The sequence below is a fragment of the Protopterus annectens genome, chromosome 11.part0, assembly GCF_019279795.1.
Source record: "Protopterus annectens isolate FY-2018-M chromosome 11.part0, PAN1.0, whole genome shotgun sequence".
NCBI classification, from domain to species: Eukaryota; Metazoa; Chordata; order Ceratodontiformes; family Protopteridae; genus Protopterus; species Protopterus annectens.
The window spans coordinates 1213103622-1213175710 of NC_056745.1; positions in this window are offsets into that span (position 1 = coordinate 1213103622).

Consider the following 72089-nt stretch of genomic DNA (forward strand, 5'->3'; position numbering starts at 1 on the left):
TGTTGCTCACAGCTCCTATGTGTTTGTCTGACACATACCTGGGATGATATGAGGACAGATGTCAATAGTGAATGCCTGACCTCTGATTTGCAGATCTCATCATCAGCAGTGCATGGATGAGCAATAAAATCCAATTACACTGACAACCTTCAAAGCTTACTGTGGCTATGAGGAGTGTACACACCCTTATTGACATGCCAGCCTCTTCCCTGATATGTCATGGGGCTACAATACTGCATATGTTAACATTACACACACCTGATATGTGACATATGACCTGTGCAATAAAATGCAGTATCAAACAAATGTGTTAGTTGTGCAGATGCTGATTGAGATACATACAATATGTGGGTTGCATATGTGTGCACACCCTTAACACAATGGTTTGTTGCAGCACCTAAGTGAACTACAGCAGTCACTATTCCTGGAAGGGGTATACTAGCATGGCTCATCTTTACTTGCCATTATTTTGTCACTCGGCCCTACAAATGTCTCCCAACTCTGCCAGATTGCAAGGTCAGTTCATGTGCACAGCCCTTGGAGGTCACTCAGTGCCTTCACTATTGCTGTGGTGTCAGGGTTATGTCTGGCACAATTCATGATCCTGACTGTGTTCAGATACAGCCATTCTTAGCAAGCTTTGGATCTATGCTTCAGTTCACTGTTGTGTTTCAGGATGACACGCCTCCCCATCCTCAGCCTTTTTGCAGATGCTTGACAACTTTGGGCCACACATGAGTGTCATTTTTCAGTGTCCCAAATTAAGAACACCATGTCTACCGGCCTAGTTCCTGCTAATGAACAGCAAACCTAAAGGTGTACACTGGCACCAGCAAGGTACAGATGGGGATGGTGGGCCTGAGGTGGAGTGAGGTGTTGCTTTTGCAGCACATGTATCTTTATTAATACTGTCTGTAGATTTCTGCCTTGGTCTCGATATACCATTACACATTGCAACACATGCCTTTGGGAGACTTGATGTTATGCATATACTACCTGTAGAGAACCCTGGATGATGTTTCCTGTGTAACAACTCTTCCATCTGATTACCCTAACCCACAGGCCACACTTATGAAGAGTCCAGCCAATTGTCGAAACAGGTACTGCACAGGCAGCACAGGCATCACTTGCTAGACATTCCTGCAAGTCCCTCAGTGTTGCTGCATGTTTCTGGGCAGCATCCATGACCAGCTTGCAACATGTGTTGTCATCTGTCTTGGATGGGCATCTGTTCATTTTCTACATTAATGTTGTCTCATACTTCATCTTCACATACGTGACTGTCTGCACTGTTTGCCGTGGTATATGCGATGGTGAGGTAAGACTACATCTCCAAATCCTGAGTGCTACCTTTTGGAAATGGGAGCCATTCCATGGTTTGTAAGATGTGTGCAAGCCGCGGCTGCCTCTGTTGCAGGTGAGTGGGCAAATGTCATGGACATACTTCTTGGACAGCAGACCATTACTTAGTGTGACATTGAGGACCTGTACTTGATGGAAGGTGCGTACTCAAGAAGAGTGAATGCTGTCAGTGCCTCAAAAGCTGCTTCCACAATTTATTTGCAGTGTGTGCACACATATGCTTCCAGTGTTTGTTAAGGTATGTATTCCCCATATTTGTTGTCCTAACATAGGATTCCATATTACACATTCATTGCTCATGGTAGGATCACATTACAGGTTGTAAAAGTTGTGGAATGTGGTATTGTGATATGCTGTTGTATAGATCTGTAACAGTTGCCATTGTAATAGTGGTATATATACTGCTGTAGCCACTGTATAAGGGTAATGTTTCAGACATGTCCCTACTGAAGGTCATTTGTCCCACCATTATCTTCATGTCTGTCCTCATATCTTGCACTGACAGGTTGTTAGTTATACTGCAGGACTCTTACATACCCTTCAAATATGCCACCATGGTGACCACTGTCATGCAGTGCAGTTAACAGCAACAATAAGTGAACATGTACAGCATGCATTATGGGTAGGTGTGTTAAACGTGTGCATGGCAAATACCATTGCCATAACATGGCGGGTGTATTGGCAAACCTGAACAAAAAAAAAATGATACTTACCAGCTACAGGCTGCTGCCCCAGAGGTATATCAGAGGGACCTACATAGTTGTGTGAGAGATGTGATGTAAGTAGCCACACCCGTGGCATTGGTACAGGGTGGGAGCAGCATTACAGTACACCAACAGTACAAACCCACAATACTAGAGATTATGCACATCTGTTCATTACTACACTGCAGCAACAGACTATGTTCATAGGTTCACAGGTAGGTACTAGGATATCGGCCCAAGGCCCTAAGTAAGCCTAGCCAACAAATGCATGAAGATATTTTACAGATGAAGATTGATAAGCAACAATGGTCTACTAATGTGCCCTGGGGCCTTACCTGCATGCTCCTCGTCCATTGTGCGGGTAGCACCCACCTTCACAATGCTATCATCAGGTTTTTGGCTTGGCTGGCAGGCAGGTGCCCCAAGGCTGTCGAGGGGCTCCTCAACATGTGTCAGTGGGGGCTGGAAAGCATGATCCCCACCTGTGGCTAGCTGGTCCCTCCTAACTGCAGCAGCATGCTGACGGGCGTGCTGGATGAGGTCAGTGCAACGATGTCGCACTTGCTCATAACTGTGGTTATGCATGCCGACATTGTTTACCCTGTGGACGAGCTCGTTCCACAGGGCAGTCCTCTCCTACATATCATGGGCCGAATGCCCAAAGAGGGTTCTGTGGTGATGCATGAGGTAATTGATTAGTATTTCATTCTCCTGTGGAGTATAAGCAGGGAGACATTCCTTTGACATGGTACCTGGAAGACATAAACAGGAAAAAAGGTCTGAGGACCTCATACTGCAAGGTTATAATAGTTGTTGATTGACATCCCCCCCCCCAACCATAACAACAATAATCTGAACACACAAATCAATGGATATGTTTACATCAAACCTACTGTTGGGGCATATATCCTATTGTGCAACAAATATTGAAATGTGTTTCTATTCATGTTCCATGTTGAAACACTATTATTGGTGGCCTGTTGCTAACAATGTATTGTTGCAGATATGTTGGGGGGGGGGAGACATCAGTTAACAACTTATATATCCTTGTAGTACTCACATCTTTAATGATCACTGCTCTAATCATTAAGGTACAGGTATTATTACAATACCCTATGGCCTTGGTTTGGGCAGCAGTACACAGTGTATACTTCAACTGTCTTATAGCTAAATCCTTACATCTCTTACCTGGTAGACCTGTGGAGGGAATGTTTGTCAACACTACCTGACTGTTTCTATACATATTCCCAGATTCAAAGTTAATATTATCCACACACCTCTCAATCTCTTAATGCACACACTCTGGACAAAGCTTGACAACATGGGGGTACAAATAGGGACATGTTTTGCATATTGCTGTCATAAACTTGGAGAGTTGCATAAGCGACAGAATTTGTTTTAACACACATTTTCTGAAGGTTTTGAGGTGTGAAAATCAAATCTATGTCATTATGTCATGACTACAATTCTGAGATCATCCCACTGATTTGTCAGGGGGACAGAGGAACAGGCAGAAAATATGAACCAATTATCTGGACGTTCTGAAAAATCTGTACAGTTGAGAGGTATGATTATGCATACAGCTTACTACCACTCCCAGGATTCGAACCATGGCTGTTGTGATGCCCCGTGCCTTGGCCCAGCAATCAAGGAGCCTCAAACCTCACCACTAACACCAGAGAGGGCATCTCATATAGGAGGAAAGGATAACAAATACACACAGTAAAGTGCAATTTCCCTTAAGAGCACACAGATATCACAGTCAGTCCGGGGCTGGTCGCTCCCTTGCTCTCCAGGTCCCCAATAAGACTCCCCACTGGCACAGCTATAGGGTCCAGATCTCAGCCAGCTGGGCAAGCTAAAATCTCCAGCACCCTCTCTGTCCAACCAGTGCTTTGTGTCCCTGCCCAAGTAACTGACACACACACACACACACACACACACACACACACACACACACACACACACACACACACACACACACAGACACACACACACACACACACACACACACACACACACACACACACACACACACACACACACACACTTTGAGATGAGAGTTTATACAACCACACAGACACTTCTGGGGAAGGCTGGCACAGCTTCTCCAGCTGTGCCCCTTTTAGCCAGACAATACAGTAGCACCACTGGCCACCACCCAGCTAATATTTATCAGCTACTCAAAGGCCCTTAAAAGGATGTCCAATTATTACTGTGTAATATTATTATCCAATTTGTAGTATAACTAAACAGTCAAGGCTTATTAGAGTGACTTGGTACAGGATCCTTATATACATGCAATGTACTCTTAGAGCTTAACTTGTCCCTACACAAAATAGCCACAGTTGAAAGGTTTTAAAATATTTAATAATAAAAACACAAGACAATACTTCTTACTACACAGTGCTAGTCAAGAGTTCAGAGATCATACAAAAATACTTAAAATAATTCAGTAGTACAGTTCTGACATCACAGAAAAAACATGTAGTCTAATCGTTCTAGTTCCTAGCTATTTCTAAAAGAAAACACAAGTCTAAGACAAAAATTCTTAATAATCTCTGGTTCTCTCTGTTTAAATTGAAATTGCAGTTCTGATAAACATTACATTATTCTTCAACCTTCCTGGGGTTCCCAGGCCAACAGAAACTGCATCTACATTCTTTTACACCTAGGCAGAAACCAGAGCAATAAAAATACATTTGTATGTTTAAATCTAGCAATCTAACTCTTGGTTAAAACAATAGAAAGAATGTGCTAGCCCAGACAGAATGATTTCGAAACTTCAACTTCAAAGGACAGGCATGAAGCAATTTTAACTTCAAAGGAAAGGCAAGAAATGCTTGATTTAGCTTCCTTTACAGCAGAGGGCAATGTTGCTACATTGTTTTAATTTCAACATTTCACAGCATATTTTTTCATTTAAGAAAACAAGCTTGCAGTTTCCATTCATATTTAGAAATGACAGAATTATCTGCATAATTCTATCTGGCTAGGCTGACAGCTTTCACAGCTGTGTCTGCTAAAACTATAACAATTTAAGTCACAGTACAGTGTGCTATTTGGATATTGCTGTCTATCTCTTCAGTGTTTTCTGTCTAAGTCTCTCTTGGTTGTACAATCTGACCTTGTAATTATAAGTCTTACACAGACATTCCTACATATATTTTTATGTGGCACAGTGTGAGAAACAGTGGTTGATACAACACTACTATTCTGATATCAGATGTTACTGAATGCTACATGTCAAGCCATACTATTCCAGAGTAAACCACTACCAGTCCAGGATTTACATCTTTATTTGCAGACACAGTTTTCTTATCTAACAGACCTGTGGAGGGAATATTTATTAACACTACCTGACTGTTTATACACATATTCCCAGATTTCAGTTAATATTATGCACATACCTCTCACACACTCTGGACAAAGCTTGACAACATGGGGGTACAAACAGGGGCATGTTTTGAATATTGCTGTCATAAACTTGGAGAGTTGCATGAGTGACAGGATTTGTTTTAGTACACATTTTCTGAAGGTTTTGAGGTGTGAAAATCAAATGTGTCATTATTTCATGACTACAGTTCTGAGATCATCCCACTGATTTGCCATGGGGACAGAGGAACAGGCAGAAAATATGAGCCAATTATCTGGACATTCTGAAACATCTGTACAGTTGAGAGGTATGATTATGCATACAGCTTACTACCATTCCTAGGATTCGAACCATGCCTGTGTTTGCTTAAAATACAACAATTTAAGTCACAGTAGTGTGCTATTTGGATATTGCTGTCTATCGCTTTAGTGTTTTCTGTCTAAGTCTCTCTTGGTTGTACAGTCTGATCTTGTACTTACAACAGTCTTATACAGACATTCCTAGACATTTGTTTTATGTAGCACAGTGTGGGTAGCAGTGGTTAATACAACATTACTATTCAGAGAATGCAACAATAAATGCCATACAATACCAGAGTAAACACAACCAGTCCAGGATTTAGAGCTTTATTGCCAGACAGATACAGTTTTATTTAAATATGACCTATATGGGACTATTACTGTTATATTATCTGGTTTATTCAGTACAACCCATACAACATTTTTTATACTGCCAGATGACTTTCTACTACTTTATATTTATTTGGTATGACTACTACAAGAAGGATTGTTTCTCACCAGCCTCATGATGCAGCCTTTGCAGCCTACTTGCATGGACTTCCTGATTCACAGCCAACTCAGCTGCAGCTGTAAAGAAAATAGAGACATATTTAGGCATACCTATCAATCACACACACACACTAGACTTTAGTAAACAGTAATGGTATGACTACTTACACACTGCTGGGACATCACCCCTCTGCCTTGCTTCTTGGATCCACTCATCCAAGACCTCCCTCTTTCTCCGCTCAAGTCAGCATAGTGGTGCCTGACCTGCTCACCAGTCTGAGGGATACCAGTGACACTGGTAAGATCACGGGCGAGACGGTCCCAGGCTTCCGCTTTATATTGGGAGCCCTAGTACTGGCCCTGCAGCAGTCTCTCATCATGTTTTTTTTTTTTTACCAGGAGTCCTACCATGACCTTGGACTCCTGTATGCCCCAGTGCTGCGTCCGGAAGTGCAATCCCTCTCCAACTCCAGCCATCCTGCCTACAGTGGGAAGCTGCAGCCAGTTATGAGCTGTATTCCTGCCTGTGGGGTTTAAATATGGCTGATTTCCCACCCTTTGCCATGATTGGATGGCTTTGAATATGTTTAGCTAAGCTAAGCTACAGGCAAACCTGCTTAGCTAAGGTTGGCATTGCTTAAAGGGACAGGTACAGCACTGCTTACTAATGGGCAAATCCACTTAGCTGGGCTACTCATTGCTTAGCAGTCATATTTACACAATGCTTACACCTGGTGAGCAGAGCTGTGCAATGCTTAGCATTGCTTGTTTTTCATTTTATAGACTATCTGCTGTATGGCATTGATTCATCATTCATTACATATTATACATTTGTTTACTGTCCCTGACATCCCCCAATGTTCTTTCATTACATTTATTCATGTGTGACTATAATGTATGGGGCACTTGTGTTTATATGGGGATTTCACAACTTTATTAAACTGACACCTCACATCTGGACCTAATGCAGTACTCCAGTTAACAAATATATGTTATTTAGTAAGTAATACTAAAAAAATTGTTTATGTACTGCTTTCACATGTAAAATGTGAATTAGTTACAGTGGGGATCAAACCAGGAATGGCTGCTTGCAAAGCATACGCTCTAACCACTACACTATTGCAATGCTGCTTATGTTGGAAGTCTCTTGCTATTTAACTTCGTATGCTGTTTAAGCTGGACTAAGCATAGCTAAGCAATGGGCACACCTGCGCAGCTACGCTTAAACTTTATCGCATTTATATATAATAAAAAAAAAGTTTTGCTGTGTCATTTTATCTATACCCTTCAGAATATCCTTGCTAATGCTAAACCTGTTATTTTATCAGCTTTCTGCTTTGTGGGACAACTGTCCCTTTTGACTTTGTCCACATTACTTACTCTGGCGGGTTGAGAGGTGTGTGCTATGTGCTTATGCTGCCTGTGTTATCCTAATAACTTTTGGCTTGGTAGCATACCTCTCAACCTCTTAGATCGAAATATCTGGACAAAGCCTACAATGATGGGGGGACAAATAGACGTGGATTTTAAATATTGCTCTTACAAACTTAAAAAGTTGATAGAATAATAGGTTTTACATTAGCATGAATTTTCTGATGGATGTGTGGAGTCAAACTCAAATGTTTTGTCATTATTTAATGACTTCAATACTCAGCTATTTGCCAGACAGGTACACATTTTACGGGGAACACACCAAAAATATGAGGCAAACATCTGGGCATTCTGTGAAAATCTGTACAGTTGAGAGGTATGCTTGGTAGGGACAATTGTCCCTTATGCCTTTGACCACTGATTTATTTGATGGGTTGGGGGTGTTACAAGCATTCTTGCTCATTTTTAATTGTTGAAAGGCAATTCTGGAGTACAGGGGCATGTGTATTGTGAGAGTTCTGCTCTCAAACTCACCCCCTGCACTCGTACACAGCTCTGTTTCTGTTTAACAGCAAAGGCAGTGCACCTTCATGAATATGCAAGGTGCACTGCTGTGCTGTACGGGAACAGTCCCTGCCATGCAGGAATAACTTATTCCTGCACGGCTGCTTGCTGAATCCTTTGGAAGGATTATGTGATTTCTTAGATATGCATTTAAGGCTAATGTTCATACCAAAAATGTTCCATCATACAGGTTTATTTTTGAATTTAGCATTGTACTTGACTCAAAGGGAGGCAGATGCATCTATTCACATGTGCACAGACTTTGCCAGTAAAGTATTCTGTATAAGCAGTGGGGTTATCAAGGTGGAAGGAAATGTTGAATTTAGCCAGATCAGACAGTTTCAGTAGATTAGTCTGGAATCATTTCTGAATACAGAGGTAATGGAGGAAGCATCTGGTTTTAGTCTCAAGTGTGAATGTGATAGACATGTGGTCCAACTTGTCCAGGGAAGGAGTTACAATTGGTAGGAAGATATGTCATTTTGGTGAGGACCATAGTCTAGGATTTTATCACCCCTGATTTGGGTGCGGACTAACTGGTCTAGAGAGTTTGCATTGATAAATTCCAGAAATTGTTGGGCATACACATTAGAGGATGTATATGTGTACAAGGTAATGCAGGGTTAATTAAAATCATCCCCAGTGAAATAGTCAGCCACACAGCATAAACCACTGATTGCCACAATCAGCTGCAAGCAGTGGTCAAGGAAGGCTCTAAAAGGGCAATGGAGACCAAGCTGAAGCCCTGGAAGGTGACTGGAGGGAAAACTCAGCAGTTCAAGGAATCACTCAGGGCTCTAGCAACTCAAGAAGAAGACAAAAAAGCTAGAGTTGAAAAAAAATGGCAGTTCCTCAAAACAGTTTGTGTGAGGACTATACAGCCTAGCCATGTATGGAAATAAGGCACACAAGGAAAGCAGATGGAGGAATGCAGAGGCCAAGGAAGTCATCAAAAGAAAGGAGGAGTGCTGGAAAAAGTGAAAGATGGGAAAGATGGACCAGGCTAGGAAGGAATACTGGTTGGTTAACAAAGAGGCTAAGGAAGGAGTTGCAATAGCACAGAACAAGGCATCAGAGGCACTACCAACTCAGTAGATGGCACAAAGAAACTATATCAGGTTGCAAGGAAAGACAGAAATACAGCCTTCATAAGGGATGCCAGCAAGCGCCTGCTCATGATTCCACAGGACATAAAAGAAAGACAGAAGGGGATGAAGGAGTACTTCCAGCAGCTTCGGAATGAAGAAAACCCCACAGAAGCTGTAGTGCTCCAAACACAGCCTATGATGAGCGGAGGGGCCCACCATAAAAGTAGGAAAAGCACCAAGGAAAATTAAGTCCTGGAAAGCAGCAGGCTCAGATGAGGTTACATCAGATATGATAAAGATGCTGGGTGAGATAGGAGAGAAATGGCTCCTGAGGGTACTCATAACAGTGTGGAGAGAAAGGCATATCCCAAATGACTGGAGAATAAGCATACTACTGCCAGTGTTCAAGAACAAAAGATGACATTTACTACTGTGATCAGTACAGAGGTTTCAAATTCCTGTCAGATTGCATTGAAGTTCTGGAGAGAGAGAGAGAGATTGACAAATGAATACAGAGAGTTGCAGAAAGTAAGTTAGAAGGTTAGCAGTCTGAATTCAGATCAGGATGCAGCACAACTGACCCGATGTTTGCAATGAGACAGATAGTTGAGAAGAGGCTAGAGATGAGAAAGGAGTCCCGCTGGGTATTCCTAGACCTGGACAAAGCAAACAACACTGTCCCAAGAAAGATCATTTGGGCAGTCCTGTGGTGGGTCAAAGTCCCAGAAACACTGGTAGAATTAGTGCAAGCTATGTACAAGGACACAATGACTCAAATACAGTGTTCGGTCTTACAGAGGGGTTCCCAGTGGGAGTAGGTGTGCATCAGGGTTCAGCTTTGAGCCCACTTCTGTTAATACTGGTGATGGACTACATTAGCAAACAGGTCGGAGGGGACAGATCAACAAAGTTGCTGTATGCAGACAATGTGGCACTGCAGGCAGACCCTGAGCAAGAACCTCAGCAAAAGGTAGAGGAATGAAATGCAAAGCCGAAGACACACAGAATGAAAATGAGGACAGATAATAAATAGGGGAAATCAAAAGAAGCTGAAAACTGTGATAGAACAGAAAATAGTGGAACAGATTAACAGCTTCATGTATCTGGATAACACTAAAAAGACAGGTTTGGGCATCAAATCTTTTGGATCTTTTATGCTAACTAAGTGAGAGAGGCTGAAACCTAGAGGACATTGTTAGGAAAAGAAAAAAAAAAAATACATCCACACCCTGGCATAAACACACACACACACAAAATAAGGAGATGGAGGGAAGGAGCGGATACTACAACAGTGATCATTCAAACATCTACTATTATGGCAAGTTTGCTTGTATAGCTATAGTATGTTCTTCATAATAGGTATGCAGGTAGATTAACTGGGCGATAGAAGGGGAAGGGTCCAGAAGGCCCTGGATGATGGGGGTTTCTATCAGCATTTCGAATGTTGAAAACACTGAATTTAATTTCATCGAACTGAAATGTTCGAAATCTCAGAAGAGCGAACTGATGGAACATTGATTTCTTTCCCAGGGAAAGAAATCGGTGGGCCGTCATCGGAGTTTGCTATTTCCTCCACTGTGGCGTGGTCTTGGAGTTGATATATTTAAGTAGCGGGGGTGTGGGAGGGAGCCCCCCACTTCTGTCAGTGTGTAAAGTATTAACAATTTTTATTTTTTTACAAGGAACACTGATTTCTTTCCCTGGGAAAGAAATCGATGTTCCGTCAGTTCACTGTTTTGAGATTTCGAACATTTCAGTTCGATGAAATTGCATTTGGCGTTTTCAGCATTCGATATGCTGATATAGATCTGATAATGGTCATACCAAAGCCTGTCCTACCTGTTTATAGTGTTTTGTAAAAGTATACACAGAGGTCCACCTTGCTGCTTCTAGAATACTTCTGGAGTCTAACTCTTTCCAAACACAAGAGATAAATCAAAGGCCTTAACAGAGTGGGCCTTGACCCTGCCTGGAATAGTGTTTTTTTGTGGTAGGAATAACAAAAGGTAATAGCCTGAGACAACAAAAGGTAATAGCCTGAGACAAGCATTTGAAAACAGTCTGTTTTGACACAGTTTGCCCCTTCTTTGTACCTTCACAATAAAGGAACTGATCAGAAGTTCCTTGTTGTTCTGACAAGATAGTACCTGATTTCTCTCTGGATGCCCAAGATATAAAAAAACCCTTTTTCTCTCAGTTTTGGGTTCTGGCAGGAAGACAGGGAGATAAATAGATTGGTTTAAAGTAAATCTGGATACCACTTTAGCTATAAAAGAAAGATTAGCTCTTAAAGAAAACTGGTTTATGTGAAAGATGAGATAAGGTTGACCCAACATAAAAGTCTGCAACTCAGATTCTCTTCTTGCAGAGGTAGTAACAAGCAGCAAAACTGTTTTTGATATTAACAACCTCAAGTCAGCCAACACAAAATTATGATTATGAGGAGACACCAGTTTTTTGGGAAACTTATGTAGCACCACTTCAAAAATTTCACATAAGATTGCATTGAAAGAGGAGGATACACCAGACAAGACATGCTGAAATGGCCAGTCAATGAACTTTGATAGAGGCCATAAGATAGTTACTCAAATACAATAAAACCAGAGAAAAACTAGCTCTTAATTGTCGCTGGTTGTTTTGACAGCACCAACTAGAAAACCTTTTCCCCATACACTTTTATATGATTTTCTAGTAGCAGTCATTCTTGCCTCCATTAGTATCACCTATGCATCCTAAGAAAACAAGTGTCTAAAAGCTATCCTAAGGAAAAAAGCACCTAAAAGGTATTAAGAACCCATCATAAAACAGTGGGCTGTAGTTGTTTGGGGTTAAGATGTACCAAACACCCCTGATCTTTGGGGAGTACATCCAGTCTGTGGTAACTGCCCCTGGCCAATTCCAAAAGAAGGGAGAACCACCATTAATTAGGTCAGAAGGGGGTCACCACAATCATCTTTAGGGAGTCCTCATGAAGCTTCAGAAGTACCCTGGAAATCAATGGAAATGGTAGAAATGCATACAAGCATCCAAGGTAAAGAAAATGCATCTATCTTCTAGACCTTCTTGCATGGAGTCCTGTAACAGAATTTTGCCAGTTATTTAGACAGGAGGCAAAAAGGTTTCCCTAAGGAATTCCCCACAGATGGATCAAATCTTGGAAGACTCCTGATTCAGTTTACATTTGTGAGGGTCTCCTTCAGTCCTGTTCAGCTTAAATGCCACACATTTTTGTCTGATGGAATATAAGAGGCCTATAACTTGAGGTTGTGCTGTAATGCTTTATCCCATTCTAACATGGCTAGCATGCATAAGGGGGTAAGATCTGGTTCCCCTTTATGTACCAGATCCCTGTATTATTGTGTGCAACCATCTGAAAAGGTCTTAAGGATGACAGATGATTCAGAGAGTTGAGTGCCTTTTTAAGAGTTAGCATCTCTATGTTTATATGTTTTGGTCTTTCTTGTCCCAAACATCCTGCACTTTTGTACCCACTGACACTGCTCCCCAAGCAAGAAGGTCTGAAGCATCTGTTGTGATTGTTTTGCAATAGGAGGGGAGAATGGGAGACCTGGATTCTGAGAAGTTTGAAGTCTCCAACAAGTGATTTTTCCTTTTCATTAAGGGACCAAAGAGATTTCTGATACCAGTGCATCTTTCTCATGTGGAGTTTTGCAAGAGGTATCATGAAAATCATAGAAGCCATGAGACCCAATATCCTGAAATATTCCCTCACTGTGACAGATGTCTGAGTGGAAATCCATTGGAACAGATCTAAATACAGATCCATTTTCTTCCTGTGGAAGAAAAGCTTTTTGTACTGAGGTGTTGGAGTAATCTTGTATGATTGAGTAAAAAAAAAAAAAAAAAAAAAGACTACTTTTGAATGTTCTCATAATCCAGGTCTGTGTAGGAGATCTCTTACCCACAGGAGATATTCTTGACTCTCTGAAAAAGATTTTGCAAAGATAAGCAAGTCATATAAACATGTACAAATGTGGATACTCTGAAGCCTGCAAAATGCTATAACTGGAGGTAGACACTTTCAGAATACCCCAGCAGCAGTGGATAGCCCAAAGGGTAAGGTATAGAAAGAATAGTTGTGTAAAATCTTACCATAACCATAGATGTCCTTTTCTTCTATGTTGCAGTATTCTTTACATGAGGAAATCCACCACCTTGGATGACCCGATGTCCGGCCAGTACACAAGAGCTTTTAAGTACTGCTAATAAGCGAGACATTGCATGAATAGCTTAGGAGTACGTTGGCCTTAAATGTGACGTCCACATGTACAATCCTCAGAACTGAATGCCCCAAGAGGAATGCTAGCCTAAGGAAACAAGAAGGTTATCAGACATCCAGAACAAAAGCAAGCACCAGGGGGAAGGAGGGAGGGAGGGACAGAGTACTGCAACACAGAAGAGAAGAACATCTTTGGTTATGGTAAGATTTTACACAACTATTTTATGTCCTTCCATTCTAATGTTGCAGTATTTTTACATGAAGGAGAGTACTAAAGCTTAGGAGGAAACCTGGGAGGAGGAAGGACCACAAGAGCTCTCTAGAAAACCATAAAGTATGGTGCTAGCAAAACCAGATCTAGAACTGGAGATGCCATCCAAATCCAACTGGCTGCTTCTAAAATTGAATTAGTATCCAAACCCTTAAAAAAAGCACTTGAAGATGCCACAGCTCTATTAGAATGAGGCTTAACAGGAAAAGGGAGGCTTTTCTCATGGAAAACAACAAAAAAAAAAAACTTTAAAATCCAAGAGGAAACAGTCTGCCTGGAAACAGGCAATCCCACAGCCCTGGAATGAAAGGAAACAAAAAGTTGATTAGATTTCATGATCGTTTTAGTTTTATCCAGATAAAATCTGAGTTGTCTATGCACATCCAAGGTGTGTAAAGTCCTCTCACTAGAGGATTGTGGAGAAGAAAAAAGGTGGGCAAATGAATAAATTGGTTGAGACAACTCATTCACAACCTTGAGCATAAAAAAAGGGTTAGTACGCAAACAGACCATGTCCTTATGGAAAATCAGAAAAGGCGGAGAAGCCATTAAAACTTGAAACTCAGATACCCTTCTGGCAGAAGTCAAAGCTAGTAACAGAACAGTTTGCCAAGTACACTGTTGCTAGGAAGCTGTACCCGTAGGCTCATATGGATCAGCTTTTCCAAAAGTTCAAATCCCGAGGAGGAGGAACAAGTTTCCTGAGATGTCTAATGTGAAGGACGCCTTTGAGAAAGTTTAACTTCTAACCTAGAAATCCAAGGGGGAAACAGGCAGAAAAGGCTGACAAATGAACCTTCACCAAGTAGTATGCCAAACCATCATTGAGCAACTCATATAAGTATGAAAGAACCAATGGAACATCCGCAGACAGTGGATCCAGATTGTGTGAATGACACCAAATAGAAAACCTCTTCCATTTAGGTGAGTATGATCTTCTAGTATTGGGTTTTCTGGCCTCTTACAGTACCATAAGCATGTCCTCAGGAAAAAAAAAATGTCTGAAAGAAATCAGAAGCCTGTCAAACAGAGGTGGATGGATAAGAGATCCTTTGTCCTGTGTGGAAAAGGTCTACCCTGTGAGGTAACTTGTGAAGATTGCCATTGGCTAAATGCAGAAGAAGAGGGAACCAATACTGTCTTGACCAAAAGGGAGTCAACAGCAAGACTTTTGGTTTGTTCTGCTGAAACTCGAACAGGACTTTCTGAATGAGATGAAAGGGGGAAATGCATAAAGAAACACTTCCCCTCCAAGAAACTGAAAGGGCATCCACCTTCCAAACCAGAGGACCTGGGACTCTGGCACAAAAAAAGAGTATATTGTCTGTTGGGGGAAGGGGGCAAATAGGTCTACCTGAGAAGTACCCCACTGGTGGGCAATGTCCGAAATACATCCCTGTGAATCACTCATTTGTGGGATTGTGTCATGGACCTGCTCAGTTTGTCTGCCATAGAATTCTGACTGAAGGAGATATAAACTGCCTGAAGAGTCACCTTGTACTGTCAGTTCCCAAGCCATGACAGCTAACCTGCACAGAAGGTCTGACTTTATTCTCCCATTTGTTTGCATACCAAATAGCTGTGGTGTTGTCTATAAACAGTTTTAGAGGTCCAGGACAGAAAAGAGGACTGAAAGCTTGAAGAGCTAAAATGAGAGCTCTCATCTCTTTGATGTTGATATGGTCCTCCTTTTGAGAAGGAGTCCAAAAGCCCTGTACCTTCATGGAAGCAAAGGTTGCTTCCTATCCTAGGTCGGAGGCATCTGGAAACAATTCTTGAGTGGGAACAGAAAGATGCAAAGGAAGGCTTGGGTTCAGGGAAATCTGATGAATCCAACAAAGGAGTTCATTTTTGAGACAAAGGAGAAGAGGAACCACAAAGTCCAGTGGATGTGAAGTTTGGCCAGAGGAAGCATGGGAATGGCAGAAGCCATGAAACCCAGGAGCCTGACAAACTCCCTGACTGTAAGATAAGGAAGAGGGAGAAGACACTGGAAGTAAGAAATGAGAGACTGAAGATTTGGAGGAGGCAGAGATGCCAGCATATCTGTCATGATATCGGTCTGCAAACTGTACCCCAGGAAGGTGTGGTACTGAGAGGGTGAAAGAAAGGACTTTTCAAAATTTATTGTGAGCTCCAACCTTTGCGGAAGAGAAATATTGAACTGTAGCTTTTGTTCCAGGGTCTCTGGAAAAGGAGTTTGAAAAAGATTGCCCAGGTAAGTGCAAACCTGGATGCCCTGAAGTCTGTAGTAAGCAATGACAGGAGCGAGGCATTCTGTGAATATCCTTGGGGCAGTGGAAAGACCAAAGGGCAAAACTGAGAACTGAAAGTGGAAGGAAGCAATAGAGAAATGTAAACATTTCATGCAAAGGGGATGAATAGGAATGTGAAGATAAACAGAGAGGAAACAAGGCTTGCAAGGCAGAAGGTAGAAACTTTCAGAAAAGTATTGCGGTGAGAAAGATCCAAAATGGGTCTCCATAGGCAGTCTTTCCGGGTACGAGAAACATCCTGGAGTAAAACCCTCTTCCCCTGAGGGGGGCAGGAAATTCTTGAATTGTTCCCTGATGTAGTAACTCCTAAAGCCCCTGCAGAAATAGATGCAGTTGGTCTTCAGGTGGTTGTGGAATGCTCATGAATGGAGGAAGAGATTTCCAGACCATGAAGTAACCTTGTTTGCTAATGAAAAGAACCCATGAGTCTTGTGTAATAGTTTCCCAAACAAGAAGAGACAGGGAAAGACAAAGAAAGAGGAACAACACTCAAATAACCTGGCTTATCTGTAAAGAGCTGCTTCTTGGCAAGAACTGGTTGAGAGGGCTTAGACTAAAGAGCTCTCCTTCCTTCTTTTTTGCTTTTGGAAGTGGGCAGGCAAGTTTGTTTTCTAACAAAGGAAGTCTTTGAGGGATAATTCATAGGTTGGTACTAGGCTATTGGCCCTAGGGCCTATACAAGCCTAGCCATAACAATTCCCTGGCTATTTCTTCCCACACTATTTACTTCCCTGGATCCCTGTCTAGCAGGGCAACTGATGTGATCCCTGGGGTGAATTTCCTTTCTCCCATCCAATTGTCAAGGTTCCTTTTGAAGAGGGCCAAAGAGGTGCTCTGCTTGACATGTATGGGCAGTCTATTCCAGAATCTGGGGAGTCTCTGGGTCATGAACCTATCCCTCCAGCATGTTTTGTTTATTGTGATGACAAGGTTTAGATCACTGGAGCGTGTGTCTCTGAGGGATAGGGATTTCTTTAAATGTAGCATGTCCAACAGCTCTGGGTTTGACATGGCCTTGTGTGTTAAGCAGAGATCGCCTCTGAGTAGACGATATGCGACAGAGTATAGCTGGAGTTTTTTAAGGCGGTCAGCATAGGGCATCTGCTTTAGGCCTGTGATTCTTTTAGTGAGGTATTTCTGTGGCCTTTCCAGTTGTTGCAGGTGTCTTGAGAGGTACATACCAAATGGGGCATTTTATTCTATAATGGGTCTAATGACGGATGAGTACAGTGGGACAATGGCCTCCTTTTTTTCTGGATGAAAATCCCTTAGTGATGAGGTGTGCCACATAGAAGAATTTCCTGACTGTTGTGGCGATGTGGTTATTGAAGGTGAGACCACTGTCCACCTGTGTCCCTAAGTCTCTTATCACACTTTCGGTGTTTAGTGTACTGCGACCTATGTGGTAATTCACGGGTACATGTTTTTTCCCAAAGGGGATAACTATGCATTTCATGGCATTGAGCTTGAGCCCATGGCTCTGGCACTAAGCATCTTTTTCTGTAAGGCCCTTTTGCAGAGTATCCACATTATTTGGAGATTCAGTAATGGCTCCCAGTTTGTAGTCATCTGCAAACTTTGTTAGCCAGAGTCCCTTAGTATTGGCCTGTAATTCAGTGAAGTAGATGCCAAACAAGAATGGTCCCAGGACTGAACCCTGAGGTACTCCACTTGTCACTTGTCTGGAGCGGGATTTGGAGTCAGCTACTTTTACAGTGTGGGTTCTGTCAGTACATCAGTTGGCAACCCATCAAGTGATGCAGGGATTAATGCCCAGCTTAGTAAGTTTATCTATGATTCCAGAGTGGGGGATGGTGTCAAAGGCCTTGGCGAGGTCCAGATAGGCTGTGTGGACCGCCTTACCCTCGTCCACGGCTCTGGAGACTGATTCAAAGAAGTCAATCAGGTTCAGGAGACAAGATCGGCCCTCCACGAACCCAAACTGGGTGGGGTCCAGTGTTTGAAGGTTGCCAAGGTCTTTGTTTATAAGTTCCATGATAATACGTTCCATGGCCTTGCAGATCAGGCTCGTCAGACTGATGGGGCGGTAGTTCCCAGGATCCAAGGTGGATCCCCCCTTGTGGAGTGGGATAACTGTAGCTGTGGGCCACTCAGTGGGTATGAAGCCTGAGGTGAGGCTTCCTCTGAAATTTGGGGACAGGCAAAACAAAGATATGTTTTAAGTCCTGTATTTCCTTGCCTTTCTCCTGTAAAGATTTACACAAATCTGCAGTCCCAAACAAAGCACACTTGTCTAAAGGAGCATCCATTAATTTTGCTTTGATATCTGGAAGTAGTTGAAGCCTCAACCATGAATACCTCCTAAGAACATTGCCAGATGCAGCTGCCCTGGAAAATGCTTCTGCAGCATCTTAGAATTTGAGTGGAATAGACCAAAGATTCATCTTCAGAACAGCCCTCATCCTCAGGTGATTCCAGCACCCTAGCTCTCTTGAGTAGAGAAGTTAAAACAGAAACAGGATCAGGTGAAGGAGGATTATGAGCCATGACTATATTAAGCAAGCCCTGATAAAAAGTTTCCCAATATGATTGTGGAGTCTTAGGTGCCGAAATGTGCTTGGTTTTCTGCTTCTTTTTTAATCTGACATCAGCCTGATGGAAAGTGGAGGGATCTGACATAGGCCTGCACTCAATAATATTAGTTGAAATATCCTCCCTGACTAGTATCTGAGGGATACCCCTAGGGCCTTCCAAAATAATGAGCCTTGGTTCCCCCTGGCCATCCAATGCAGATGTCTGCATGACCTCCAAGGACACGCCTAAGGAAGATTTCTTGACAGTGTCTGTTGTGGTACTAAAGAACCTGAGCCAACCTCCAGATGGACTTTCGGGCCTTCATCGACCTTGAGAGAGACATCAGAGGTAGAAGACACAGCTGAAAATTCAGGCCTCAGCTTCTTGGCCTTCCTCTTCAAAACAGGCTTGACAGAAGTCCCAGATGTACCCTTTATAACATCGCTAGCTAACCGCTTCAGTCATTGACAATCATAAGAGATGAAAGACAGCTACGTAGGGTTTTAGGGATGAAGGCCTGGCAAACACAGCAAGATGTATGGTCGTGCATAGACCTGAAACAAAAGAGACATAGGTCCTCGCTATCCTTGTGTGGAATCTGTCTCCCACATTGGCCATGCCTTTCCTGGATAACATGAAACCTCAAAACAAAAAGCAGTAGCAAAAAAACAACAACAGGGCACTTATCTGAGATGTACAACAGCAGCAAACGACTCAGGTGAATACAGCTGTTGAGTGAAGATCGCATTTGGACTGTGGCAGAGATGATCTGAGGATTGAACATGCTGACATCGATTTTATGCCCAACATACTCATAAGCCATTTGTGCGATGTCTCATGTAAAAGCAGTACTTAAAAGCTCTTGTATATTGACTGGACGTTGGGTCACCCATGGCAGAGGATTCCTTCATGTAAAGAATACCAAACAGAAGGAAATCTGAATGTGATCCATACACACAAAATAAAGCCTGAAATATGGATGAATAGGAATTTGCAACTTTTAAATCTAAGGTTACTAGAAAACTCAAATGAGGAAGAGGGGTTAACTTGGGAACTATCACAAACTGATTCAGGAAAGAAAATTTCAGAACGGGTCTCAATCAGTTTTCTTTCTTTGGCACTGAAAACATTTTTGGAGTAGGAACAGCTTCTACTACCTCCCGAGTCCCGAGACACAGCATATGATGTAAAACAGGTGGAAAGAGAAGGGTTTGGTCTGACAGATGAGGAGGAATCCCCTGGAAGGAAGAATTTCCTCCCACTGCCAACTGTATACTAGATGGATCTCATTCAGCACCCATTTGTCTGAAAACATCTATTGCCAAAGACAGAAATGGAGATTTAAGACTTTCTAGAAAGGATAAGGAATTGTCAGGGTTGGGGATGGGGAATTACAAGGTCCCTTATATAGTAATTCTGACCTGACTGTCCACTGTTGGGGGGGACTCACTGTTTCTTTCTGGAACCTCCTAGCCATAGCCTTTTAAATGTCTGCATACTAGCATTCTGCTGAGACTGTTTACTTAAATTCTTGTCAAAATTAGATGAGAAAGCAGAAAAATCCCTGAAGAACCTGGAGAAGGATGGCTAAAAATCTGAACGATTTCCCTGATTCAGCTTTCCTCTCTCATCACTTTTGCTTGCATAAAAAAACAGGTTTCCACTGATTTTTCAAAAGGTTTACCATCCTTATTAAAAAGAAAGAGATTAGAATTAACAGCATGCTTGGCATGGGTGCTGGAACCATACAGCCAGGGAGAGGGGGGAACCCCCCACTTTTACAGCTGCAAGACCTGTCGGAAAAAATGAATGGAGTTTTCACTCTAATGTGGATTCGTGCGAGGAAGTTTAACTAACTAAACTAGCTGTTCTTGTTCTCTTATTGCTCTGTGTTACAGGACTTATGCTTCCACTGTTCTGTTGGTGCTGCCATAGCCAGAGTCATGCCGGTAAGGAGAGTTTTGTTCTTTTATTTGCAGGAGTTATGCTGCTCCCGTGTGTGTGTGAGTAAAATGGCCCAGTTAGGTATACCTGTTGGTTAGTGTTACTCAGGCTTAAACAAGAGGCTGAATTCTCTACCCATACCACCAGTTGTGATTCAGGGAGTTGAGTCATAGCTGTCAACTGTCCAGATTTTCACTGAATATTTAGCCTGGTTTTCTGGCAAATCAGTGAGAACTGAATTCACTAAATAATGATAGCCCTTTAAGTTTCAGTCTTCCTATCTTTCAGGAAACACGTTAACACAAAACACTTCATTTTAGCAACTTTCTAAGATTATACAAGCAATATTTAAAATGTGTCCCTGGTTTTGGGCCTTTGCCCCTCCCTCCCCCCCCAATACATTTTGGCTTTTTCCAGATTTCTTGTGCTCCAAAGTTGAGAGATTTACTTGAGTGTCAAGTGGATTTTACAAGGAGCTGAAAGCTTCAGGGGAAGAGAAGTTTAGTGCAATTTATGCTAAGTTGTTTACATTGTTAGTAGCACAACAGGTAGTTCACTTGCGTTTGATGCAGAGGGCTGTGGGTTCTACTCCCACAGTATGCAAATGGATTACTGTACCGTATTGTACTTAAAGGGAGTGGATGCTGCAGTCCTATGAATGTCCTCCTTTGGAGGAGTTACCTAGCAACTATGTTTCTGTTATCAGTTTTCCATCCATTTCCCATTGCAAAATTACTAGCTTATGTTTTTAATGTAGCATAGGCAATTTATTCAAGGGGAACAGGCACTTTATTTGTAGATGAAACAATGGAATATAAAGTTGTATGCTAGTAGCAACCTCTTAATTAGTTACAGATCCCTTTAATGTGGAATTATTTAAATGACTTCTGCAGAGATTTTGCATATTTACAGATACTGGTGAATTGTAATGACAGAAGTTTGAGTGACCTTTTATGGTTGAAATTTTCTGACATGGGTAGTTTTCTCATTATTGGTTCATACATTTCATTTCATTGCTTACTAGAAGGCTGTTCCAAACTACAAATTTAAAACACATTCTAACAAGTGGTGCTTTATTACACAAGGAATATAATTTAATACAATCAGGAAGGTGAATCAAAGAATGCATATATGTATGCTTGCTCACAGGATGCAGGAGATCAAAATCGGGGAAGAGACCAGTCACCAATGGAGTCCCCCAGGGTTCGGTGCTGAGACTTTTTCTGTTTGGCATATACATCTCAAAAGTAGAAGGAAATACCAAAGGGCTTTGGCCAACTAAGTTTGAGATGACTGCAAGCTAGGAGCAGTTATTGAATCCCCAAATGACTTAGCCATCATGCAGGATGCAGGAAGGTTTGTCCCAAACAATAACCAGTGCCAGAAGTATGAATTTATTTTATTTTAGTTATTTTTATTTTACATTTGTTGACAGGGATAGTCCGACTGGATGGATGTCCATTTTCAGCAGAGGCCTGGGGAAGAAAAGCTCCAAGGTAAGCAGTTAAGATTGCAAATACAATATTTACAGTGATTACACATGTAAACAAGTTATACAAATTCCACAGGTTAGAGATAATCCCGAGTGTAAATCAGGATTAAGTAACACAAATAAGATGAATTAACAGTTTTTACTCATTCTAGAGGAGAGTTAGTCAGGTTTGATACATTGACATAGCCAGTTAAGTGTCAAATGTTGTTTGAGTCTTATCTTAAATTGAGACAGGGTGGAAAGTAAAGTAATATCAGCTGGGAGAGAGTTCCAAGATCTACCTACAGAGTTGGCAGACAGACAGGGTGTGTTATTAATTTTGCTAGTGTGAATTAGTAGTCTGTTAGAGGATCGAAGTGGTCTAGGATTGTTATAAGGGTGATAATATTTTTAAGTGCAGGAGTATTGTCCAGATTATAGAGGATTTTGTAGGCCATAATCAGTTGGTTATACTGGATTAGTATTAGTATTAGTTATACTGGAGGGGTTAGGAAGGCTTTTATTCTGTAAAGTGACCCTAGTTTTTTATTGATGGTTTTGATGGATTGGTCAACATGTAGGTCAAATTTTAGATTATCTATAATGACACCTAGTAGTTTTGTAGAGAGATCAGGGGAGATTATTGGGCTATCATTTGATTTTATGGTAAAGAATGCAGTAGACCTATGTGTTAGTGAGGAAAAACAACATTTTGTGTTTTTGGGATTTAGGATCAGACGACAATCAGAAAGCCAGTTTTCTATTGTGTTGAAGGTAGTCTGGGTAGCTGACCATAGCTGTTGGAGATGTGTCCAAGCAGATCAGGGTGGAGTCATCAGCATATTGGATACAGCTGACTTATGGGATGACAGTATAAAGGTCATTAATGAAGATGGAGAACATCAGGGGCTCTAGTATAGAACCTTGTGGGACACCAAGGGTGTTCGGTAGGAGGTTAGAGAGTTTGTTTTGCCAAAGGACAGCCTGCTGTCTGCTATGCAGATAGGACTGAAATCATTGAAGGGTTTTAGTATCTAGACAGAATATTTTCAGGGTGTGGATTAAAAGTTGCTGATCAAACATGTCAAATGCCTTGGAAAGATCCAAGAAGAGGGCCGAGGATATATAATTATTGTGGTGTTTATGGTGTTGGTGAAGGCTAGGAGGGCTGAAGTACTGCTGTGGTGAGGTCGGAAGCCATGCTGGTTGTTTGCCATAAGGTGATTCTGGATTAGGTGATGGATCAGTTGTCTATGAATGCATTTTTCCATAATCTTTGCAAGTGGAGATAGTATAGCTACTGGCCTATAATTAGACAATTCAGTAGAGCTGCCTTCTTTATGAAGTGGGATTACATAGGCTATTTTCCAGATGGTGGGGATTTTAGCTTCTGCTATGGTTCAATTGATTACTATTGAGGATGGGGTAAGCAACAGCATCAGCTGCTTTTTGTAGGTACTCAGCAGGGAGTTGATCAGCAGAGAGTGTTGTGGGTTTTAATTTTTTAATCAAGGTACGGATAAGTGAAGTGGCGACTGGTTGGAAACTGAATGAGAGTTGGTTTCTAGAGGTGGTACCTTCAGTGGTGGGGGAGATAGGAAGTAGTTGGCTAGCTAGGGCTTGAATTGTCTCAGCAAAGAATCGGTTAAAACTGTCAGACATCCTCAGGGGGTTTATCAATGGTAGCAGCGGAGATAGGGGTTGAAGTTTATCCAGGATGGAGTAGTATATTTAAACTTGCCCAAAACTTCTTGAGGGTTATTTTGATTTATTTTCTGTAAATTATAGTAGTATTGCTTTTTGTCTTGTAAAATGGATTTTTTAGTCTTGTTCCTAGATTGCCTATATTTAATGTGATCTTGGGGGTCTTTAGTAGTCCGCCATAATGCCCATGCTTTGTTTCTAAGGGTAATTTTGAGTTTGGACTCGTTTGAAAGCCATGGCACAGTTTTTGCCTTTGGGAAGTTATCTACTCCAGGGGACTGCCAAATTGACAGTGCCCCCTGAGAACTGACCCAGTTGTTTGGCATTTGGGAACTTGTGTGTATAGTGACCTAACTTTTGACCAACATGTGCCCAGAGTCATAAGAAAGTCTTTCTATATTGCACAGCTTATAAACAAATTGATTTTGACTAGATTTAGAGATATTATTGCCCCCCCTTTAGAAAGCCCCCATTAGGTCAATCATTTTGTATAATACCCACTTTGCCATGTATCTGTCCAGAACCATGCAACAATTGGAATACCTACAGAGATACCTTACTAAAAGGATACAAGTCCTAAACAATAGGTCTTGCAAGGACCACCTCAAAGATTTATCACTATACTCAGTATCCTACAGAGTGCTTAGAGGTGACATGTCTGGCATACAATGCATCCTCCGACCTAATACAAATGGACCTACTGGACATCAGCAAGTCAAATGGCATCAGAAATACTAAGGCCAGGTATCTAAACTGAATGTTGTGGAGAGATGGAGATATATATATATAACACAGAGGCTACCACTGTTCCAGAACAGACTATCCATTCAAGTAAAACAAAGCTAATTCCTGTCCACATTCAAATGCAACTTGGATCTAGGGATGGTTAACAGAAAATGTACTCCAAGATTGCCCCTCATACCACTAATGGATAGAAGCTGTTCCTAAATGCTGCATCCTTTACATGGGTCCCCTCAAATTATAGTGTGATCACATTTATTCTCACTAGGGCTAATATACAATTATCAGCCATGGACAGGTAAGACCAATGAGGAAATGTTAATTCAAGCACCAAAAAGGAAATTGGCTAAGCTTAAAATGTCCTCCAAGTGAACCTATGTTAAAAAGTTGCCCTTTTTAGATCACTAAGTGCCCCTCTCACCCCCCCCCCCCAATCTTCAACAGCTTCCGGCACCTCTGATGCTTGGCAGCAGCTGGATTAACTAAACAGCTGCTCTGTCAGATATGGGACTAGTGTATAAAAACTTGAAAGACTGAGATACTTAGTACATTTATCTGCTTTTTAAGTGCAGTAGATTGGCTATCAGGGGAAAGCAAACAGGATGTTACAAACACATCCTCAAATGCTGACAGCACTAGGGGATGGGTGAGGGTTCTGGAAATTTCATATGTAGCAAATCATACTTTCTATGGAACTGAGAAACATCAGTATTTTCCCACTGAAAATAGTGGTTCATTCTGGAAATAGTCTCCAAGACGGGGGGGGGGGGGTCCTTACAATGAGGATCAGATACCACATTCTCCTCAAAATCTGAATTAGAAATCTGAGAAAAAATACATCTGTCTTTTCTCATTCTCCTAAAAATTCTATTTCTTGAACCTCTCCAGGGAAAGAAGAATCTCTTTTTCTTTTACCAAAAAACTACTTTACAAGAACAGTTAACAACTTGCAGAAGACCCCTCGAGCTAAATCCAATATGCTATTGCCTGTTCACAGAACTGACAAAGGAGAAGCTAAATGTTTAGTTTTATGTCTCTTTGATGGAAAAATTAGGGAAAACAAACCCAGTATTGCCAGAAACAGCTTCCACAGGGGTAAGCATATTCTTACTAAGCAGAAACACATTCCCTGCCCCTACTCTCATGACAAACAACAGTGTCTCTCTCTTGCCCACTAAGGGGGTGTCAACAGCTGTAGAGTATATGGCTAACCCTTGGTCCATGGTGGTTGTACAATAAACACCAATGGGATCCAAAGAAAAAGATGAATGGTCTTAGGAACCACCTTTGGCCACAGCATGGTCATGCACCTGTAGTTGAAGCAAATTGGTAAAGGCTGCTTAAAAAAGTTATGTACTTACCATAACATTCAATCTGCGTTGTTGCTTTTCATTTGACTTCAACCTGTGGGACCCTGGATCTGGCACAGATCAGACTCAGCTGCATACTCCAACATCATATCCAAGCTCCTCCACTACCCGTAATGCCCATGTCTACCTCCTCCCCTCAGATCGAGTTTGCTTCAGAACAGCAGCACCCCAACCTAGACCATATGTCTATAAAACTGACAGAAGCCACAAAAACTTATCAAGAAAGGGACTAGCCAGTAAAGAGGGTCCACTACACAGCCCACACAAGGCAGGGGGGAAGGAGGGAGGGATGGCTGAAGACAAATGAAAAACAACAACTCAGATTTATCTAAGGTTGTTGTTTTCATTTGGTCTTCAATCCATGAGACAGAGTTCCCAGCTACTAACAAACCCTGAGAGGTCCTCATGGAAGGATGTTCTGGAGCATGACTGAGACAAAGGATGTCCTGCCCCTGGAAAGAAGATCCAATTTATAATGGGAGATAAATGTGCGCAATGACACCCAGGTAGCTGCAGAGCAGATATCATCTAAGGAAACCCTGGACCCAAAGGCCGTAGACATAACAACAGACCTAGTGGAATGCATCCAGAAATGTCCTGGTCGAGATAACCCTTTGGCTCTATAGGCCGTGATGCATTCAGAGATCAATCAAGCAAATAGTAACTTTAGAGACAGGCTTTCCCAAGAAGGGTTTAGAAAATGAAAGAAAAAGTTGATCAGACTTAGGAAAAGATTTTGTCCTATGCAAATAGAAATGCAGCTGCCTATGAACATCAAGCAAGTGCAGTTTGTACTCTCCTTTATTCTGGAAATTTGGAAAGAAAACTTTCAGATTGATGACCTGGTTAATATTAGACTCTTATGCCACTTTTGGAAGAAATGATGGATTAGTCCACACGGATACTCTGTGTTTATGAAATACGATATAAAGGGGCTTGACAGATATGGTTGAATCTCAGAAACCCTCTTGGCTGAGGTAACTGCAACCAAGAAAGCCATCTTCCAAGACAGAAACTGCAAGTCAACAGTAGCCGCTGGTTCGAAGGAAGGAGAAACCAGAACCTGTAGCACCAGGGTGAGTTCCCAAGGTGGGGTTGGGTCCTTAACTGGAGGCCTAAGTAAAAAGGTACCTTTCAAAAAGGCCTTACAAAGCTTGGATGAAGCTAAAGAAGACACATTCTAGCCTATGTGGAAATTAGAAATTGCTGCTAACTGTACCTTAACCGTAGAGAGGGTAGCACCTTGATTAAAAATATCAGCCAAAAACTCCAGAATGGCCATAACTGGTGCAATGAAAGGATGCAGGTCATGCTGAGAAGCCCAGATCGAGAAAATCTACCATTTACTCAAGTAAACTTTCCTGGTGGAAGATTTGTAAGCTGCTACCAAAATCATCTTAATGGCAGAAGACAGCCCGGGAGTCCTAACTATCAAGGGAACTGGAACAGCCAAGCCATGAGCTTCAGGCTGACTAAGTCTGGGTGAGGGATCTCTGAAGGATGAGTAATCAGATCCAGAACCGGATCTAATATCTAAGATGGACATATTGCATGAGACCACAGAGAGGGAAACCAAACTTGACAAGGCCAGAAAGGGGCAATGAGGATCACTGAGCTCCCCAGCTGTCAAGCTTTCTGCATGAACTTGGACATCAGAGGCAGTGGAGGGTAAGCATATAGTAGACCAGAGGGCCAAGCATGAACTAGAGCATCTCTGGGGGCTCCCCCAGATGGGGGTTCAGAGCAAAATACTTCACTTCACATTGGAAGGAGAGGCAAAGAGTTCACAGCAAGGCTGACCCCATTTAGAAAGATGGGCTCTGCTACTGAAGGATTCAGAGACCACTCATAAGGCATCAGAACAGATCTGCTGACCCTGTCCACCAGTATGTTGGACCTCCCCGGAATGTGCATTGCTACCAGAAAATGGCCGGAGGAGATCGTCCACTCCCACAGTCTCATGGCTTCGTGACAAAGGAGGTAGGATCTGGTCCCCCCCGTTTGTTGATGTACCAGACTATCAACATATTGTCCATCTGAATGGCAATAGTCCTCTGAGGAAGACAGGCATGTACAGCTTGCAACGCCTGAAGCAGACTGATATGCAGATGGATTTCCAGGGAAGACCACGTGCCTTGGACTGTCCTTCCCATGCAATGTCCCCCACCTGAGCAGGGAGGGTTCTGTGATCACCATGATCGTAGTGGAGGGAAGGACAAATAGACAACCCAGAAGGAGATCCGAGGATTGAAGCCACCAAAGAAGAGAGTTCTTGCAAACCAGATGTGATAAGGGAATGTCTAGCAAAGACCACTGTACTGCCAGAGTCCATTGAAGGACTCTCATATGAAGGTGTGCTGTTGGAACAAGAGTGATCATGGCCGCCATGAACCCCAACACCCGAAGAACTGAATCCGGTGGGGGAAGTTTGGCTTGAAGGATGTAAGAGATATGATGTTGAAGGGATAACCGCCTGTTCAGTGGTAGAAATACCTTGCCTTGGATAGTGTCTATATGAGCCCCAATAAAATCGAGAACCTGCACTAGTGCCAGTTGGAATTTGTTGAGATTTATGGTTATGCTCAGGCAATGAGCAGTCTTGAGAAGAAGATCCCTGACTTGACACAGTCGATGTCTGGAAAAAGTGGAAAGGAGTCAATCATCCAAGTGGGGAAAACTTGAAACCCCTACAGCCGCAGGTGAGCTGCCACTACTGCCATCACTTTAGTGAACACCTGGGAGGTGGTGGTGAGCCCAAAGGGGAGCACTCTGAAATGAAAATGACTGGCTTCCAGCCAGAATCAGAGGAACCTCCCAGAGTGCCTGTTCATCTTAATGGGATAGTATGTGTCTTGGAGGTCCACCAAGCATGTCCATTTGTTTATCTGCAAGAAGGGTAGAATGAACTGAAGGGTGACCATCTGGAATTTCATCTTGGCAGCTGACAGGTTCAGGGTTGAAAGATCCAGAATGGTCTTATGTCCCCCGTTTTCTTTGGCACTAAAAAGAACCTGGAATAGATGCCTGATCTGGATTGGTCTGGGGGAAAGGGCTGGATGACTTGTTTTTTGAGCAGCCTGGAAATTTCTCTGGCTGCCTGTTCCTGCTGCACAGGTGGGATGTCCAGGAGGTGTTTGGGAGGGACTGGGGTTGAAAAAAGGGGATAGATTATCCTCTGGATGTTATCTGCAAAACTCAATGATCATCAGTGATGGACTCCCAGGCTGCTGGGTGCAGAGACAGCTGTTCCAGACTGCCTCCAGAGATGAGCAGTCAGACAACCCTTCAGAATTGCTGTGAGGGTCTGTCCGGGAAAGAATCCCAAGACCCTAAGTTCCTTGAGCCCCATCTGCCATATCCCCCTCTGCCTATGGGGGAGAGCAAATCCTGAGCATCATGGGAAGAGCTTTGAGATTTCCAGAACATCTTCTTCACCCCACACAGATTCCTAGAGGAGGATCATTACAGGGTGGAGAAGCAGATCCAGATGGCAGAGTCTTCATGTCCTTCTTGCTCTGGACTAAGGTGTGTCAAACGGTCTTACCAAAAAGAGTGTAACCGTCATAGGGGGCATTCATAAATGACACCTTGAAGGGCTCAAAGAAAGCACAAAGCTGGAGCCAGGCATAACATCTGATGGCTACGCTTGTCCTGGCAGCCCTAGCTAGAGGCACCTTCTATAGTGTGCGATAGGAGCCTCATAAAAGTATTCAATATCAAGGTAAGGGTGGTCCTACAGGAGGAGAACACCTTTTTCTCATCTGCCGACATGAACCCTGGAGCAGGCTCATCGACCTCTTTGACCAGATCCTGCTGCCGTCTGATAATGTGTGCCATGTAGTTTAGCACAAGTAAGGCAAACGTGGCTGAAGTGTAAGCCCGCTTCCCAAAATGGTCCATAGTCTGAGACTCCCTGTCTGGAGGATGGACCGTAGAGCTCTCCTGAGTGAATTCCTTCTTGCTGGTCACTGCAAACCACCATGGCATCGACCGGGGATCCATTCAACCAACGCTGCCTATTGGACAGAGTTCTGAGAATTTTCTCAGGGAGCCTGGGGATACGCTCAACTGTATCCAGTTCCTTCCATGCCCTGGATGAAATTAAATCCACTAGGTGATCCATGGGAGGGGACACCCAGGAGGTAGAGGGTCCTGTGCCAAATGCTTCCAGGAATACAGACTCATCTGGGTTGGGCTTTTGGGCAGACCACCCTCTGCACTGATGCAGGATTTCCATGATGTCTCCTATGGAGACATCCTCCAGGGTGATCGGGGGGGAACCCTCCCCCACATCCAAATCAGTATCTTCAGTGAGGGACTCCAGTGGTTAGTCCAAGTACCTCCTCTTGCATGTGTGTTTCTGAGATCCTCAGGGGGGATTTCTGGGGAGGACTCAAACCTTGGGGAGTTCCCAGGGGAGAGCCTCCTGGGATGCAGTTGCAACAGGCTGTCCCTGAGGGGACAGGATGGCAGATTCTTGCCCAGAAAAAAGAGGGAGAGCCAGGACGGACTCCTAGGATGACAGTCTCAAGGGAACCTAGAGAACCCTCTCTACCACATTTTATTTATTTAATTTTTATTTTACATTTGTTGACTGGGATAGCCCGACTGGATGCATGTCCATTTTCAGTGGAGGCCCGGGGAGAAAAGCTCCAAGGGTAAGCAGATACAGCATTACATAATACCAGCATTACATATTACAAACAGACTATTTACAGAGATTACATAAGTAAGCAAGTTAAACAAGTTCCACAGGTTACAGTTAGTCCTGAGCACAAGTCAGGATTAAATTACACAGTAAACTGGTTAACAGATTTTTACACATTCGAGTAAGCCAGGCTTGATACATTGACATAGCCAGTTAAGTGACAAATGTTGTTTGAGTCTAGTTTTAAATTAACCTAAGGTGGAAAGTAAGGTAATATCAGCTGGAAGAGAGTTCCAGGATTTACTTACAGAGTTTGCAAAGAGAGAATCACCGGCTGTGTTATTAATTTTGCTAGTCTGAATTAGTAGTTTGTTAGAGGATCGAAGCGGTCTAGGATTGTTATAGGGGGGTGATAATATTTTAAGTGCAGGAGTATTGTCCGGATTATAGAGGATTTTATAGGCCATAATCAGTTGGTTATACTGGATTAGGCTAGGTAGTTCAAGCCAACCAAGCTGATTTAGATTGATGTAATGATGTGTCCTAAAAGGCAGCCCAGTGGCAAACCTGGCAATGTGGTTGTAGCAAATTGAGAGTTTGTTAAGGACAGTCTTGTTCAAATTTGAGAGTAGAGGGGATGCATACAGAAGGGTTGAAAGAAGGTGAGAGCGAGCTATGGCAATTTTAGCTGGAGGGGGTTAGGAAGGCTTTTATTCTGTAAAGTGACCCTAGTTTTTTATTGATGGTTTTGATAGTTTGGTTAACATGTAGGTCAAATTTGAGATTATTGTCTATGATGACACCTAATAGTTTTGTAGATGGGTCAGGGGAGATTATTGTGCCATCATTTGATTTTATGGTAAAGGTGAAAGCGGTAGACCTACGTGTTGGTGAAAATAACAGCATTTTAGTTTTTTTGGGATTTTAGGATCAGACAATGTTCAGAAAGCCAGTTTTCTATTGTATTAAAGGTGGTCTGGGTAGCTGACCATAACTCTACTGGAGATGTGGCTGAGCAAATCAGAGTAGAGTCATCAGCATATTGGATACAGCTGACTTTTGGGATGACAGTATAAAGGTCGTTAATGAAGATGGAGAACAGCAAGGGCCCTAGTATAGAGCCTTGTGGTACTCTGAGGGTGTTAGGTAGAAGGTTAGAGAGTTTGTTCTGCCAGAGGATGGCCTGCTGTCGACCATTCAGGTAGGATTGAAACCATTGGAGGGCTCCAGTATCTAGACAGAATGTTTGCAGGGTGTGGATTAAAAGTTGGTGATCAACCATATCAAATGCCTTGGAAAGATCCAAAAAGAGGGCTGAGGATATATAATTATTGTTGCGATTATGGTTTATGGTGTTAGCAAAGGCTAGGAGGGCTGAAGTAGTGCTGTGATGAGGACGGAAGCCATGCTGAGTGTCTGCCATAAGGCGATTTTGGATTAGGTGGTGCATGAGTTGTCTATGAATACATTTTTCCATAATCTTTGCAAGTGGAGAGTATAGCTATTGGCCTGTAATTGGAGAATTCAGTAGAGCTGCCTCCTTTGTGAAGTGGGATTACATAGGATATTTTCCAGATGGTGGGAATTTTAGCTTCTACTATGGTTTGATTGATTAGTATTGAGACGGGGTAAGCAATAGCATCAGCTGATTTTTGTAGGTACTCGGAAGGGAGTTGATCAGCAGAAAGTGTAGTGGGTTTTAATTTTTTGATCAAGGTACGGATAAGTGAAGTGGCGACTGGTTGGAAGCTGAATGCAAGTAGGTTTCTAGGGGTGCTACTTTCAGGACCAGGGGAGCTAGGAGGTAGTTGGCTAGCTAGGGCTTGAATTGTCTCAGTAAAGAATTGGTTAAAACTATCAGAAACATCTTCAGGGGTTTTATCAATAGTAGCAGCAGGGATTGAGGTTGAAGTTTGTCCAGGATGTAGTAGATTATTTAAACCTGCCCAAAACTTCTGAGGGTTATTTTGATTTACTGTCTGTAAATTACAGTAGTATTGTTTTTTGTCTTGTAAAATTGATTTTTTGGTTTCGTTCCTGGATTGCCTGTATTTAATGTGATCTTGAGGGTCTTTAGAAGAATGCCATAAAGCCCATGCTTTGTTTCTAAGGGTAATTTTGAGTTTAGACTCTATAGAAAGCCATGATGCAGTTTTTGCCTTGGTTCTCTTTGAACGAACAGGTGCATGCAAATCAAGGATCTCAATGAATTTGTTGTTAAAGTATGCTACTGCTTCCTCTAAGGGGAGGTGTTTTAGAATAGACCAATTACATGAGTTTTTGAATGAATCCCTGAAGTAGGAATGACTAGGACCAGATCTGCCACCCCCTGTGCTGAGGGAGGAGCCAGAGTTGAACCTCCTGGAGCTGAAACCTCAAAGTCGACACCATCCTCCCGTATCCGATGCTGAGACTACAGCTTTGAGAGTCAGATGGCTCTGAAAATGTCGGAGCGAACTACTAAGGGCAATGGTAAGTGTTGAGGTACCTGAAACTACCGGCGCTGACCCCTTGAAGCTTGGAACCCTCTGAACTGATGACTCTGAATCCAGAGGTTGGATCGGAGAAGGAGCAATAGGAAGGAAAATGGACTGCATGCTCCCAGCCTCAGAGGGGGAGGGAGCAGACAAGACTCCCAACTGAATCTGGGTCTGGATAAACTTTCGCATCTTCCTGTAGAAAAGCTCCAAGAGGACCGGATGGCAGAAGCCACCGACCTGGGTCTGGAGTGGTGCCGAGGTGAGGCAGAGAGAGATGACCTAGTCTGGGTAGTCTCTGGCACCAGTGCGAAATGGGGGGACCAGAGTTGAGGAAAGTCCCAGGTCGGATCCAGCTGAGACTTGGCCGATGGCTCAACCAAAGAAGAGCAGTCAGGGGACTGCTTTCTAGGCCTTCCCATTCCATTGAATGGGGCTTTTCCCTGTCCCTGGACTTCTTGGAGGAAGGCTGAGTCCCAGAAGCCAGGGTGGAGGAAGAAGCCTCCGATGGGAGGAGGCCTTTAAGGATCAGCTTATTTCTTCTGTCGATCAGGACATGGGGATTGAAGCCCATGCAGATCGAGCAAGAGGAATCCAGGTGAGCAAAACCTAGCAAACAATGCACACAGTGAGGCCATCAGAAGGAAGGAGCTTATGGCCACACTCTGCACATTACCTGAAGCCCAGCTTGGGAGGTTCGGCCATGGCCAAAGGAACCCCACACTACACTCACTCACACAAGACAGTAAAGGGTGAAAGGGAAAGAGAGGGAGAAAGTTTTATTTTTTTTTAACCAACGTGAAGAGCAATGGGACAGGGTAGGGTAAACCAAAGAAGAGACACCCATAAGGAAGAAGAAAGGATAGAAAAGGATCAAAAAGTTAACTCTTACTTGAACAAGGAGCTGAACCATGCTACTGTCGTTGACAAGCGGCAAATGAGATCTGGGGAGGAGGGAGACAGGGGGGATTATGGGTAGGGGAGGAGCCTGGATCAATTGCTGGAGTTTGCAGCGGAGTCGGATCCAGGGTCCCACAGGCTGAAGAGCAAATGAAAACAACTTCAGATCAATTTTTTCCTTTTGAGGCTGGAAAACATTATGACTAAGGAACCATAATTTGTTCCATGGCATCGGCTGCATGCTTTATACCCCTGACTACCTGACGTCATGGAAGAAGAGACAGCATCCGACGCAGGGATCCAAGACTTTGATATTCAGGCCGGCTGAGGGCTACCTGCAGGCAGATAACCCAAATGTAATGACTGCAACAGTGAAACACGAAGAACATCCATAATTTGTTCCATGTGCAAGGTGAAGATTGTGCTTGTTTCCAGGGGAAGCAATAATCAGTAAAACAGGAAAGTAGTAAAAAGGTAACTTTTTCTCAGAAAAAATAAAAAGCACTTTATAAACATTTTCCCTAGCCCCAATATGTGAAAACAATTTCTCCACAGAAAAACTAGTTTTGAACAAAAGTAAAAAAGTACACTCCCACTTAAAAAAACAAATATCACAAGACCATCAAGGAAAATATTTTTTCATGGCTTTAAAGTACTTGTTTAAATTAACTTTTTTTTTTTTTTTTTTTTTTGAGAAACAAGTACAAAAGTAATGTAGAAACTTTTTCTCTCCCAAAGAGCACTTATCTGCCCAGCAATGGACCACAGTCAAAATCCCATAAAAAGAGAGCTCTTCTTGCAAACAGAACTTCTGAAGTGCTTTGTGTCCAAACCTCTCTTTTTAGTCAGCTCAAGATGACTAATAGTTTGGGCATATGGAAGGCACCCTGAAGCTTTGGAAACTGGTTGGTTATATACTACGCAGGACATATAGCTTAGGCTACTGCAGCAGTGATCAATATGAAGAATATCAGCCCAGGATAATGACAATTACCCAGCATCCAAGCTTTAGTGCACTTTTCACATGCCCTAATTGTTAAAGGGCTCTTGCAGAGATGCATAAAGTCAATGATTAGGGTGCCAAACCTTCAGAGCTTTCTTGCCTTACAGGAAGGGAGGCTAGAGTCCTGTGATTTATGTAAATACTCAGAAAGAAAGATAAAACAAAATATCCACACTCTAGCAACAAATGTATAAAAAAAGGGGAGAGGTAAGTTACTCATATTGTAACAGTGATCTATTTGAACTTCTACTAATATTGTAAGCCAACATGCACAAATGATCTATGTCCACTATTAGACCACTGTTGCAGTAACCTAAGCTGTATGGGTAGATTACCAGACCTTACAAGGGAAAGAGGAAGAAGAGTGAGAATCCAGGAGCTCCCAGACAAAAGACCTAGCAAAACTCACTTTGGATCTGGAAAGGGGAATTTAATTTGTAATGTCTGTCTCTTTTTCTTACTTTCATAGGAAATGAACAGCTAATCCAAACACCTGTGAATTTTAGTTCTGTCAATATAGTATCCAAGTTGCCTGAGGACATCCAGAGTGTGCAGAATTATTTCCCCCTTATTTTGTGAATCTTGAAAAAAAACAGGGATATGAATAGCTTGAGACAAAGTAAACAGTGAAACCACACTTTACTCAAAGAATAAAAGAGATTTCAAGAAGAAGCCACCTGGTCTTCTAGGTAGACAGATATGCAGAACCCCTTTCATAAACAGTTTTACCTTAGAATGGGGGCTGTGTAAGCAGAAAATAGAAGTGGCCGAGAGGTGAAGCTTGATAGAAGGGTATGCAATGCCACAGGATAACAACACACACTTCTGTGGCATTGCTTGACAGGGGCACAGGAAAATAGTTTTCTTGGGTGGCGAAAGCCAGGGAACCTTTTTGGCTAGGCTTATGTAGGCCCCAGGGCCGATAGCCTAGTACCTACCCATGAACCTATAATATTGAAGAACCAGAGAAAGCTGGGCCTTAAAAGGCTCCTTGCTCTAAGTTTGACACCAACTAGAAAATCTATGATTTTCTAGTAGCAGGATTCTTAGCCTCTCAATTCCTGCTGCAGGTCATCAGAAAACAGGTGCTTAAAAAAGTATTACAACTCTCATCCAGGCAGTCAACTGAAGATGTTGCAGGGTGTTATCAAGTGGGCCCTGTCTTGTGTGAGTAAATGCCTTCTGTGAGGAAGCATGTGGTAATTTTCCTTGGCCATTTTTAAAAGAAAGGAGAACCACTCTTGCCTGGTCCAAAGGGGATTCACAACTATGTTTGGTATCACAGGAAAGGCGTAAAGACATACAAAAACATTCCCCTCCATGGGAATAAAAAGGCATCTGTCCGGGTGAAGTGCCACTTGCCAATCAATCACTTGAAGCACACAGAGTAAAAAAAAAAAAGAATCTAAAATCTTATTTAGATATGTTACCAATGCATGTGACCCCATATGAATTGCAGGAGTTATTATACTGGGCACACTGTGGGTGCTGCAAACCACACTTTTGGCTGACATCAAAGATTGAAACAAATTTCACTAGACTTGGAGAAGTAAAAAAAAAAAAAAAAAAAAAAGGGGGGGGGGGTACACTTTGATGGCAAGAAAGTGATGAAGGTTTCGTGCTCTAACCACTTTCTTTATATGGCTCTACATGAGCCCTTCAGTGGTTAGGGTGCATGGAAGGTGCCCTAAAGTTGTGGATGATTGTCATATTCATGCAGAATATAATCTATACAGCTTAGGCTACTGCAACAATGATCTAATGATGAAATCAGCAGTTTGTCAATGTGTGCTTAACAAATGCCTTTCATATGTCCCATTCTACCATTAAGTGTTGAGGTCAGACATACAATGCACAAAAATTTGACTGTCTAGAGACAGAACTTTGAGCCCACAAGACTCTTTTTAAAAAAAGTGTTGCCTTAGGATCTACAGCAACAAAACACATCATCAATAAACTGTCAGAAAATCCAGTACTTAACATATATTAAGAAAAACTGAATAGTAACTTTAAGAAACACAGTTTTGTACCAGAAAAGTTTTTGCAACACACACACACACACAAAAAGACAGTTGACTGAAGTACAGTTGCATAAAGTAAACTTTCCAGAACAGTAGATGTTCGAATAATCACTGCTGCAGTAGCCTTAGCTACATGGGTTATATCCTGTAATGGGTATAACAGCCAGACAACTTCCAAAGCTTCAGGGCACCTTCCATGTGGCCAAACAATCTAGCAGCTCAAACTGAGCTGACTAAGACATGTTTGGGCCCCAAGATCTTCAGAACTTTCCTGTCAACATAGACAGGGAGGCCAACCCTTAAAAAGACAACACTAGAAGAACAAAAAATAACCACACCTTGGGATAAACAATGCACCAAAAAACAATGGGGATGAAGGGAGGAAGCAGCTACTGCAGCAGTGATCATTTGAACATCTACTACTATAAAGAAGTTATGTACTCAACATAATGTTCCAACTGTGTTGTTTATCTTCATTTATTCTTGACAGATGGGGTTGGCTTTCAATACTGGAACTGACTCAGCCAGTCCCCTTTGGGTTCACCACCGCCTCCAGGTGTTCAGCCATTACTACAGCTCATGGCAGCCAAAAACTCTCGAGCTTCACCTCTACCCAGAATCCCTCTCTCTCAATTACTTCAGATAGAGTCTGCAGAAAGTATAGAAACATATAAAACGAATATATATATATATATATATATGTATGTATGTATGTATAGTACAGTTGTGTACCTACCATAAATGTAGATGTTCGAGTGTATTCACTGTTGCAGTCATTACACTTGGGTTATCCGCCGGCAGGCTACCCGCAGTCGGCCCGAGTTCCAAAGTCTTGGTCTGGCGTCAGTTGCTGTCGCCTCTTCCCTGATGTCAGTGCGTCAGGGGTATAAAAGATGCAACCAATGCAATTTTCTTCAGTTTTTCTTACCCCAGATGTCAGGTGCCCCCAGATAGGAAGGCTGGAAAAATAAAATTACGCCAAAATGCATGCATGTACTAATATAAACATGTCCTTCATCTACAAGCAAATACACCACATAGGTTGTATAGAGTTGAGAAGTACAGAGAAGTCCCAGCAATGAAAAGGGGGATGGTGGGTGAGTAACCTGGACTGCAAAAGTGAATACACTTGAACATCTACATTTATGGTAGGTACACAACTGTACTATGTTCATCGTGTTTCACTGTTGCAGTCATTACACTTGGGTTGAATCCCAAAGCTGAGGTTGGGCAGCTGGGTCTAAATTGGATTTGGAGAGGCTGCCAGGCCCTGCAGGACTGCAGTGGCAAAGCCTGCTCTGGATTTAGAGTAGAGAGGTAAGTTGTAGTGCTTGGTGAAAGTGTGCACTGAGCTCCAGGTTGCAGCTTCTAAAATGTCTTTGGTTGGTACTCCTCTGAGAAAGGCTGCTGAAGTGGCTGCTGCTCTGGTAGAATGCGGCCTAATGACCTTAGGCACTGATTTACCATGTTGTGCATAACAGAAGTGGATGCAGTATCCTATCCATTTTGAAATTGCCTGCTTTGTGATAGGTTTTCCTTGTGATCCTGCAGCATAGGCTACAAACAGTTGCTCAGTTTTTCTGAAAGCTTTTGTTTTGTCCAAGTAGAATTGTAGCTGTCTGTGTATATCCAAAGCATGCAGAAGTCTCTCCCCTTTATTCTGGGGATTTGGGTAGAAAGTTGGTAAATGAATAGTTTGGTTCAGGGCCACATTGGAAACTACTTTTGGCATGAATGCTGGGTTTGTCCCAAGATAAACTCTGTCCTGGTGAAAAATGATGAAAGGTTCCACAGCCATTAATGTCTGCAACTCTGATACTCTTCTTGCTGAAGTTATTGCTAGGAGCAAAGCAGTTTTCCATGATAAAAATTTTATATCAGCTGTGCTGGCTGGTTCAAAAGGAGGCAGTGTGAGTTTTTCTAAAACAAAATTGAGATCCCAAGTTGGTACTGGTGCTCTTCTTGGGGGTCTTATGTTTTTTTGCCCCTCTGAGGTACTGTCTTAGTATAGGATGTGAAAAAATAGGAGGTTCCGTATTGTAATGAGATGAAATGGCAGAGGCATGGGTTTTAATTGATGAGAAAGATAGGCCTTTGTCCAGCATCTCAGTTAGGTATTGTAAAATCTGAGGTATATTTGGAACAAGTGGTTCGAACCCTTGTGCCTGGTTCCAAGTTCAGAATCTCTTCCATTTTTCTGCATAAGATTTCCTAGTGCTGGGCCTCCTGGCTTCTAAAATGACATCCATAACAGCTTTAGAGAGAGGTGCAGTCTGAGTGGCTAAATTATCTGCCATGCTGCCAGATTTAAGGTTCTGAGTTGACTGTGCAGAATCTGATTGTTTTGTTGAGTTAGAAGATGAGGAATTTGAGGTAAAGGCCAAGCTGGGCCTTGAGACAAGCTCTTTAGGATTGGGTACCAGTGCTGGTGTGGCCAGTCTGGGGCAATCAGGATCATTTTTGGCCTTTCTTGTCTGACTTTTAGGAGCAACTTGGTAAGAAAAGGCATTGGAGGGAAGGCATAGACTGTCGGGGCTTTCCAGCTGAATGATAGTGCATCCACTTTCCATGCTTGAGAGTGATAAGTTCTTGTGCAGAATTTCTGTAGTTGGCAATTGTGAGGGGAGACAAAAAGATCTATGTCTGGGCGTTCCCATTTCCTTGTCATCATGCTGAACAGTTGTGGATTTAGTTTCCATTCATGAGGGTCCATGAGATTTCTGCTTAGTTCGTCTGCCAGTGTATTTTTTGTTCCCGGCAGGAATTGTGCCTGCAGATGTACCTGATAAGTCAGTGCTGTGTTCCACAAAGTCATGGCTTGCCTGCATAGGGGGTAGGAATGTGTGCCCCCTTGCTTGTTTATGTACCACATAACTGTGGTATTGTCCGTCTTTATTAGTAGTTGTCCTGGATGTAGTAGGTCCTTGAAAGCTGTCAGGGCATTCTGTACAGCTAGCATCTCTTTCTGATTGATGTGAAGATGCATTTGTTCCTTGGGTCACGTGCCCTGAATACATTTTCCTGCCATATGTGCCCCCCAGACATAATCCGATGCATTCATTGTTATTGTCTGCTTGGCTGTGGGAAAGGTGAAAGGCTGTCCCTTGTTGTGGCGACAGGCCTGGGACCACCATCAAAACTCCTGTTGTAGGCAGGGAATTAAAGTTATGATTGTCTCCAGGCTGTGACAATGTTGAGTCCAAACACTTTTTAGGTACCATTGTAGTTTCCTCATATGCAGTCTTGCATATGGAATTAGTAGAATGCAGGATGCCATGAAGCCCAGGGCCTGCAGAATTTTTCTTGCAGGGAGCTGGGTCTTTGTTGCCATCAGTCGAAAGTAATGAGTCAGTTGCCTTTGTTTGTCTGGCGTGAGATAAGCCATCTGGGCAGTTGTATTTAAGCTTGCACCCAGGAATATTATCTCTTGAGAGGGCACAAGTTTTGATTTATTTTTGTTTACTGTGTACCCTAGGCAAATTAGTAATCTTTTTACAAACGCCAGATGCTTTAGTAGAATGTCCTTGCTCTCTGCTTGAATAAGGCAGTCGTCCAAGTAGGGATATACACGAATTCCTTTTTGTCTGCAAAATGCAATCACTGGTGCCAGGCATTTTGTGAAGACCCTGGGCACAGTAGATAAGCCAAAGGGCAGTGCAGAGAATTGGTAATGCATTGAGCCTGCTATGAATCTGAGGTATCTTCTGCAAGATTGTCTGATTGGGACATGCAGGTATGCCTCCTTGAGGTCCAAAGTAACTAGCCAAGCCTTCTTGCCCAGCATGGGTAGAAGTTGCTGTAGTGTTAACATTTTGAATTTTGGAACATCCAGGAAAGTATTTAGGATTGAGCGGTCCAGTACTGGTCTCCAGGCTTTGTCCTTTCTGGGTACTAAGAAAAGTCTTGAGCAAAATCCTTGCCCCTGTTCTTTCTGCGGTACTCTTTGAATAGCTCCCATGTCCATGAGAGCAGCAATTTGTTTTTGCGCCTCTGCCCATTGGTTTTGTGGCAGGTCCGGCATACCTTTTGATTTTGGATTCAGAGAAAACATCAACAATATCAAGCACAGGGGGAATAGCCAGGGGCCTGTGCTGGGGCAATAAAAGAAAGTCTCTGAGCCTTTTCTTGGATTCTGAATAATCCTGACTCTCCCAATGGAAATGCGCCCACATGGTGTGCAGGGTTTCCCCAAAAGAATAATCCTCAGATGGAGAGGCTGAAGGTATAGACTCTTCTGCATCAGAGTCCTCATAGGGAGGGAGAGAATATCCCTAAACAGAGGAAATAGAAACCTGGTCAGAGGAATCATAGTCAGTGTCTTGCCTAGGCCTTTTGTCAGGAGGGGGATGGGAACCCCTGATTAAAGTAATTAGGTCTTCGGTCATTTTAAGCATCTGTTTCTTTGGCATGGATGACTGTTCAGGAGAATGCTGTACTTGTTTCCTTGTCTTTAATGGTGTTTTTGACTTTGCCTTGGCTGCTGTAAGTGGAATTGATTGTAAGCTGTGAAGGTCTGAAAACACCCTCAGAAGCCAATGTCTGCTCAGTGGCTCCAGACCCATCTGAGGGAATAGTTTCCGTAGGCCAAATACCTTGAGTTTCCACAGGCCTAGGGATCTCCATGTGGCTGTCAGATACGGCATGTGGCTCTGAGGTAGCGGGTGTCAGGGGCTGCGAATGCGCCTCACTGAGAACTGGCGACTGGCCTAGAAGAGGCTTCGTCGGTTTGGACCTCGGATGCCTGTCCTTTTCTTCGTCTTTGCGTTTTTTTATAAATTCCGGTCATCAGTTGTTCCGATGGTATTATGTAATTAAACCTTCGGCCAAAATAATGTAAAGCAAAATCAAACAGACGTTTAATAGTGCGTTTATTGAATCTAGCACAAAACCGACAGCTGGTAACATTGTGGTCAGGGCCTAGGCAAGGAATACAGTAAGAGTAAAAGTCCTTATGAGGTATTTGCTTCCCACAAGAGATACAATTATTAAATTTTACTGACATCGGTCTGGAGCAAGAAAAAGTTTCCCCAATGGGGTACTTAGCTTTATTGAAGACTTCGGTTCTGAAACTCAATTTCGAAAATCTCAGGAGTCGGCCGACCGGCACTTGCGAACTGCTTTTGCTTCGAGCACCGCATGGCAAGAAAGACTGAAGAAAACAGTGTCGGTTGCATCTTTTATACCCCGGCGCACTGATGTCAGGGAAGAGGCGACAGCAACCGACGCCAGACCAAGACTTTGGAACTCGGGCCGACTGCGGGTAGCCTGCCAGCGGATAACCCAAGTGTAATGACTGCAACAGTGAAACACGATGAATATATATATATATATATATATATATAAAGTAAGCCAGATGGAAGCCATATCTACTGTGCATGAATAGAACAGTTCAAGTGTATATGATCTACTCTGCAAAAACATTTTTGAGGTCATGGAATGGAGGGAGAAAGTCAAGGATAAATAAAGATAGACAACATAGATGGAACGTTATAGTGAGTACATAACTTCTTCATCTGATTTTGTCACTCTTCAGATTGGAGCGTCCCTAGCTACCAAAGGACTTGCGGAACAATATTCCTGAGCAACATTGAGCCAAAGGACTATCTTCCCCTAGAAACCAAGTCCGGTTTGTAATGAGTAATAAAGGTATAGGGAGAAGCCCAAGTAGCTGCTGCACATATGCCATCCCTTGAAGATCTTGATTGGAAGATCGCTGAAGTGGCTATAGACCGTGTAGAACGTAGACAAGGTTAATTTATTCTTATCAAAAATTAATGAAATGCATTACCATTTAGAGAGAGTAATCTTGCTGACTGCCTTGCCCAAGTTTGCACCGGAAAAAGAAACAGTTGACTAGATCGTCTTATAATTTTTGTTCGGTGAAGATAAAAATGCAATTGTCTATGGATGTATAGTAAATGTAGGGCTTATTCTCCTTTATTAGAATGATTTGGTAAGAAGAGCGGTAAATTAATTGTCTGGTTAATAGCCTCTGATACTACCCTGGGTAGAAAAGAGGTGTTCATTCATAAAGATACCCTATCCCTATGGAAAACTAGGTAAGGAGGTTCAGATGATAAGGCCTGGATCTCTGAAATCTTCCTGGTGGAAGGGATGACTACCAAAAAAGTGTCTCTTCCAAGATAAAACACTTCAGATTGCACTCTGCGGAGGGTTCAAAGGGGGAATGTATTATTGCCTGTAGTACTAAGTTTAAGTCCCAAGGAGGTGTCAGATCTTTGAACAGGGCTTTAAACAATGTTTTACAAAGTCTATGAGAGGCTAAAGAACGTTCATCCAAACTATGGTGAAAGTTAGGGCAGCCAATAGGAGTTTGATGGTGGAAGGAGAAGCTCTAGTATTGAAGAGAGGCTAAAATGCTTAAGACCTGTTCTATGGAAGTGGAAAAAGGATCAAATGGCAAATCTCTTCCACTTACTGGAGTGCAGTTTAAGTAGAAAGTTTGAGAGATGATAAAAGGATGTGGCAAACTGGAGAGGAAATATTAGGACACCTAGCAATTAATGGAACTGGAGGAACCACGCAGTCAGGTTGAGGTTCAAAATGTTTGGGTGAACAGGACCATCTGGACTGGACAGGACAGATTGGGCACTGGGTCCAGAATACAAGATTGTCAAATCAGATAAGGCCAAAGAAAGGGGAACCAAATCTGTCAAAGCCAAAAGGGTGCAATGAGGATCACTGTGCTCTTCAACCTGAGTGCTTTCTGTAAAAATGTGGGAATTAGAGGTATTGGGGGGGAAAGGCATACAGGAGACTGGGTGAGCCAATGGTAGAGAAAAGTGTCTCTGGGTGACTGCCCCAGAGGGGGAATCAGAATGAAGTGCACTTCTTGTTTAGGAGGGGACTCGAACAGGTCACAGCAAGGTTGATCCCAATGACAGAATATCATTTTTGCCACTTCCTGATTGAGAGACCACTCATAAGGCTGAAAGATGCATCTGCTCAGCTTGTCCGCAGTCACACTGGAACTCCCTGGAATGTGCATTGCTATTACAAAGTGGATAGACAGGGTCACCCACTGCCACACTCTGAGGGCTTCTCAACAAAGGGGGTAAGACTTGGTTCATCCCTGCTTGTTGATGTACCAAACCACTGACATATTGTCCATCTGAATTGCCATAGTCCCCTGAGGAGGAGCGGTCTGAAAGGCCTGCAATGCAAGAAAAAGCACCACTCGTACCTCCAGGACATTGATGTGCAAGTTGGCCTCTAATGGGGACCAAGTGCCTTGGAGCGTCTTGCCCAGATAATGCCCCCCACCCCATCTGGGAGGCATCCGTGGTCACTATGGCTGCGGGCTCCAGAAAAACAAAGGGACGTCCATGAAGAATGTGTTCGGAACATATCCACCAACAAAGATTCAATTTGCAACAATTGATCAGTACTTGGTCTGATAGTGAGTGATGAAGGACAGACCACTGGGAGGCTAGCAGCCATTGCAGAATTCATATGTAACCTGGCTAGTGGCACTAGAGTTATAGAATCTGCAATTGATCCTATTGTGCTGGAACCTTCTTTCTGTGGATTAACTTTTGAACCTGAAGCACAATTCTCTGATGTCGTTCTGCAGGAAGAGATGCTATTATGATTTGAGTATTCAGTACTGCCCCTATGGATTCTAAATTCTGTGTTGGGCTTAAATGAGACTTTTCTAGATTTACTGTGATCCCTAGATGGGCACAGATGTTGACAGTGTAGTCTCTGGGTACTATTAACTGATGCTTGGTTGAAACAGATATGAGCCAGTCGTTCAAGTACAGAATCACTCAGAATCCTTGGAGTCTCAAGTGAGCTGCTCTACTGCCATGCATTTGGTGAATACCTTGGAGGCTGTGGTGAGTCCAAAGGGCAGTACTTTAAATTGGTAATGAGGCTGTGGTGAGTCCAAAGGGCAGTACTTTAAATTGGTAATGACTATCTCCCAGTTGGAAGCAGAGGAACTTTCTGGAGGGTTTGTCCATTTTTACATGGTAATACGCATCCTAAAGATCTATTGAGCACATCCAGTCATCTTTCTTCAGAAAGGGAAAAGAGACTCTATTGTGACCATCCAGAACTTTGTTTGCTGAACAGATTTGTTCAGTAAACTGAGATCCAAAATTGATCTGCAGTCTCCTGTCTTTTTAGCACTAAAAAGAATCTTCAGTAGATTCTGGATCCTTCTTAGTCTGGTGCGAATTGTTGGATGATTCTTGTCCAGCGGTTTCTGGATTTCTTGCACTGCTGAATCCCTTTAATTGGGTGGAACATCAGGGATTTTCTTGTGAATGGGGGAGGATGAGAAAAGGGAATGATATAACCTCTGGATGTGATCTACTTCACCCAGGAATCTGTTATGTTTAGCCAGGCATTCTGATGCAAGGGCAAGCATCCCCTGACTGCCTCCAGAGGAAGACAAATCTGGCCTTCTTTCAGGAATGATGAAAGGGCTTGTCTGGGGAAGTCCTGGTTTTGTGGACTACCTCTGCCATTTTGGTTGCCCCCTCTGTCCCTGGGGGATCTCCCTCCATATGCATCTTGGAAAGGCCATTGGAATTTCTTGAACCATGTTTTTCCACCACTCCTCTGGTTCCTAGAAAATGAACTTTGGGGGTGGGGGTGGAAAAACAAATGCTCATAGCAGAAAGGGTTTTACCATCCTTTTCACACCTGGATAAAGTCTCTCTCACTTTGGGGCCAAACAAGGATGTTCCATCAAAAAGAGCATTGATGAAAGAAGACTTGAATGGTTCTGCAAAGTCGCATAGGCACATCCAGGCATGTCCCCTAATGGCTATGCCTGTACCCGCTGGTCTAGACATCTTCAGCTGTATGGGCAATCAGCCTCATGGATGAATTGGACACAGACTCCAGGGTGGCTAACTGGGAAGCCACTTTTTCTTGGACTCCCTCAGCTACAGCTCCCATCAGGGTGTCTGACAACTCCTTAATCAGATCCCATTGGAGTCTGGTGAAATGTGACAAAAAGTTCAAGGACCGCATGGCCAAGGTCAATAAAGCATAGACCCATTTCCCAAATTTGTCCATGGCTCGAGACTCCTTGTTGGGTGGATGGAGACCAGAACTCTACTTGGGTAGTTCCTTTTAAGGGGCGACCGCTACAATAGCATCTACAGCTAACCCTTGGCCCAAAACTGTTTATCTGTGGGGCGGAAAGTATCTTATCTGATCTTTTGGGGATGGGCTTGATGGTGTCTGGAGCCTTCCACACCCACAGTGAAAATTAACTGAATGAGTTCATCAGTAGGAGGAGTCACCCAAGAGGTAGACGGTCAGGTGCCAAAAGCCTGCAGGTAAACAGATGCCTCAGAGGAAGGGTTTTGGAACTTCCAGCCACCCCTCTGCTTTAAAATTTCCAAGATGTCTCCAAATGAGAAATCTTTAGGGGATGACCGTGGGGACCCTTCCCCTTATCGAAATCAGTGTCTTCTGTGACTGATTCCTGGGGATAATCCAAGTTCTTCCTCTTGCACTTCTTTTTCTGTGGAACTTCCTCAGGGGGATACTCTGGGGAGTTATCAAAAGATGACAGTATCTGTGCCTGTGACACCTGAGGTTTCAGCACTCACTGTCCCAGTGAAGAGGCAGGAGGAATAACTGAACTACAGGGAGGGACCTCTTCCAAGGAGGAAGGCACCGACTGCGTCTCTGCAAGAGAAAGGGCCCTTTGCATAGCCTCAAAGGCTGGTGCCCCTGAAGAGGGTAGGATGCTTGGAACTGAGAAAGACTGCATTGGAACCAGGGTCACTCCCCACTCCAAACAGCTGACCCTCGAGACTGAAGCCGGAGCCAAACTCACTCAAGCTGAAGCCCCGAGGAGCAGGGATGGCTTCAAACAACCTGGAGTCGAGACCTTTTCCACAGAATCAGCAGGGCAGCCACGGCTCTGGGTCATCTCTGGTTCAGAAACAACTGAAGAGCTCTGGGTAACTACTGGTTCTGAAGAAGCAAACAACTCCGGGGCCGGCACAGTTGGTGCCAGGAGATCTGGAACAGAGGACTCCAAGATCTCCGAGGAGGTTAGAGGAGGAGCAATTAGTGGTATAAAGGAAGTTTTGGTATCAAGACCCGAAGGGGAGCCTAAAAACCCTCTAGCTCACAATATTTTATTCACTAGCCTCTCCATGTTGAGTTCTGAAAGACATTTGGTGGAGCGGACTGACAATGTGGAAGGTGACTTAGGCCTCTACAAAAACACTTCTGGGAGCTCCCCAACAAAGGGATCAGTTGAAATACAGTTAAGTAGTTCTAGGCTAAAAGGTCTTGGCAGGTGAAACAGCAGTCATTTCTTGTGTCAAGGCCTTCGACATTGAAGGGCTCGAAATTGCAATCGGTGCCGGAAAAGACATCAGCATTGGAGTGTCAGCAGCAGAGGCCTGTGGTTCTGTGGGAAATTTTGGAACCGAGGTTTTCAATTTCTTGGCTTTCGGAACCAATGGGTAGCCGGAAGAGACTTCTTTTTTTAGATTTTTCAATAGAAGACGAGGATGAAACATCTGTCTTCGCTTCCAGTGGATAAGGTTTCTGCAAAAGCTGAAGGGAGTAGTCCTTTTAGAATAAGCTTATTACACTTTTCCACAAGAGCCAGTGGCTAAAGGCATGATAAATGCTGCAGTCTTCCTGTAACTGAGACAATAAACACAAAAAGTGAAAATCTAAGGAGGGAATTTTATGGCCACACATCTAGCATTTTTTGAAACCAGGGGGCATTACCCTTTTCAGTCATGTTAAAGTGAGGAAAACAGGTAGAAAAAACAGCTAAAGAAAAAATATCACTTTACAAAGAAAGGTGAATTGACAACAGAAAGAATATTATTTTTACTCTATTTTATAAAGGAACGAAAAAGGGGGAAGGGACTACTAGCAAAGATAGTCACAGAAATATACAAGTGTGTACAAGGACAGGAAAGACTACGAGACAGAGAGGGGGTCAGCAATGATAGTGGGAAATACACAAAGGTGTAACAGAGAAAAGTATCAACAATGATACTTGGAGGAATACACTAAGTGCAAGAAGAAAGAGGAAACAGAAAAGAAGCAGAAGCTTTTAAGGAAAAAGACAAAAAAATTTACCTAAACCCACTAGCACTTGAGAGTAGTAGCTAGAACAGACTGTTTTCAGAAAGTGGCAAATGAGATTTGAGGTAATTAAGACAGAGGGATTCTGGGTAGAAGTAAAGCTCGAGAGTTTTTGGCTGGCACAAGCTGTAGTAATGGCCAAGTTGGTTCAGATATCGGAACCCAACCCCATCTGTCAAGGATAAAATGAAGACTGACATCAGATGGTTAAGTTTACTTAAACAATTGTACTTTGTTCATCATGCTGATCATTGCTGCAGTATCCATAGTATATATGTAGATTACTCTAGCGTACTACATTTTGGAGGTGGAAGGAGAAGAGTTGGGAGCCCCTGGAAAATGGTCCTTGCAAAATCTTATCTATACCTACAAAATTGTATTATTTATTTGTTCTTTGACAAGCAAGGAAAGTCCAACTGAGCTAACGGCCCATTTTCAGTGGAAGACCAGGGAGAAAAACTCTGCAATAGATTCAAAAACATTTTAACAGTAGTAGAGTAACTATATACAAGAAAAGAAAGACCTGCAAGAGTAAATATTTTACAATGAGTCGAGGAGAAAGGCTCAAATATACACACAAAAACATTTTACAGTAGCTGATAAGTAATTACAAATAAGGGAAGAAAATCCCCACAACTGATAAAAACACAGATTGAAATACATTTACAGAAATATTAAGAATACAAGGGCAGCACAGCAGTGCAGGGAATAGTGTTGTCACCTCACAGCAACAGGTTCCCCCATTCGATTCTCGGTCAGGGTGCCTTCTGTGCGAAGTCAGCATGCCCTCTGTGTGTTCATGTGGATTTCCTCTAAATAGTCAGGTTTCCTCCCACATTCCAAAAACATGCAGTAAGAGGACTGGACACACTAAATTGGCCATAGGTATTTAGGTGCATATAAGTGCGTGGTGTGAAAGAAAGAAAAGTTGTGTAAAACCTTACCATAACCATAGATGTCCTTCTCTTCCATGTCGCAGTACTCTACATGTGGGTCTACCCTTCATCCTTTCACATACATCCAGCCAGTATTCCAAAGCATTTCAGTCCCTCAGAGTGCGTCGGGCGTCTGAAGTGGCAGTAGGAATGTGGTCCATAAAAGTAACGTCCATACACACCAGCCCTCAGAACAAAAAGTCCCAGTTGGAGCCAGTCCTAGGAGGGCATAGCCTGTCCAGTATCACCCAGAGAAGCAAGTGCAACCTAACAGGAGGAGAAGGAGGGTGGGAAGGAATACTGCAACATGGAAGAGAACATCATCTATGGTTATGGTAAGATTTTACCACAACTTTTCTATTCCAATGTTGCAGCATTCTACATGTGGGTGAGTGCCAAAGCTCATTGTGAATGGGGTGGTGGTCTGGCAGAAGTTTCTAGGAATCCATGAAGGATAGCCCTGGCAAACCCCAGCCTGGCCCGAGAGATGTGGTCCAGCTTGTAATGTTTGATGGTGTGCACAGATGACCAAGTGGCAGCTTCCAGAATTGTGCAGGTATTTAGCTCCTTAAAGAAGGCTCCTAAGGAGGCCATAGCTCTGGTGGAGTGGACTTTAATATTGCCCTGCAAGGTCTTCCCGTGGTATGTGTAACAAAAAGAGATGGCTCTGGATATCCAGGCTGAAATGGTCTGTTTGGTCACTCCACAGGTTTCTGGGGTGGGGTGGAAGGAGACAAACAGTTTGTCAGACTTTCTGATGGACTTGGTTTTATGGAGGTAAAACCTGAACTGTCTGTGAACATCTAGGGAATGGAGTGCTCTCTCACTATCCCCCTGTGGGCTAGGGAAAAAGGTTGGAAGGTGAATGGCCTGGCTCAAGGATAGGTCGTTGAACACCTTGGCCATGAAGGAGGGATTGGTGGAAAACTAGGAATGGTGGGTTAACCATTAGAGCTTGCAGTTCTGAAACCTCCTGGCTGAGGTCAGAGCCACCAATAGAATGCTTTTCCATGTGCAAAGCTTTAGGAGAGATTTGTCTGCTGGCTCAAAGGGAGTTAGGGTGAGTTTCTCCAGGACATAGTTAAGATCCCAGGGAGGAGGGCATCGTTTCCTGGGGAGTCTTAGGTGACGTACCCATTTGAGGAAGAGTTTTGAAGGTAGTCTGAATGCAAAGGATGGATCCAAAGGGAGGCAGGCAGAAATTGCAGACACGTGTGCTTTTATGGAGGTGTAGGCCAAACCTTTCTGTAGTAGTTCACACAGGTAAGACAGGATTAGAGGGATGTCGCTTGTCAGTGGGTCCAACTATCTTTTGTGACATCATATAGAAAACCTTTTCCACTTAGATAAGATTTTCTTTTCCTGGCCTCCTGCAGCACATTGAGTGTGTCCTCGATGTACAGGTGTCTAAAGGGGATTAGAATCCTATCAGCCACAGGGTGAGGTGTAGAGACTGCCACTGTGGATGTATCTGAGATCCCTTGTGCTGTGTGATCAGGTTCACTGAGGGGGTGTAACTTGTGGTGATTGCCCTTGGACAAATGGAGTAGAAGGGGAACCAGTGCTGTCTTGGCCAGTAGGAAGTCACCAGGAAGATTTTCGGTTTGTCCTGCTGTATTTTCAGCAGCACCTTTTGAATCAGAGGGAAACATACAGAAATTTCCCAATTGAGAAGGCATCTGTTGCCAGTGCCTTGGGGTCTGGTGTCCTGGTGCAAATGCCAGGTAGTTGCCTGTTGGTGGAGGAGCCAAACAGGTCTATTTGAGGTGTACCCCACCTGTGGACCAGATCCAGGAAGACCTCTCTGAGCAGCATCCATTCGTGGTTGTTTGTGATTGTTCTGCTGAGACAGTCTGCCTGGACTTTGTGGAGGGCTGGGATGTAAATTGCCTGCAAGGTAATCCCCTGTGAGGAGGCTAGCTCCCAAACAATTAGAGCTAGTCTGCAAAGGAGTTAGGACTTGGTCCCTCCTTGTTTGTTGAGATACCACAGGACAGTGGTATTGTCCGTGAAAATCTTTAGTGGCCCTGGATGGAGGTAAGGTAGGAATGCTTGCAGAACTAGAAGGATAGCCCTCATCTCTCTGACACTGATGTGCTCTATTGAGTGGGAGATTGGGCAACTTGCACATGTCTGTTGCCCAATGTGGCTCTCCAACCAAGATCTGAAGTGTCTGTATGCATGACCTGAGTAGGTGGGGTGGCTGGAGAGGAGGTCCTGGGTTGATGGCCACTTGTACAGCCACCATTGAATTTCTTGTTTCAAGCAAGGTAGGAGGGGGATCCTGAATTCCAGGGAGTGAGAATGTTGGGTCTAGACTGACTGAAGGTATCACTGTAGCTTCCTCATGTGCAGTCTTGCTAGGGGGGGGGCATGGGAATGGTGGCTGCCATGTAACCCAGGAGTCTCAGATACTGTCTGGCTGTCAGTTCTGATGCTTGGAGGATGCAGCACAGGTGGTCTGTGAAAGAAACTACCTTGTCTGGTGGTAGGAAAGCCTTCATGAGGTCTGTGCGAATCCTGCACCCCAGGAAGACAATGTCCCACGTGGGCTCCAGGTGAGATTTTTGGTAATTTATTTGAAATCCTAGCGACTGCTATAGGGTTAGAATAAATCGAGTATGAACAGGTAAGGTCTTCTGATTGTCTGCCTGAATTAGCAGGTCATCCAAGTAGGGGAAAATTAGGATTCCTTGTGTCCTGCAGTAGGCAATGATTGGAGCAAGACATAAACTGAATATGAACAGTTAAAGTCTTCTGAATGTCTGCCTGAATTAGCAGGTCATCCAAGTAGAGGAAAATTAGGATTCCCTGTGTCCTGCAGTAGGCAATAACTGGGGCCAGACATTTTGTGAAGACCCTGGGTACAGTGGAAAGCCCAAAGGGCAAGGCAGAAAATTGAAAGTGGGATGAGACCACTAAAAATATCCAGTATTTCCTGAATGTGGCCTTTACTGGGATGTGCAAATAAGTATCCTTTATGTCTAGGATTACCAAGAACCCTTGGGGCAGGAACAGGGGGAAAGAGTTGGGGAGGGTGAGCATTCTGAAGCTGAGGACCTTTAGGAAAGGGTTGAGAAGCGAAAGATCTAGTATACGTCTCAACGGTCCTACCTTCCTTGGTACCAGAAAAATTCTCGAGTAAAAACCTCTTCCTTTTCCTTCCAGAGGCACTGGTTCTATGGTGCCATGAGTCAGCAGTGTTTGCAATACAGGCTGTAGCAGGTGGAGCTGACTGGTATGTGGCTGAAGAATGCCTTTTCGTACAGGGGGGAGATCCATGACATGAAGTAGCCATTCTGAATGATGGAAAGGACCCATTTGTCTGAGGTGATATGGCACCACATAGGAGGACAGTGAGAGAGGGGGGAGGGGTGTTAAGACTGGCAGGTAGTCAGACACTACCTGCCCTGTCTTGAAAGGGAGACCTCTGGCTGGGGGCTGGAGAAGCTCTAGCCAGAGGGGGCTGCTTTCTTGGAGGTCTCCTGATCCTAGTGAGAGCCATAGGTCGAGACGGTTTTCTTATGAATTGAGTATTGGCAGGGTAGTTCCTATGGAACTTAGGAATGGGTGAGACTAGCAGGTGTTTTAGGTCCTGCATTTTCTTGCCATTTTGTTGTAGGGACTTGAAGAGGTCAGCTACCTTACAACCAAATAAGGCGGAGTGATCTAAGGAAGCATCAGTCAGTTTAGCCCTGAAATCATCAGGGAGAGGCTGAAGGCATAGACAATAATATCTCCTTAAGGCAGAAGCCGATGCAGCTGACCTAGATGAGGTTTCAGCTACATCATAACTACACCTTATGGAGTGTCTGTTCACCTGAGAGGTGAGAGCTAGGATGGAAGACAGAGAGGCTTTGGCTGCACAATCTGGGATGTCGGCCAACTCCTTGGAGGCTTTTTCCAGCAGAGCTGAGTATTTGGCCATCTGAGTTGGTGGCCCAAAAGGCTAGAGTGACAGAAGTGTAAATCTTCTTGCCCAGATGCTCCATTGTCTTGCTGCTCTAGTCTGCTGGGAGAACAGTAGTAGTGGGTAACAGTTTGGTAGCCCTATCAGTAGAGATAGTGGCAGGGTCAACTGGAGGACACTTTATGAGAAACTTCTCTATTTCAACTTTGTACAGTCTATCAGCCCTGCATGGGCTGGAGACTGAGTCAAGGTTGAGGGATGTTGCAGAAAAGGCATCCAGAAAGCCCGGCAGAATAGGAGGCACAACTGAAGGGCTGGGAGTGTCCATCTATATGAGGTCATAGAATCTCTTCTATACTTCAGTCATGACAGTTGATTCCCACTTGAAGTGATCTTTCATTTTATTAACAGTCTCTCCAAAGGTTAAATCCTCTGCTGGGGAGTCAGGGTCAATGGACTCTTCTTTAGTGGACCCATAGCCCAGTGGACATGAGATCTGAGAAGTGTAGGAGTGTCCTCTGAGGAGGAGTCTGAAAGTTCCCCTTCGTCTCTCTCCTGGTAGTTTCTGAGGTCAGGGGCCTAGGGCTCAGGAGTGGAGGAACAATGGTAGGGCTTCCTACCAAAGTCGGGCGTAGGGCCATAAAAACATTGAAAAGACTGGCTGAAGGCTTGCCAATTAGGCGTGCTGTCAGGCGGTGGAGAAAGATGTGTTGTCTTTTGTTTTTTCTTTAGTAGCCTAGCTGGCATCTGGGTAGGAGAAGGCCTTAGGTCAGAAAGGCGTATGGGATCGGCAGAAACTGATGGGCCCACTGAGAAATCTGGTTCCACCCTGGCATCTGAAGCAGATGCCGGTAGTGCCTCTATGGACGTGCCGTCCACTCTAGATTGTGCAGCTTCCTTGTAGGTACTCGCTTTATCTTGTATGGCGGAAGCCGATTCGTCTGCCAGGCCGATGGCCACAGGCTGAGATATGGTCGCTAGAGGCACAGTGGAAGAGGTAGGTCGCATGGACTTGGGCCTCTTCTTTGGCGGTTCTACTGGGGCACTGAAAGCACCTTCCATCCCTATTACAAGCTGCTTTAACCACTGGTTCTCAAGATAAAGGTTTAGAGCCTGCAATCGGTGATGAAGGGTCTTAGGGACGAACGCCTAACAGGACAGGACTCGTCGTCATGTTCTTTGCCTAGACAAAAAAGGCACTGATCATGAGTGTCCTTGTGGGTTATCTGCTGGCCACACATACACTTGCCCATTCCGGATGACATGAACAGACTATAATTAAAATAAAGAAGGACTGAGAGGTTCCCCAACAGGGTACTTATTTGATTTTTTCAAAACCAACATCCGCAGGTAGCAGGAACACACCTGGCATATGACTGGCGGCTGAAACGTTGTGAGGGCTGGTGCATACGGATGTCACTTTTGTGGCCCATGTTCCTGCTGCCACATCAGATGCCTGACACACTCTGAGGGACTGAAAAAACTTTGGAATACTGGCCGGACATACATGAAAGGATGAAGGGTAAACCCACATGTAGAATACTGCAACACTGAAATAGAAGGACATCTACCGTGGCAGGGCTAGCCATCCTGCGGTGTACACCTTGACTCTAGATGGCCATCACTGTTGAAGTGACACCCCAACCCCCATGTGTAAAAATGGGAAAAAGGTGCTGTGGATGGATGGAATACATACTGCAGCAACAAAACACACTGCAGAAGTGGATAACCTATGTCAAGCAAACTAATATGTAGTTATTCAAAATACTGACTAATAGATGGAGCTGAAAAATAACACAGTATTCAACTTCCAAACTAGACAGAGGAATAGAATGAGATGTGGAGTAACGAACAGGAGGGAAAATTAAGGACAAATTGGAAAGGCTGCTAGACCAATCTAAAAAAATATCTATCCAACACCTGAAACTGTGCATGCAAAACTCTCAAAAGAGATGCATGACCACATACTCACTACAACTATGCCCTTTTCACTCCAAATTCACCAACATCTCCATATTTTGGCAAGTAGTAGTGGCCCAACATCAAAAGAAGTTCTCACTTTAATTATACTATACTATTACTGTATGCTCTTGTACCTCTTCAGCCAACACTTGCTACAACTATTTACAGAAGGAATCAAGTTTATATTGCTTTGTAAATTATGTATGGAGGGCCAAGCTGCAGCTTCTAGGATCTAGCCCTTACCAAAAAGGTCATAGATAAAGACAAGGCCTTGGTAGAGAGGACCTTGACCCTACCTGAAACAGTTTTGTTGTGGTGAGTATAACAAAATGTAATAGCCTTAGACATCCATTTTTGGAAATGGTATGTTTTGACAGAGGTTGTCCTTTCTTCTTGCCTTTCAAGAAATTAAAAAATTAATTTGAACAACAAAAATATTTAGTTTTGTCAAGATAGTACTTAAGTTGTCTGTGGACATCCAAGGTATGTAGTATCCTTTCTTCCTCATTTTTGGGTTCAGGAAACAAAACGGGGAGATGGATATTCTGGCTTAAAGTTAATTTGGATACCACTTTAGGCATATTTGTGAATATTTACATGATTGATATAGAAGTGTAAGATACTGCCAGCACAACTATCTCGAATTTTGTAAATAATTATATGTCATTTGTGAATATCAACATGAGTCAGATAAGATGTTTGCGTTACAAATGTATTAAGAGCTGTATGTCATAAAAAGAAGTTATGTCTTACCATAACGTTCCATCTGAGTTGTTGATCTTCTGCCATTCATCACTGATGGGTACGGTTCCAAACCCTCGGAACAGAGTCGGCCAAATACCAAGCTAGTGTACACCAAACTCTCGAGCCACACTACTACCCACAACGCCCTTCATCCCATACCTCAGATCGAGTTTGCAGAACATACAGTAGAAACATTTATAAGAAACAGAAATAGAGGCAGAGGCCATCTCTGTGCAAACACCTTATCACACCAAAACAACCCGAAGATCCGCCAGGAGCCTTTGCCAGGGAAGGTGAGAGGGTGTGATAAATGGAAGATCATCAACAACTCAGACGGAATGTTATGGTAAGACATAACTTCTCTATCTGAAGTTGTTAATCTTCTTCCATTCCTCACTGATGGGACCGGGTCCCTAGCTACTACAGAATCTGGGTGGCCCTCATGGAAGAACATTCTGGAGAACCATAGAGCCAAAGGCAGCTCTTCCCCTGGAGATCAGATCCAATTTGTAATGCTTGATAAAGATATGGGGTTTAGCTCAGGTGGCAGCTGCACAAATATCATCCACGGAAGCCCTAGCATGAAAAGCGACAGAAGCGGCCACAGCTCTAGTGGAACAAGGTTTAATGCGGCCAGGAGCTGATTCCTCCTCCAGAGAATAAACAAAGGAGATCTAATCCCTAAGCCATTTATTCAAAGTAACCTTAGACACTGCCGATCCCTTTCTAGAGCCTGCAAAGGCAACAAAAAGCTGATCTGACTAACAAAATGACTTTGTCCTGTCCAAATAAAAACGCAACTGTCTGTGGACATCAAGTAATGGAGACAGTATTCCCCTTGGTTGGTATAATTAGGGAAAAACACGGGCAACTCAATGGACTAATAGAGAATTCTGAAACCACCTTGGATAAGAAAGTGAGATTGGTGGGAAGTGATACTCTGTCCTTATGGAAAATCAAATAAGGACTCGATGCATAATGCTTGCAGCTCTGATATACGTCTGGCTGAAGCAACCGCTACCAGAAACAAGGTCTTCCAGAACAGAAACTTCACATCACAGGTTGCAGCCGGCTTGAAGGGAAGTAGAGTCAAAGTTTGAAGCACCCTAGACAGATTCCATGATTCCACAGGTTGCCTAATGGGAGGTCTAGAATGAAAAATCCCCTTCAAGAAGGTCTTACAGAGACGAGAACATATAATAGGAATTCCGTCTGAACCATCATGGAAATTGGAGATGGGAGCTAGATGCAACCGAATCGTGGATTCAGAAGCCCCGTTAAGGAAAAGCTCAGTCAGATATTGAAGAACCGTAGCTACTGGAACAGAAACAGGATCCAGAGACAGCTCTTGTGCCCACAAGGAAAAACGTTTCCACTTGTCTTTATAAAGTTTTCTGGTAGAAGTTTTATGGGAGGCCAAAATAATATTCCGTACCGGAGAAGAGAGTGATTCAAGCCTGGCTACTAACAGAAGTGGAGCAACCAAGCTGTCAGTTTGAGCGTGGTCAAATTTGGAGACGACAACCCTTGGGAGTGAGAAATGAGATCCTGACGGAAGTCTAGAATCCAGGGAGGTCAGAGCAGGTGTGGCTGAAAGAAGGGGAACCAAACCTGTCGAGGCTAGAATGGAGCAATGAGAATCATTCTGCTTTTCAACCGAGTAGCTTTCCTTAAGATCAGGGGTATCAAGGAGATGGGAGGATAAGCGTACAGGAGACCTATGGGCCAATCGAGAGTCAGAGCATCTCTCAGGGACTCGCCCTGCAGAGGAAAGAGGGCAAAGTAGCTGCTGCAGTTTGTATTGGAGGGGGAGGCAAACAGATCGCAGCAAGGCTGGCCCCAGTGGCTGAAAATTTCCTCCGCCATTCTCGGGTTGAGAGACCACTCGTGAGGAAGCAGGATGCATCTGCTCAGCCTGTCCGCAATCACATTGGAACTCCCCGAGATATGTGTAGCAATCAGGAAACGGTTGGAAGCTATCGCCCACTGCCAAATACTCATAGCTTCGCGGCAAAGGGGGTAACATCTGGTCCCTCCCTGCTTGTTGATGTACCAGACCACAGACATGTTGTCGAACTGGATAGCAATCCGTCCGAGAGGAAGAAGAGGATGGAGAGCTTGTAACACCAGTAACACAGCTCTGAGCTCTAGAACGTTGATGTGTAAGTCCACTTCTAGAGGAGATCATGTGCCTTGAACAGATTTTCCCTGAAAGTGATCCCCCCACCCTATCAGGGAAGCGTCCATAGTCACCATGGTGCAGGGCTGAAGAGGATGAAAGGAGCGACACCAAAGACTTTCGTCCATTCTCATCCACCAGAGGAGATCCTGTTTGCAGAGATCGGTGATGAGGATTAGTGCGTTCAAGGGATGATGATTGTGTATCCATTGAGTTTGAAGAAGCCACTGTAACTGGCGCATATGAAGCCTGGCCAACGGAACAATGGGAATGGCTGCCGCCATGGAACCCAGAGCCCACAGAACTTCCCTTGCAGACACTTTCCTGCGGTAGAGTATCACCTGCACTTTGTTCTCAGTCTTAAGAGCCTGTGATGAGGAAGAGATATTAGGTTGAGCTGAGTGTTGAACATAGCCCCTATGAATTCCAGTTGTGAGGGCTGAAGGTTTGCTTTTTCCCAATTGACAGTAATACCCAGAGAATCCGCCAGAGACAGAGTGTAGTGATGGGCCCTGGTCAGTATACGCTCGGTGGGGGCGGAGAGGAGCCAATCGTCCAGATAAGGAAATACCTGGAATCTGTGAAGTCTCAAGTGAGCTGTCACCACTGCTAGACATTTCGTGAACACTCTGGGGGCCGTCAAGACACCAAAAGGCAGGGCTCTGAATTGAAAATGATTGGCTCCCAGCCGGAAATGCACAAGTCTCCAGGAGGGTTTGTTCATTTTGATGTGGTAATACGCATCCCGGAGATCTAGAGAGCACATCCACACACCCTCCCGAAGGTATGGAAGGATGGACTGAATAGTGACCATGCAGAACTTGGTCTGTATGACTGACTCGTTCAAATGACTGAGATCCAGGATGGGCCTCCAGTCCCCCGTCTTTTTTGGCACCAAAAAGAGTCTGGAGTAGAACCCTAATCCACACTGATCTGGGGGGACCTTTTGGATGACTTGCTTTAGAAGAAGCTTCTTGATTTCGGAAGCTGCCTCCTCCCTTTGACTGGGTGGTACGTTGGGAAGGGAGAAATTAAGTCTTGGAAAGAATTTGAGGGGAATGTGATAGCCTCTGGTGATAATTCTCTGCACCCATAGATAGTCGGTAATGGGAGGACCAGGCTGTTTGGTGCAGAGAGAAATGCGCCCCTACTGCTTCCAGAGGAAAGCAATCGGGAAACGCTTCAGGAGTGCTGATAGGGCCTACTGGAGAAAGAATCTCTGGAGCCTTGATTCCGGTAACTCCCTCTGTCCCTAAAGGGGCGTCTTCTACTGTTGGACCCCCCTCTGCCTCTGGAGAAGTCCTTGCCACGTGCGTTACGAAAGAAACCTTGTGACTTCTTGTGCCACAACTTTCCACTCCTCTGGTTCCTGGAGAAGGAACACTGCTGTTTGGAGAAGCACAGGTCCACGGCAGACAAGGTCTTTCTGTCCTGCTCGCACCTGGCCAAAGTATCCTTGACCATAGAACCAAAGAGCGCGGAGGGCTCAATAGGGGCATTCAATAAGGAAGATTTGAAGGAATCCGGTAGGTCAGAAATGTGCATCCAGGCATGACATTGGACAACCAGGCCAGCACCTGCAGCTCTAGCTGCTCCTTCAGTTGCATGAGAGAGCAACCTCATGGAGGAATTCGAAATCGCTTCAAGGGTGGCATATTGGGAAGCCACTTTGTCACGTGCTCCATCTGACACTTGACCCCCGAGGCTACCAGAGAGTTCGGAAATAAGGTCTCTCTGGAGTCTCGTAAAGTGTGCCAGGAAATTCAGCAAACGCACAGCAAAGGTCGCTGCAGCAAAAACTCGCTTCCCTAACTTGTCCACCGCCCGGGACTACCTGTTGGGTGGATGAGTAGCAGGACTCTCTTCTGCCAGGTCCTTCTTTGTGGCCACCACCACAGCATCCACTGGCTAGCGTTTCGACCAATGGGGTTGATCTTCTGGAGGAGAAAGTACTTTGTCTGATCTCCTGGGGATAGCTTCGATTGAATCCGGACTCTTCCACGCTCGCTGCACAATGAATTTGACCAACTCGTCTGCAGGAGGGGTCACCCAGGACGTAGTGGGCCAGGAACGGAAAGCTTGTAGGAATACGGATTCCTCCAGGGAAGGGGTGGAAGATTTCCAGTCACCCCGCTGACTCAAAATCTCCAAGATGTCCCCAAATGAAACATTGTCGGGGGTGATCTAAGGGAACCTTCCCCATCATCGTAATCCATATCCTCAGTAAGGGACTCTTTAGGTGAGTCCATGTGTTTTCTTTTGCACACCCTCTTCCGAGGGGGCTCTTCAGTAGGAATATCCGAAGATGCATAGGAAAGGGTGGTGCTTTGGATTAGTGGCCCCCTACTAAGGGCTGGCGATGGCTGAGTTAGGGGGGAACCAAAGGTGGAGCTGAAGGAGGATTGCTAGCCGCCAGCGCCCTTTCCATAATCCGGAAGGTGGGCCCACCCGAAGAGGGATGGGAGCCAGGAACCGAAGAGGACTGAATCTGAACCGGGCCACACCCCGCTCCGAATGGCCCACCTCCGACACTGGAGTTTGAGAGGGGTTCAGTGCGGATATAACTCTCGGATCGGAGACGGGAACTGAAAAGGCCATCGGTGCCAGGGCTGGAACCGAATATTCCACCCCCGAAACAAGGGGTTAAGTAAGGTGGGCTGTCGTCGTAACTGACACTCACCAGGGCTTAGATGGTTTAGGCATCATAGTAGTCAGTGCCGAAGGAAGGGGTCCCATTGAAAGCAATGGGCAAGGGGGCCTTGGAACCGAAAGATCCCCATCAGAAGAATATGAAGGAGTCGAAGGAGGAAAAATCCCAACACCCTGAGCGGAACAGTGTCTGGAGATTCCTCTTGCAGTCAATACCTGATCCACGAGACGAACAATGTCTATTTCGGACATGCTCCTGGCAGGCCTAACCGATATCCCAGAAGGGGATTCAGGCCGTTCCAGAAAGGGACTGTATTCTTGTCCGGCAAACGGATCCACAGAAGATGAATACCTGGTCCATGGTAAGGAACTCAATGGAGCCGAGGATTTTGATTCGAATTGCGTAAACAGTAAGGTCGGCACTGAGGGGGAACTTGGAGCCAAAGTCACAATCGGCGTAGTAGTCAAAATCGGATCAGAGGTCGGAGCCGGTGTCTGTAAAGGCGAGGTCGGTGCCGAGGTGTCCAGAACCAGACTGGTTGGAACCGAAGTAATCAGCGGTTCAGTAGTTGTCGGTGCCGAGCCCGGAACTGACAATTTAGACTTCCCAGAAACTGTGTTCGGCACTGAAATCGGTGTCACCGAGGCAGCGAGCCAATGCTTGGAGGAAGATCTACAGGCCTTAGATCGATGATTCTTGCCCCTGTCACTGGCTGGTGAAGAGGGGTCTGAGCGGGGACGCTTCTTATCCTTGACTGGAGGGGTTGAGACCTCCACAGAAATAGCCTCCGAGAAAGGAGAGGAAGGCAATCCTTTCAAAATCAATTTGTTGCGCCGTTCATTCAACGTCTGTTGACTAAAACTTGCACAAATATCACATGGGGGAGTCGCAGAAAGGTGCAACACGCCCAAACAATAAATGCATTTAAAATGCAAGTCGCTGTTCGGTAGTGTACCACTGCACGACGTGCAGTGTTTAAAACCTGAAGTACCCTTTTTCTCAGACATACTAGCACTCACTCAGCCAAAGAAGAGAAGGAGATAAAGGCCAGACTACCAGCAATGGTATGAAGAGTTACCACGAGGGTGGTACAAAGTAAGGAAAGGCAAGAAAATACCAACAATGGTAAGAAAAGTAATACCTGTAGGTAGAGCTAGACTATGAGAAAGACACTAGTAGAGAACTTATTGGAGAAATACACAGTTTAAATATGTCAAGACTACTTAGCTGGAGAGCTCGGTGAAAACGCTGCTATATGGCTGCGTGGCAAACGAGATCTGAGGTACGGGAATAAGGGCATTGTGGGTAGTACTGTGGCTCGAAAGTTTGGTGTATGCTAGCTTGGTATTTGACGGACTCGGTTCCGAGGGTTCGGAACCGTACCCATCAGTGAGGAATAGAAGAAGATTAACAACTTCAGATGAGATGGTTTGTACAGACATGCGTGCTGAAGAGGTATTTTACAAAGTGCTGTTTGAAATGTACCCACAGTGTACCCTACTGGAATAGAACATTAATGTATAATGTAACTGTTTAAATGTATATTTTAACAGTGGAAACTAGAACACAGGAGGTTAACTTCAGAAAAATAGCTGAAATTAAATTTCTTTATGGCCAAACCATAAAAATATGTTATCTTTCAGTTTCAGTGTAGCAACAGACACAATGTCTATAGTAGGGAGCTTTCTCTAGTGCCTTTAAGGTGAAATAATTACTAATTTTGAAATGTGAATGGATGCAATTGTTTTATGACTTCCACCATCTGCATAAAGTCTGAGGTCTATGTATTTCACAGGTAGATGCTAAATACTACCAGCTACCATCAATGGTTGTTTTGGGACCTGGGAAGTAGGAGTCAGATGGCAAGTAATGATATCATTCTGCAAGTTATTCCAGGAGTAATATTCGAGATACTAATTTAAGCAGTCTCCTAGAGAGAGACAACATTCTGTATTCTATCTTTGACCTGACAACAGCAAGATCCATTTACCACATCTACCTTGCTCTGAGTAAGTTTCTAGGGTATAGTAACTCTCTCAGAGATAGTCATGAATATAGCAAAGCTTATATTAGATATTTTTCTTTATTTATTTGAGACTGTCCTGCAATGTTGTTTTAAATATTTCCTATGATTTTGAACCCTGTCACTGTAAATATATATTTAGTATTGTTTTGTTCTTTTATTATTTATTATTAAATACATTTAAACCTTTTATTTTGGCTGATCCGTGTAGAGATATTTAAGTTCTGAGAATACCTGCATATATATCTGGTGACACTGTGGACCACTCCTAACAGCCTTGCTCTTAATCAAACTACCATTTGTATTGATAGTAATATTACACAGTATGATTGGACACCCCTTGTTAAGGGCCTTAAAGTAGCTGTTAAGGAGCTGGCTGGTGGCAGTGATAACTACCTTATAGTCTGGGCAAAAGGGGCATAGCTAGTAAACCTGTGCCGGCCTTTCCCAGGTGTGTATGTGTGGGTGTGTATAAATCAAACCTCAAAAGAGTGTGTACGCCAGTTACTTGGGCAGGGACACGAAGCACTGGTTAGACAGAGAAGTGCTGGAGGTCTTGGCTTGATCACTCAGCTGAGATCTCAACTCTATAGCTGTGTCAGTGGAGAGTCTTACTGAGGATCTGGAGAAAGAGGGAGAAACCAGCCCCCAGACTGACTGTGGTCTCCATGTGCTCTTAAAGGAAATTGCACTTGATGCAGAGAGCTGCATCTGGAAGTAATGTGTGTTACCTTGTCATCCTCTCAGTGTACGTCTCCACTGGTGAGGATTGAGGCTCCTTGATTACTGGTCCAATGGTGGGGCGTCACAAGTATAACAAAATGTAATAGCCTTAGACAACCATTTTGTTAATGGTCTTTTCTGACAGAGGTTGTCCTTTCTTTTTGCTTTCGCAAGAAATGAAAAATTAATTTGAACACCTGAAAGATTTAGTTTTCTCAAGATAGTGCCCAAGTTGTCTGTGGACATCTAAGTTATGCAGTATCTTTTCTCCCTCATTTCTGGGTTTAGGAAACAAAATGGGGAGATGGATAGTCTGGCTTAAAGTAAACTTGGATACCATTTTAGACATCAAAGATGACACAGGGGTGACTTACTATCAAAGCTTGCAACTCAAGACACCCTTCTTGCAAAACACTAAGAAATCAGTAAAACTGTTTTCCATGTTAATAACCTCAAGTAAACCATGTTAGCTGGTTCAAATGGAGCAAGTGTTAGCTTCTCCACATGAAAATAAGATCTCATAGAGCTGTCACCACTTTACTTGGAGGCCTTTTATGCAAAACCCCTTTCAAAAATATTTTGACATGAGAATGCATTGAAACAGAAGAATGCACTGGTATGCACGCTTAAATGAATGATAAATGAACCTTGACAGAGGAGTAAGAAATGCCATAGGACAGTAACTCACACAAATATTGCAAAAACCAGAGAACAACTAGCCCTGGATGAGTGCTGGATATGCTGTTGGCACTAAATAGAAAACTGTTTTCATTTCCCAACAAATGATTTTCTCCATAACAACCTGCTGCACATACTCAATCAACAGGTGTCTAAAGCGATAAGACACCATCATTCAAATGAGTCAACTAATTTTGACTGGGTTTGGGGTATATCAAACACCCCTGTTCTTGTGTGAGTAGATCCAGTCTGTGAGGAAGCTTGCTGTAATTGCCCCTCACCACTTCCAAAAGAAGAGAGAACCATGGATGCCTGGGCCAGAAGGGAGTCACCACAATGATCTTGAGGAATTCCTTCTGAATCTTCAGAAGTACCCTGCATATTAGTGGGAAGGGCAAAAAGGCATACATGAACAATCCTGTCCAAAGAAAAGGCATGGATTGGTCTTCCAGGCCTTCTTGCATGAAGTTCTGCAGAAGAATCTTGCCAGTTGATTCTTCAGAGAGGAGGCAAAGAGGTCTACTTGAACTCCCCACACATGGATCAAATGTTGAAGATCTGATCTAGATGCCATTTATGAGGCTCTGCTCTTGCTCTGCTCAGCTTGTTTGTTACTCAGTTTTGCTCAGACAGTATGTAAGATACACCTAGAGTGTGACATTGTGTTGAAAAGCTGTATCCCAGGTTACCACAGCTAGTCTACACAGAGGGCAAGATCTGTTTTTGTAGCATGTTACTGTGACGTTGACTTTAAACACTTGTAGGGTTTCCAGGGCCAATAAATGATTGAGGGAGTCAAGAAGATTTAGGAGAGATAACGTATACATTTATGTTTGTGTGCGTTTTGGTATTTTTTATTCCAAAAATACCCTGCACTTTTCTTCCCATAGACATTGCTTCCCAAGCAGAGTCCGAGGCATCTTTCACGACTGACTGTGCTGGAGCAGGAAGGAAGAACAGGAAACTTGGATTCTGAGAAATTTGGAGCCTCCATCACAAAATCTCTTCACAAGCCCCAAAACTGAAATTTCAAATGTTACGGGATGATAATGCTGAGACCATAAAGATTGCAGGTATCACTGAATTTTTCTCATGTGGGGTCTTGCAAGAGGTATGAGGATCACAGATGCCATGAAACCCAGAATCCTGAGGAAAGAAAAGTTGTGTAAAATCTTACCATAACCATAGATATCCTTCTCTTCCATGTTGCAGTATTCTGTACATACTGGTTTTCCTCTCTTGCTACCCGAACATCCAGCCAGTATACAAAAGATTTCAGTCGCTGTATGGTGTGTGGGACATCTGATGTGGCTAGCAGTATGTGTGGGGGCCAGAAAAGTGATGTCTGCATGCACCAGACCTCAGAACTGAGCACCCCAGTCGGAACCAGTCCTTAGAAGGTAATGCAAGTCCTGTGCCATCCAAAAGGGAACTGCTGTATAACAGGCGGGATAGATGGGAGGGGAAGGACTGCTGCAACATGGAACAGAAAGACATATACGGTTATGGTAAGATTTTACACAAGTTTTCTATGTTCTTCTACTTACATGTTTCAGTATTGTGCACATACGGGTGAGTGCAAAGCTCACAGTTAAGAAGGGGGAGGTGGTCTAGTAGAATTCTCCAGGACTCAATGAAGGATAGCTCTGGTGAATCCAGCTCTGGACCTAGAAATCTGGTCTATCTTGTAATGCTTTGTGAAGGCATGCACAGAAGACCAAGTAGCAGCTTCAAAGATAGTGGAGGTATCCAAGCCCTTGAAGAAGGCTCCAGAGGAGGCTATTGCCCTGGTGGAATGTGCTTTAACACTCCCTTGCAAGGATTTCCTGTGGTATTTGCAGCAAAAGGTAATCGCTTTGGAAATCCATACAGAATTTTTTATAGATACTGCTTTTCTTAGCGCTCTGGGGTGGAAAGAGAAACAGTTGATCTGCCTGCTTGATTGGTCTGGTTTTGGCAGATAGAATCTGAGTTGTCTGTGCACATCCAGGGAATGAAGTACTCTCTCACTTTCTCCCTGTGGATTGGGGAAGAAGGTGGATGGCTTGGTTTAAAGAAAGGTCATTAACCACCTTGGGCAGAAGGAAGGGTTGGTTCTATGGGTTACCTTGTCTGTGTGGAATACAATTAAAGAGTGGAACAGCCCATGGGGGCTTGCAGCTCACTCTTCTAGCTGAAGTCAAGGCCACGATGAGGACAGTCTTCCATGTGCAGTATTTTAGGGAAACTTTGGATGCTGGTTCAAAAGGAGGTAGTGTTAGCTTCTGTAAAACATAGTCCAGGTCCCATGGAGAAGGAATGGGCTTCCTTGGTGGCCTGAGATGAAGGACCCCCTTAAGGAACAGCTTTGCAGGCAATCAGGAAGCTGGGGGGGGGGTCCAAAGGGAGGCATGCTGAAATGGTACACAAATGAGCCTTACTGCAAAAGTTCACAAAGGTAAGACTGTACTAGAGGAGTCTCGTTTTGCTACAGGTCCAACTGCCTTTTGAGACACCATATGGAGAATCTTTTCCACTTGGATAGGGAAGATCTCCTGATACTGGGTTTCCTAGCCTCCTGCTGGACAGTGAGCACGTCCTCATTGTAAAGGTGTCTGAAAGGGATCAGAATCCTATCACCCACACAGTGAGGTGAAGAGATTGCCACTGTGGGTGGATTTGGGTTCCCTTGTCCTGTGTGAGAAGGTCCACTCTGAGGAGTAACTTGTGGTGATTGCCCTTGGATAATTGCAGGAGGAGGGGGGAACCAATGCTGTCTTGACCAACAGCGAGTCACCAGCAAGATTTTTGGGCTGTCCTGTTGTATCTTCAGCAGGACCTTCTGAACAAGACAGAAGGAGGGGAATGCATAAAGGAACATCCCCTTCCAAGAAAGTGAAAAGGCATCTGTTGACATAGCCCATGGCTCTGGTAGTCTGGTGCAGAAAGAGGGACGTTGCCTGTTGATGTTGAAGGCAAACAGGTCTACTTGAGGTGTACCCCACTGGCAAACCAGGTCCAGGAATACAGCCTGTGTAGCATCCATTTGTGGGCCATAGTGATGGACCTGCTGAGGGAGTCTGGCTGGGAATTCTGTTGTGAAGGTATGTATACTGCCTGTAGAGTCACTCCCTGGGTGGAAGTCAGTTCCCACACCAGGAGAGCTAGTCTGCAAAGTAAATATAATTTGTAATAAATGAGTTAATTGACAATTAAGAAAATTCATTATTCAATAAAACCCTAAGGAATAATATTAACCAACAACTTTGCCATAAAATAACCTAAAATTTAATTAAAAAATACTTTAGAAATAGTTTTATCAATATTTAATTTAGCATTTCTCAAAAAACATTTGATGTTAATTGTATCATTAAGTCCTGGAAACTTATCAGATTTCAGTTTTATTTGCCATAATGACAACTAGAAGTCTGAAATTTAGAATTCGTGAACATTTATACAGCATAAAAACTTGTGATGAAAATAATGCCTTATTTAAGCATTCTGTTTTATGTAAGAACTTCAAAAAGTTCACTTTTTCAGTGATTGAAGTGTGCAAGACTGATTTAAGGGGTGGGGATTTCAAAAATTATCTTGAGCAAAGGGAAACATTATGGCAAATTAAACTGAAATCTGACAAGTTTCCAGGACTTAACGATACAATTAACATCAAATGTTTTTTGAGAAATGCTAAATTAAATATTGATAAAACTATTTCTAAAGTGTTTTTTAATTAAGTTTTAGGTTATTTCATAGCAATGTTGTTGGTTAATATTATTCCTTAGGGTTTTATTGAATAATGAATTTTCTTAATTGTTAATTAATTCATTTATTACTGACTATATAAGGTGTGTTTTTTATGCTATTAACTTGTATTCTGAAGAAGTCTCACGACGAAAGCGGTGATTAAACTTGGTTACGCTATTTTGGTTGTCCAGCGTTCTTCTCTGCTTTGGTGTTTTCTCAGCGGTTCACTTTTTTGGATTTTGTTATTTGTAAATATAATTTGTTTTGAAACCAAACAAAAGACCAATGAAAACAGCTCTACTTTCCAAAATAAGAATTTAATAAAAACCTTTTAGTTGTCTCTCCTCTCCTAGCGCCTCGGCTGCAAGCCTTTACAGAGTAAAAAAAAAAAAAAAAAAAAAATGTATGTATGTATACTGCCTGTAGAGTCACTCCCTGGGTGGAAGTCAGTTCCCACACCAGGAGAGCTAGTCTGCAAAGTAAATATAATTTGGTTTCCCTTGCTTGTTGAGATACCACAGTAATGTGGTATTGTCTGTAAAAAGCTTCAGGGGTCCCTGTTGAAGTCTGGTTTGGAAGGCCCATAGAGCCAGTAGTATTGCCCTCATTTCTCTCACATTGATGTGCTCTTTCTTGAGTGGTGCTGGCCACACTCCCTGCACTTTCAGGTGCCCCAGAGTTGCTCCCCACCCTAGGTCTGAGGCATCTGTGTACATAATATGTTTTCTGTTGAGAAGGTTGGAGTGGAAGACCTGGGTTAAGCTTCACCTGATTCAACCACCAATGTATCTCCTGTTTGAGGCAAGGCAGGAGGGGCACCCTGTACTTTAGGAGGTGAGAATGCTGCGTCCAAACTGACCTAAGGTACCACTACAGTTGCCTCATGTGAAGTCTGGCTAAAGACAGCATGGGAATAGTGGAGGCCATGTAGCCTAGGAGCCCGAGTTACTGCCTTGCAGTCATTTCTTTGGCCTGAAGAACTAGGAGCAAATAATGTGTCAAGCTTTCCACCTTTTGAGGAAGGTAGGCTTTCATGACGTCTGTTGTGACCCTGCACCCCATGAAGGCTATGTCTTGTGTGGGTAACAGTTGAGATTTTGAGTAATTGATTTAAAACCCCAGGGACTCTAGGAGTGCCATGGTTTTTTGTAAGTGTTGCAAGAGGTACTGTTTGCGGTCTGCCTGAATGAGGAGGTCATCCAAATATGGTAATATTTGGATCCATTTTGTCCTGCAGAAGGCAATTACTGGTGCCAGACATTTGGCGAAGACTCTGGGTGCAGTGGAAAGCCCAAAGGACAAGGCAGAGAATAGAAAGTGAGAGGAGCCCACTAAGAACCTTAGGTACTTCCTGAAGATGGGACTTACAGCGATGTGGAGGTAGGCATCCTTGATGTCCAAGCAAGGTGGCCACAAACCTATGAGGGAAGAGAAGTGGAAGGAGAGTTGGCAAAGTCAGCATCCTGAAGGTGGGCAACTAAAGAAAGAGGTTGAGATGTGAGAGGTCTAGAATTGGTCTCCAGGGACCGTCTTTTCTTGGAACTAGGAAAATCCTTGAGTAAAAGCCCCTTCCCATGGAAGACTGTGGAACTGGCTGAATAGTACCTTGAGTCATAAGGCTGTTTAGCACTGATTTTAAGAGGTGAAGTTCCTTTGGGGGCTGGGGAATTCCCTTTCTCTGTGGTGGAATGATCCAGGTCATGAAGTAACTATTTTCTATTATGGATAGAACCCACTTGTCTGAAGTGATGTTTCCCAGTTGGAGACAGTGAGAGAGATAAGGAGAGAGGGATACAGGGAGGGAGTGGGGGTTTCAAGGTGGGCAGGTAGTCACACACTACTCTCTGACTGGCCTCTGACTGGTAGATGGTGTGGCTCTGGCAGAAGTGGATTGCTTCCTGGAGGTTTTTCTAGGCCTAGCAGAGGGAGCAGGCTGTGAGTGCTTTCTCATAAACTGTGTTTTAGAAGGATACCAATAGATGTTTTAAATCTTGTATCTCTTTCCCCTTTTGTTGCATGGAGTTGAATAAGTTTGCCACCTTTCCTCCAAACAGGGACGAGTTGTCCAAGGGACCATCAACCAGCTTAACTCTAAAATCATCTGGCAGGGGCTGGAGACATAACCAGGAACACCTTCTTAAGGCAGATGGTGATGATGCATACCTGGCTGAGGCCTCAGCAGCATAACAGCTGCACTTGATAGAGTGCCTGGTAACCTGAGAAGTCAGGGAAATAAGGGAAGACAGTTGAGCTTTGGCTGCCGAGTCTGGGGAGTCAGATAATTCATTGGCAATTTTCTCCAAAAGGGATAAGGCATTTTTAGATGTGAGTCTGGTAATTGATGGCTCTGAAGGCAAGAGTAGCAGAAGTGTATATCTTTTTACCCAAATGCTCCATGGTTTTGCTGTCCTGGCCAACAGGGAGGAAGGTTGTAGAAGGCAGAAGTTTTGAAGCCTTGTCAGTTGAAATAGAAATTGTGGCCGGGTCTGCAGCCGGACACTTAATTAAGAATTTTGCAGTCTCAGGGACTTTATAGAATCTATCCTGTCTGTGTGGAGCAGGCGGCTGAGAGTCCGGGTTCAGGCATGCTGCTGAAAATGCATCCAAAAAGGCTGGATGAATGTGAGGAACAGCAGCAGGGGCAGGGGGAATCCATCTGGATGAGGTCATAGGTAGATACTAGGCTATCTGCCCGAGGGCATTTATAAGCCTAGCCAGAGTGTGTAAGCTTTTGCCACCCCATTGATTAATTAACTGAGCCTCTGTCAGGAAGAGCCAAAGAAGTGATCCCAGTGGTGTATTTTCTGTTACCCATCCACTCATCAAGGCTTCTCTTGAACAGTGTTAGTGAGGGGCTCTGCCTAATGTTGTTAGGAATTTTGTTCCAAAGCATGGGGAGTCTCTGTGACAGGAATCTATCCCTCCAGTATGTTCTATTTATTGTTGTGGAAGGTTTTGCTCACTAGAGTGAGTGGCTCACAGTGACTTGGATTTCTTTAGGTGGAGCATGTCCATCAATTCGGAGTTGGACATGGCTTTGTAAGTCAGGCAGAGATCACCTCGGAGTAAGCTATATGCCACTGAGTACAGCCGGAGGTTTTCCAGTCGGGCTGCATAGGACATATGCTTGAGGCCAGTAATCCTCTTGTTGAGGTACTTTTGTGGTCTTTCCAGCTGTTGGAAGTGTCTTGTGAGGTTCATCCCAAATGGGACATTGTACTCTATGATGGGTGACGAGTAGAGGGGCACTATAACCTCTATTTCTAGATGCAAACCCTTTAGTAATTAGATGGGCTACATAGAAGGATTTCCTAACTACTTTGGCATTATGACTGTCAAAGAAGAGATTACTATCTACCTGGGTTCACAGATCTCTTATCACCTCTTCTGTATTAAGGGGGCTGCCACCTACGTGGTAATTCATGGGAGTTTGTTTTTCCCAAACGGGATGACTATGCATTTTTTGGCATTTAGCTTGAGACCACGACTTTGACAGCAGGTGTCCGCCTCAGTAAGGCCCATTTGGAGAATGTCCGTGTCAGCCGGAGAGTCACTTATGGCTCCCAGTTTGCAGTCATCAGCGAACTTGGTTAGCCATAGTCCTCCTGCGTTTGCCTGTACTTCTGAGAAGTATATGCCGAACAGTAGGGGTCCCAGGACCGAGCCTTGTGGGACACCTCTTGTGACTGGTTTAGAGTTGGACCTGGAGCCCGCTATTCTTTCCGTGTGAGTTCTGTCTGTAAGCCAGTTGGCAACCCATCTCGTGACGCAGGGGTTTATGTTCAGGCTGGTGAGTTTTTCTAGAATTCCCAAGTGGGGAATGGTGTCAAAAGACTTGGCGAGGTCAAGGTAGGCTGCGTGAACCACCTTCCCCTCATCTATGGCCTTGGTGACTGTCTCGAAGAAGTCAACCAGGTTTAGTAGGCATGATCTGCCCTTAACAAAGCTGAACTGGGTCGGGGTTAAGTGTTTAGAGGTTCCCAATGTCTTTGTTAAGGAGTTCCATGATGATGCGCTCCACAGCCTTGCAGGCTTGTTAGGCTTATGGGGCGATAGTTACCAGGGTCAGTTGTGGCCCCTCATTTGTGGAGAGGAATAACCGTTGCTGTGCGCCATTCTATGGGCACGTAGCCTGTGGAGAGGCTGAGGTTGAACAGTGTGTTTAGGTGGGGGGTTAGTTCATTCTGTAGTTCGTGCAAGATGCAGACTGGGACACCATCTGGCCCCATTGATGCTGTGCTTTTGGCTTTTGAAAGGGCTGTTTTACCTGTGTATCTGTGATTTCCGGAACACTACACTTTTCCGGTATTGTTCTGGGCCTTTTTGGGGGTGAGAGGGGGGTGAAGTTTGCACTGAATCTATCTGCCAGGATGTTGGCAATATCAGTAGGTTCAGTATATTTTGTGCTATTTTACACTAGCTCAGAGCATATCTGCGAGTTGCCACTTAGATTCTTGACATAGCTAAAGAAGGCTTTGTGGTTATCTTTCGAATCCTTGGCTATTTTTCTTTCGAAGTTAGCCTTGGATAATTTTATGAGGGACCTTAGTTTCTTACTGGTACTGATCAGGGATGTCTTTCCTTCTTGGGATTTGCTTTTTTTCT